This window comes from Calidris pugnax, unplaced genomic scaffold, assembly GCF_001431845.1.
Source record: "Calidris pugnax isolate Ruff unplaced genomic scaffold, ASM143184v1 scaffold8, whole genome shotgun sequence".
NCBI lineage: Eukaryota > Metazoa > Chordata > Aves > Charadriiformes > Scolopacidae > Calidris > Calidris pugnax.
The window spans coordinates 22433626-22505041 of record NW_015090830.1 but is presented as its reverse complement, the minus strand read 5'-3'; the positions used below and the strand labels follow the sequence as shown (position 1 = coordinate 22505041).

The following is a 71416-nucleotide window of genomic DNA, read 5'->3' as shown; positions in this document are numbered from 1 at the left end:
TCTAAAAACCAGAAACTTCAGCTGCTGACTGTTGTGCACAGAGAGAGCGTTTGCTTCTTCTACAGGCCCTGGTCTTGTGACAAAAGCTCTAATTGGACTTGAGCAATTTCTTCGTTTGTGGTTTCTTGTTCAAGTGCAGTTTGGCACTAGTGTGCAGATAGGGCAGGAACGGGGAAGGCAAAATGACAAAGCAAAACCCAAGACATATGAGGACCCCCCGCTCCCAACATTTCTCAAATAACTTCCATGCTTGTTTTCATGCTTATGTATCGGTTTTATTTTAAACTTTTTTTTTAAAGAACCGCTGAGTAGAAAAGATTTAATAATTAACTCTTACACCTAGCTTAAATGACATTATAAACTGGTGAAAGTAGGTTTTTTCCTGTTATCAGTGCAAGGGAGTGTTAAAGAGTAGTACAATATTGACTTTGTTTATCTCATGTGCGCACACACAGATGGGAAGCTCAAACCACTGACTCCTACGATTTGCAGTAAGTATTTATACCAGCGAACTCCACGTAGATCAATGATTTATCTAGAGAGAGAGTTTCAGCATTACTTTGTTCACTCTCAAGCAGAGTTTAAGTTGTCTTACATTTATAGTTCTTATGCTACAGGGTTTCTCAGGATGTTCTGCCCACTACGCTGTATTGAAGGTGAAAAACAAGTGTAGACAAACGGTTTGGAGACAGTGACTGGGAAGTTAAAGGACTTACTCTTTGAACGAAATCTAGTTTTTGATGGTAGCGTTACACATCCCCAGTGAGTTGTAAGCACTGTTAGCACCCACAGCTGTTTACGCCTTTGTGTGTATGTTTGTGTTTATCCTAATTCTCTTGAGGTGAAAAATTGTTGGTCTGTAGTTGCCACAGCAACAATAACACTGCAGTCAGTGTATGGGTGGGTTTTGCCTATTTTATACAAATATGGTGAAAGTGCAGGTATATTGCTGTGATACATTGTGAAATACGATAGACTCTTAAGAAAGGAAACATTGGTTTGGTTTTTATTCAGAGAATGTAACTTTGATTTAGTGTTACCTTTTATTGCTACTTCTCTGCTATGGGGCTAGTTCCCAATTGCAAATATTAACATTGCAGCGAGGAAAGTGAGCTCAGCAATTTGGAGAAAGAAAGTTTTAGAGATGTTCTCCTGGTGCTAATGAGCAAATAAATGAGGATTACAACAAAGAATGATCCAGGGCAGAGGGAAATGGGTGACACAATTATGTTTCTGTCCCATTGCAGTCGATCTTATAAGTCAAAAGATGACTGTAGCTCTTTGCCATGAAACCAGAGTGAAGTTATGGACAAGATAAAAGAGGAGAAATTACAGGGTAGACTTCTTAAACATGCAAAAGCAAAGTGAAGGAATTGGGTTGTTTGCTTTAGAAATGTGACTGTTGAGAGGGATCATGGTAAAAGTATATGTGAGCAGCATAAATGAAATAGATCGAGGACTTCTTCCTGTCTCCCAGTGTTTCTCCATGTGAAGAGAAAAATGTTGTAACACTGCAAGGCTGAAGATTCAACAGTGATTAAAATGAAGGTCTTATTCATGCAGTCCAGAACTGGCCTGTGAAATCCATTTCAACAGTGAGGACTTGGGTGTTTCTATGAAAAACATGAGTATTCAGAGTAAAAGATACTTAATAGCTTAAAAGGGAAAGCTTTTGGAAGTACTTATTCTTTTGTCGGATCCTTTCAGGGCCTGTTCCCTCTGCAGACACTGGTTTCTGGCAGCTCTGCCTCTGGTGTTGCTGATCCTTTTGGGATCCCAAGTCGCTGCTGGCAGTCCCAAATGGGGCTGCTCCCATTAGGGCTGAGTGGGTCTCACTCACCAGTGGGCCAGAGTCATCATCTCCTCCCAGGCCTTGACTCCACACTGGATATATCTCTTGAGTTTCTTCACGTGGTGATACAGCAGAAAGCCACAGATCTCTGTAGGGAAGATCAGCCAACACCCAAGAGTGGGATGCTTCTCCAGCATCCCACTTTCAGGGAGCCCAAGCTACAGCTATCCTTCTGTCAGTTTCTATATAAAGTAACCGGGCCTTTATATACTTTGCAATGTGTTTTCCTCTTGGTTATCCTCTTACTTGTGTGTTCTGATTTTTAACTGTTGAGGGTTTGGGTTTTTTTTTTGTCTGTATTTGAGCATTTCCTCTCTGTTCGGTTCGTGCTGCATATCTTCAGCACTGCATTTGCTAGTTCCATCATCTGCATATTCTCTTTGAAGAGACTACACCAGCAGGTGTCTGGTGGAGTCTGCCTTCATCCTTTGATAGGGTTCTGACATACAGATCACTAGTCTGTTATCTGTTTATCAGTCATACATTTTACATGCACCATTATCTCAATTGCTAAACTATATCAGGCAGGCTTCCTGTTTTTTTTCACCTGGATAGAGTTAAGTTAGGGTTTAAATGATTATTAGGGGAAAACTGCTTCTGTATCTGTCTCTTCTTTTTCCTTTTTCTCTGACACTTCAGTTTTTGAGCATAGTCACTAATAAGAGCAACGTACCAGACCAGCTTAGAAGACCCTCAATGGCAGGTGTGCGTCTGTTTCATGTATCTAGGATTGGGTCTTTGCAATTGCTTGGACTATTTCTACCTACAAGACGGTGGCCTCATTTATTTGCTGGCAGGTGGAACTACTGTCTTGTGCCCTGGAGAGACTATGAGTAGCCAGATCCCTGGTCATCCCCTTCCAAGTCTGCTCTCCCTCGTCCTGTATGAAGTACATGCTGGTCATTTCTCAGGTGGCTTCCAGCATCAGGGAAGCTGATATGCTATCACACTCTGCATTTTAGTGCTACAGTAACAGTGGGAAAAAGTCCATCTGCGTTTTGAGATATCTTATGTTTGCTTAAAATCAAACCTGAAATGCTGTCTCAAAGTGCTTCTGAGATAGCCAGATGTTAGTGGTAGAAGAGCTTGCGACAGAAAGAGAGATGGAAATAAATTTTGCGGGCCAGCTGTCTGGGTCATGCAATGTCCTGGTTCTTTTAAAGCATGTTTTTTTAGGCTTTATGTGTAAAGGGGTTGTTTGAAAGAGAAGTTACAATTATTTATGCAACTTAAAAGATTGTTGAATTTCTTTTCCTTGGCTATGTTCAAGTTCATAGGGTATATTGAGAAGAGCATTAACATTGCAGCGAGGAAAGTGAGCTCAGCAATTTGGAGAAAGAAAGTTTTAGAGATGTTCTCCTGGTGCTAATGAGCAAATAAATGAGGATTACAACAAAGAATGATCCAGGGCAGAGGGAAATGGGTGACACAATTATGTTTCTGTCCCATTGCAGTCGATCTTATAAGTCAAAAGATGACTGTAGCTCTTTGCCATGAAACCAGAGTGAAGTTATGGACAAGATAAAAGAGGAGAAATTACAGGGTAGACTTCTTAAACATGCAAAAGCAAAGTGAAGGAATTGGGTTGTTTGCTTTAGAAATGTGACTGTTGAGAGGGATCATGGTAAAAGTATACGTGAGCAGCATAAATGAAATAGATCGAGGACTTCTTCCTGTCTCCCAGTGTTTCTCCATGTGAAGAGAAAAATGTTGTAACACTGCAAGGCTGAAGATTCAACAGTGATTAAAATGAAGGTCTTATTCATGCAGTCCAGAACTGGCCTGTGAAATCCATTTCAACAGTGAGGACTTGGGTGTTTCTATGAAAAACATGAGTATTCAGAGTAAAAGATACTTAATAGCTTAAAAGGGAAAGCTTTTGGAAGTACTTATTCTTTTGTCGGATCCTTTCAGGGCCTGTTCCCTCTGCAGACACTGGTTTCTGGCAGCTCTGCCTCTGGTGTTGCTGATCCTTTTGGGATCCCGAGTCGCTGCTGGCAGTCCCAAATGGAGCTGCTCCCGTTAGGGCTGAGTGGGTCTCACTCACCAGTGGGCCAGAGTCATCATCTCCTCCCAGGCCTTGACTCCACACTGGATATATCTCTTGAGTTTCTTCACGTGGTGATACAGCAGAAAGCCACAGATCTCTGTAGGGAAGATCAGCCAACACCCAAGAGTGGGATGCTTCTCCAGCATCCCACTTTCAGGGAGCCCAAGCTACAGCTATCCTTCTGTCAGTTTCTATATAAAGTAACCGGGCCTTTATATACTTTGCAATGTGTTTTCCTCTTGGTTATCCTCTTACTTGTGTGTTCTGATTTTTAACTGTTGAGGGTTTGGGTTTTTTTTTTGTCTGTATTTGAGCATTTCCTCTCTGTTCGGTTCGTGCTGCATATCTTCAGCACTGCATTTGCTAGTTCCATCATCTGCATATTCTCTTTGAAGAGACTACACCAGCAGGTGTCTGGTGGAGTCTGCCTTCATCCTTTGATAGGGTTCTGACATACAGATCACTAGTCTGTTATCTGTTTATCAGTCATACATTTTACATGCACCATTATCTCAATTGCTAAACTATATCAGGCAGGCTTCCTGTTTTTTTTCACCTGGATAGAGTTAAGTTAGGGTTTAAATGATTATTAGGGGAAAATTGCTTCTGTATCTGTCTCTTCTTTTTCCTTTTTCTCTGACACTTCAGTTTTTGAGCATAGTCACTAATAAGAGCAACGTACCAGACCAGCTTAGAAGACCCTCAATGGCAGGTGTGCGTCTGTTTCATGTATCTAGGATTGGGTCTTTGCAATTGCTTGGACTATTTCTACCTACAAGACGGTGGCCTCATTTATTTGCTGGCAGGTGGAACTACTGTCTTGTGCCCTGGAGAGACTATGAGTAGCCAGATCCCTGGTCATCCCCTTCCAAGTCTGCTCTCCCTCGTCCTGTATGAAGTACATGCTGGTCATTTCTCAGGTGGCTTCCAGCATCAGGGAAGCTGATATGCTATCACACTCTGCATTTTAGTGCTACAGTAACAGTGGGAAAAAGTCCATCTGCGTTTTGAGATATCTTATGTTTGCTTAAAATCAAACCTGAAATGCTGTCTCAAAGTGCTTCTGAGATAGCCAGATGTTAGTGGTAGAAAAGCTTGCAACAGAAAGAGAGATGGAAATAAATTTTTTGGGCCAGCTGTCTGGCTCATGCAATGTCCTGGTTCTTTTAAAGCATGTTTTTTTAGGCTTTATGTGTAAAGGGGTTGTTTGAAAAAGAAGTTACAATTATTTATGCAACTTAAAAGATTGTTGAATTTCTTTTCCTTGGCTATGTTCAAGTTCATAGCGTGTATTGAGAAGATTAAACAGCTTACTTCAGGAGTTTCTGGAGTTTTGTTCCTGTATTTTGTTTCTTGGACAATAATTTGCCTGTCGCTGCATAGCAGGAGCATCACTGTAATCATTCTAAAATATCAGGAAATTCTTTTTTTATTTTTTTTTTCTTCAGGAGTTTCTGGAGTTTTGTTCCTGTACTTTGTTTCTTGGACAATAATTTGCCTATCGCTGCATAGCAGGAGCATCACTATAATAATTCTAAAATGTCAGGGAATTCTTTTTTTATTTTTTTTCCCCCAAACTGTTAAAGAGAGAAAAATGAGACTTATTCCTATTGCCTAATGATTGCTGTCCTTTGTAAAGGAAAGCAAGTTAAGTTTCTGCTATTGCTGGCTCATAAGCATGGCAAGAATACACCTGGGGGAAAAACATAATACTGTGGCTAAGTAATACAGACGTGGGTGGGTTTTTTCCTCCTGATATGGCAGTTGTCTTTGGAAAATATCAGTGTTATAACCCAACGTTCTGCTGTACTGTATGCAAATAGTATGCAACTCTAGTGGGGGACATGAAGACAACAGCATGCTTTTAGTAAGGCAAAGAGATTAAATCTTTTTTTCTCAAATGTAGTATAGTACAAATGAAATTAATTTATAGCAAAATCCAAGTACGGCTTCTTTTTTATGTTGTTTATTTTACATTTCTTTATGCTTATTCACCAACTGATACTCGCTCGTGCTGTGTGTTTTCCTGTTAGTTTTTGTTTTGGTTTGGTTGCTAAGTTTGAAAAGTAGGATTTATTTATTATTTTTTTTTTTGGAGGGGGTAACCCCTGGAATTCATTCAGGGCATGACTTTTTGGAAAGGTACTAATGATTTCCAGATATTTTAGTTTAGTGATGGTTGAGATGTTTGACTTGTGCCAAGTCCTGAGTGCTTGTCATCTCCAAGTTACTTGTTTTCAATAGAGTCTGAAGTTAAATGCCTAAAATTAGACACGCTCTGAAGTTCAGCTTCCAGAGATATTTGCTGTAGATGTAAGGTACTTGTAACACAGGCATAACTTAACAGCTGGGGCTACGTTCTTGTCTTCTTGCATGGTTCAAGATCCAAAATAAATGAGCATGAAGTGAGTGTTGTGCAAATTCTGAGCAGAAATAAGGAACGAAAAACCAGCCACAACAGGATAATGTCACTGTACATGTTTTATTGGTGGCTTTTCTTCCTGCCACAGTTCTGAAGGGATTAAAAATAAGTCTGCAGCCCACATGAATGAAAATTAGATAAACTTATTTTATATTAAACAGCACAGAGCTATAATTTTACTTTTGAACTGTAGAACAATAGGGAAGGGGAGTATTTTATGACTGAAATCTCATGATTGTGAAAGCGAGTATCTGAAGTTGGCAGTTATGGAGGCTTGCTAATTCTACACACTGTTATAGCAAAGGAATGAAACAAAGATAACTGTGTTTGAATTGAAAAAAAAAACCAACCCAAAACAACAAATCCCATACACAGCTTTTTGGAGATAGGCTAAAAAATGAAGGAAAAAAAAAAAAAGCTATCTAGGAAATTCGCTTAGCAGCAGAATCAAGGGCCACAGTGTAAATGGGGGACTCTGCAAGCAACTGCAGAGTATAAACTTTTCATTGTTTGTGGAAACAAAGAGAGTAAGTTACTAGCTGTTATGTTTGCAAAGGTAATTACCAAAATATAAACTGAAAGTGTGATTTTTCCCTGTGAACTAAATGGCTTTGACTAAAGCTTACTACTAAAAAAGGTGGTTCTGCATATATTCCCTTCCCTTTCTTTTTCTTCTCTTGTGAAAAAACTCTGTTGTGCATCTCCACAGATGTTAAGATGACTGAAAGTTAGGTCTACCAAAAAAAAAAATCACCACCAAAAAACACCTGAGCAGATTCACTACAGGTTTTCCCTGGCGCTTACTGATGGCTTCCCAAAATCTTTGTGTATCCTCTTCTGCCTGCAAGGGAGTTCCACGTTGAAAGGTAGCTGGGAATATCTTCTGTCCCTCTTAGCAAAATCTGTGACTCTGTGTTGTTGGAAAGGGCATGGGGCACCCTGAGATCTGTGCCCAGTATTTTGCTGGGTTGGAGCATGAGCAGAAGAACATAGATCTTCACCTCTCCACATTGATAGACCCTGAAGTGATGTTTTTAAGCTCCACTGAAAGCATTTTCTTTGTTGTTCACAAAGGTTTTCCTTCCCTTCTTCTGCAAGTGCTGTTACTGGGTGTTTCAGAGATGCAAAACTGCTTTCACAAGGAAGGCGACAGGAAGACCTGAGGTTTGCAGCACCTGCTTGCAGAAGCAGGAAACTGGGGGTGTTTGACTACACCCATCACACAGGAGCATTGTTACCCAAAAACTCGACCACACATACCTGGCAGTAGATCTACTAGTAATTTCTTTTGCTCTTTGCAGAAGTGCCTCCTGATTGGCACTCCCTGCTCTGTTTTATTTCAGACACTTGAAATGGGCTTAGTTTATTGCGAAATACCAGCTTCTGGAATATGATAACATTTTCCAGTGTCTTTAGGTGGTAAACCACAAAGTGGAGCACCAGGAACTGTGGGTCATTTTTGAAAATTTCATCTCTTACAATCAAATGGAAGTCCAGTTTCACAGTCCAGAGATTTCTTTTTGCTTCTGTTAAAGTTAGTGTGTGTAGTATGGCTACTGCTCATCTTTGTAAGTCTGCAGTGTACGTTTCTAAATGTAAACTTACTCATTTAGATTACTTCTATAGTAGAAGCACCTGGTTTAGACTTATGTTTTAGGCTTAGATGAATTGCAGCCTAGAATTGCCTTTCCTCCTCATTGACGATAAAAGAAATTTAGATGGACTATCTCAGGCATTGACATCAGTGTTAGGACAGATAAATTTAAACTCTTCCTCTAGCAAAGTCCTTGCATAAATTTTTAAAGCATGTCCTAATACACTAATTTTTACAGTGTCCTTGTTTAAAGTTACTATGAGCATGATTGAGTGTTTAAATACAGGATGTTCCAGATTTTCAATGTGTAAGGGCCTAAAAAATTCTTATATAATGCCATTACAATGTCTGAAAGGTTTAGTCTTTGATCAAGCTACTTAATTCCAAGGATGATGTGCCTAAATTTAACACAGTGCTGGCAGTTTCATCAGTGCTGGGGGGGGTGGAAAGCCCAACTTTCTTTTGGTTTAGAATAACTTGTGAAGTTGGCACTTTTTTCCCTTACTGATGTTTGTTTCTTTCTGTTGTGTGCACTTACTGGGATATCACTGGGATAATGTGAACAAAACTGCTCTGTTTGTGTCGCTGTGTATTTTTAAAGACCACTGACACATTTTTCTATAGAAAAGGAACTGAAAATAGAATTGCACAGACATTGCAACAGCAATAACGGGGCAAGTTATTTTAGATGTGCCAGTTCCTATTCTAGTGAAGGATTGCACTTTAAGCCTACTGTTTTATTTTTAAATTGGTGACTATGTGCAGGCGCAAGGCTTTCATCTGTCCTGGAAGTTAAGCGTGGTTCTGAACTGGGACTTTAGAAATGTTGCTATAAGGATCCTGCCATCCCTACGTTCATGCAACTCCCCATTGGTATTTGGGGAATATCATTTACGTTGAAGCCACAGAAGGGTGTACCAGCAGAGTGGCTGGGTATACACACATATGTCTGTATTGTCTTCCTTCTTTGCATTTTGAATAAATCCACCATGTACTTACGTCAGTTACCCAGACAAAGTGAAAAGGTGCTTGACTTGCTGTGCTGTGTTCTGAGCTTTTAAAAACTAAACCTTTAAATCTGGGGGGAAAATGCAGATCTGTGTTGATGCTACTCTTAGTACTGCTACTTTGCAGTTATTTACTGAAGAATACAAAAGCAGAAACTGGACTGAAATCTCTGAAGCAGTTAGTGCTTGAGGCTGGTGAACTTGAGCTGGGTCATGCCTGAGGAAACCTGTCCTGGTCCTGCTTCCTTTTTGCTGCTGACCTGCTGTCCATGGTGGATGAGGTGACGGTGCTGGAGAGCAAGGGCTAGGCAGTGCTCTTCAGAGGTTGTGTGAAAATAATTGTTTGGGTTTTGGGAGCACTCATCAGGTCTGAAAAGACCAATTGGGAGCAATACCTGTTACCCAAGAACTTATTTCTGAGAAAAAGATGGGTAATTGGCATATTTAACTAAGGATCCAAAGCTCCAGTTGGTTGCCTGAGCCCTACAGGTGGCAAAGAAAGGGAGTAGCAGTGCTGTGGTGTCCCCACCATGGGAGGTTCCTAGGGACTTTCAGAGGAGGCTTTGCGGGCACTCAAGTGTCTGTTTGTTGTATTTTAGTCTCCAGGAGTTGTTGTTTTCCTTATGGCTGTTCATTTTCACTTCAGTCTTCGTCTCCTAACTTTACATTACTTTAAATTGTGTCTTCTGAGAGGACCCTGTGAGAAGAGCTGGAGTGATGGAGTAATGTGATACGGTCAGTCTGTTCTCTCTGCATCAATAGGAATCTACACATAAGCAAGGAGAGTAGATGGTACAAGATGCCACCTTTTCTATGAAAAGTACTTCCTATGGAAGCCTTTGGAAAAGCAGGGGCTGTTCATTTTCACTTCAGTCTTCGTCTCCTAACTTTACATTACTTTAAATTGTGTCTTCTGAGAGGACCCTGTGAGAAGAGCTGGAGTGATGGAGTAATGTGATACGGTCAGTCTGTTCTCTCTGCATCAATAGGAATCTACACATAAGCAAGGAGAGTAGATGGTACAAGATGCCACCTTTTCTATGAAAAGTACTTCCTATGGAAGCCTTTGGAAAAGCAGGGCTGGTGGTCCTGGTGTTTTGAGGGTTTTTTCTGTCAAAACTCCTGTTTGGGTAATGACATTTCACTCCTCTTTTTCTGGGTCTCATGAAAATGTCTTCTATACTCTGGCTTTTAGTAGTTCGGCTGTGTTGTGCCTCCTGATTGGCACTCCCTGCTCTGTTTTATTTCAGACACTTGAAATGGGCTTAGTTTATTGCGAAATACCAGCTTCTGGAATATGATAACATTTTCCAGTGTCTTTAGGTGGTAAACCACAAAGTGGAGCACCAGGAACTGTGGGTCATTTTTGAAAATTTCATCTCTTACAATCAAATGGAAGTCCAGTTTCACAGTCCAGAGATTTCTTTTTGCTTCTGTTAAAGTTAGTGTGTGTAGTATGGCTACTGCTCATCTTTGTAAGTCTGCAGTGTACGTTTCTAAATGTAAACTTACTCATTTAGATTACTTCTATAGTAGAAGCACCTGGTTTAGACTTATGTTTTAGGCTTAGATGAATTGCAGCCTAGAATTGCCTTTCCTCCTCATTGACGATAAAAGAAATTTAGATGGACTATCTCAGGCATTGACATCAGTGTTAGGACAGATAAATTTAAACTCTTCCTCTAGCAAAGTCCTTGCATAAATTTTTAAAGCATGTCCTAATACACTAATTTTTACAGTGTCCTTGTTTAAAGTTACTATGAGCATGATTGAGTGTTTAAATACAGGATGTTCCAGATTTTCAATGTGTAAGGGCCTAAAAAATTCTTATATAATGCCATTACAATGTCTGAAAGGTTTAGTCTTTGATCAAGCTACTTAATTCCAAGGATGATGTGCCTAAATTTAACACAGTGCTGGCAGTTTCATCAGTGCTGGGGGGGGTGGAAAGCCCAACTTTCTTTTGGTTTAGAATAACTTGTGAAGTTGGCACTTTTTTCCCTTACTGATGTTTGTTTCTTTCTGTTGTGTGCACTTACTGGGATATCACTGGGATAATGTGAACAAAACTGCTCTGTTTGTGTCGCTGTGTATTTTTAAAGACCACTGACACATTTTTCTATAGAAAAGGAACTGAAAATAGAATTGCACAGACATTGCAACAGCAATAACGGGGCAAGTTATTTTAGATGTGCCAGTTCCTATTCTAGTGAAGGATTGCACTTTAAGCCTACTGTTTTATTTTTAAATTGGTGACTATGTGCAGGCGCAAGGCTTTCATCTGTCCTGGAAGTTAAGCGTGGTTCTGAACTGGGACTTTAGAAATGTTGCTATAAGGATCCTGCCATCCCTACGTTCATGCAACTCCCCATTGGTATTTGGGGAATATCATTTACGTTGAAGCCACAGAAGGGTGTACCAGCAGAGTGGCTGGGTATACACACATATGTCTGTATTGTCTTCCTTCTTTGCATTTTGAATAAATCCACCATGTACTTATGTCAGTTACCCAGCCAAAGTGAAAAGGTGCTTGACTTGCTGTGCTGTGTTCTGAGCTTTTAAAAACTAAACCTTTAAATCTGGGGGGAAAATGCAGATCTGTGTTGATGCTACTTTTAGTACTGCTACTTTGAAATTATTTACTGAAGAATACAAAAGCATAAACTGGACTGAAATCTCCGGAGCAGTTAGTGCTTGAGGCTAGTGAACTTAAGCTGGGTCATGCCTGAGGAAACCTGTCCTGGTCCTGCTTCCTTTTTGCTGCTGACCTGCTGTCCATGGTGGATGAGGTGACGGTGCTGGAGAGCAAGGGCTAGGCAGTGCTCTTCAGAGGTTGTGTGAAAATAATTGTTTGGGTTTTGGGAGCACTCATCAGGTCTGAAAAGACCAATTGGGAGCAATACCTGTTACCCAAGAACTTATTTCTGAGAAAAAGATGGGTAATTGGCATATTTAACTAAGGATCCAAAGCTCCAGTTGGTTGCCTGAGCCCTACAGGTGGCAAAGAAAGGGAGTAGCAGTGCTGTGGTGTCCCCACCATGGGAGGTTCCTAGGGACTTTCAGAGGAGGCTTTGCGGGCACTCAAGTGTCTGTTTGTTGTATTTTAGTCTCCAGGAGTTGTTGTTTTCCTTATGGCTGTTCATTTTCACTTCAGTCTTCGTCTCCTAACTTTACATTACTTTAAATTGTGTCTTCTGAGAGGACCCTGTGAGAAGAGCTGGAGTGATGGAGTAATGTGATACGGTCAGTCTGTTCTCTCTGCATCAATAGGAATCTACACATAAGCAAGGAGAGTAGATGGTACAAGATGCCACCTTTTCTATGAAAAGTACTTCCTATGGAAGCCTTTGGAAAAGCAGGGCTGGTGGTCCTGGTGTTTTGAGGGTTTTTTCTGTCAAAACTCCTGTTTGGGTAATGACATTTCACTCCTCTTTTTCTGGGTCTCATGAAAATATCCTCTATACTCTGGCTTTTAGTAGTTCTGCTGTGTGATACCATGTGATACCATACCTGCACAGAGGTATGTCAAATTATTCTTTTTCAAGTACTCTTTTGGGGTTAAAGGTACTGTAATTACTGGGCTACTTCACTGCTGAGCAGTCTGAAGAAATGAGGCAGCTCTTCTGACAGACTAAAGGTGTTCTGGTTTAAAGAAAAAACCACCTGAATGACTAAAGGCTCCAGCTTGCTTGATTTTACTGCTGCCTCTATTGCAGGTAGGAATTAGTGCTGGCTATTTCAGGTACAAAGGAATTTTATCATGCTATGTTTTGACATGACTCACTGGGAGAACAGTAATTACTGAGTTACGGGCAGTGGCAGAACATCGCTGCACTTAAATGATCACTGCTTAAACATCTGTTCAACATACAGAGTCATTACAGTTCAGTGTAAGAGCTGTTGACAGCAACCTAAAGCTGGTTTTGGATCGAGTCCACACATTAAATTTATCAGCCATCAAAGGTAAACGTATGGTTGTGTGACTTAGCATTGTGATGTACATTTGACTTGTCAAGCTTACTGATGACTTCAATGGTTTTCTTTTACAATTTCTGATGACTCAGGGTTTAATCTGCTCTATAGATATATTTATGTGTGTCCTGCTAGTGATTATTCTGCTGGTGGCTTCATAGAGGTAATCCAGAAAGAACATCTGTTTCAAGTTTATAGTCTCAATCATGGAAGGATATTTGACCCTGTAAGTAGGAAAACAGCAGAATTTACCCAGGGAAACAGCACAACAGGCCAAAATACTGTCAATTTGGCATATTCTGCTTTACCAACTCTATATTCCACATGCAACAGCAACAAAAAAGCCAGGGCTAATGAGAGCTTAGTGCTGCTTCTGAAGGTGGCTGTAATCTTAAATTGGTCATGCATATACGCTTCTCCTCTCTCCCATGAGAGAAATTCTGTTTTCAAACCTTTGCTTCTGCCCCCTCAAAATCTTCTTCAAGATTCCACAACACGAAGTCAGAGAAATTAGTTATATAATATATAATATCGGAGATGTGACTTGTCAGTAGTTGTATCTGTATTTCCCTGATGGAAATTAATATCTCCTCTCTGATCCGTGCTGTCTGCAATTCACAGTGCTTGGATGTAGACATAAAATACAGCATCTTGCAGGCGGCAGTCGGTTCTGATTTCTTCACAAATGGCTGCTTGTGCTGGCTGTAAGTGCACAGAATTCTGTGCAAACTGATACCACTGAGGGCAAAAAGGGGAGCTGTGCAGATGATGTTACGGGAATACTTCTCCTTTGTGGAAACCCAAGTCAAAATTCCAGCAGTGGGAAACTCGACATGGTTTCTGTGATACTGTCCTGGTTTTGAGGGTGTTTGTCACCTTCTCACATAGAGTTAAGTGATCTTTGTAGAGAATATTTGTCCTTATGGTTCATAAAAATAGTCTGGAAGATCAAAATATTTTGAAAAATTTCAGTTAAGTATCAGATATCTTTGAGATGATCTGATTAAAGAATATTCTCTCTCTCATTCTTAACACACCCTTTTTAAATATCACAATTTGGGTGTTATGAAATGCTATCATAACAGCAGGTCTATTTTTCGACATCAAAGAAATGTCTCCAGCAAAGTGAACTTAAACATGTTGTTTGCCAGGTGTCTTTGGTTATCTGTGCAAAATAATCTTTTAATCAGAGAGAACAAGTTATTTCACTTCTGTAGTTCTTGCTTTATTTTTTGCAAGAAAGACACCATCCTGGAAGATTGGGCTGATCTCTGGCAAAGTAGAATGTTTTATTATAGCATCCCTTTTCCAAAATATTGCCCAAGCACTGTTGGACTCCACAGACAGTGGTTTGACTTGAGAAGGAGTTGCTGTCACTGTCAGTAGTTTCTATTAACATGGTTCCTTAGTCTTTTTCCACATACTGAAAACAGCTGTTTGGTAATCTGTGGTAAGTTAGTGAATAGAGGAGAAATTCTAATTTGCCAGATAAAAGCCTTGTAGCAGCCTCCTAAACTAATGTGCAGTAGCTCATTAGTAGATAGCAGCAAATATGGAGAATCTTGACCATGGGCTGCAACTTCACCCTTATACGGAGCCACCATACGAGGCCTCTGTTCAATAGGAATCTACACATAAGCAAGGAGAGTTGCTGGTACAAGAGGCCACCTTTTCTATGAGAAGTACTTCCTACTTCCTATGGAAGCCTTTGGAAAAGCAAAGCTGGTGGTCCTGGTGTTTTGAGGGTTTTTTCTGTCAAAACTCCTGTTTGGATAATTACATTTCACTCCTCTTTTTCTGGGTCTCATGAAAATGTCTTCTATACTCTGGCTTTTAGTAGTTCGGCTGTGTTATACCATGTGATACCATACCTGCACAGAGGTATGTCAAATTATTCTTTTTCAAGTACTCTTTTGGGGTTAAAGGTGCTGTAATTACTGGGCTACTTCACTGCTGAGCAGTCTGAAGAAATGAGGCAGCTCTTCTGACAGACTAAAGGTGTTCTGGTTTAAAGAAAAAACCACCTGAATGACTAAAGGCTCCAGCTTGCTTGATTTTACTGCTGCCTCTATTGCAGGTAGGAATTAGTGCTGGCTATTTCAGGTACAAAGGAATTTTATCATGCTATGTTTTGACATGACTCACTGGGAGAACAGTAATTACTGAGTTACGGGCAGTGGCAGAACATCGCTGCACTTAAATGATCACTGCTTAAACATCTGTTCAACATACAGAGTCATTACAGTTCAGTGTAAGAGCTGTTGACAGCAACCTAAAGCTGGTTTTGGATCGAGTCCACACATTAAATTTATCAGCCATCAAAGGTAAACGTATGGTTGTGTGACTTAGCATTGTGATGTACATTTGACTTGTCAAGCTTACTGATGACTTCAATGGTTTTCTTTTACAATTTCTGATGACTCAGGGTTTAATCTGCTCTATAGATATATTTATGTGTGTCCTGCTAGTGATTATTCTGCTGGTGGCTTCATAGAGGTAATCCAGAAAGAACATCTGTTTCAAGTTTATAGTCTCAATCATGGAAGGATATTTGACCCTGTAAGTAGGAAAACAGCAGAATTTACCCAGGGAAACAGCACAACAGGCCAAAATACTGTCAATTTGGCATATTCTGCTTTACCAACTCTATATTCCACATGCAACAGCAACAAAAAAGCCAGGGCTAATGAGAGCTTAGTGCTGCTTCTGAAGGTGGCTGTAATCTTAAATTGGTCATGCATATACGCTTCTCCTCTCTCCCATGAGAGAAATTCTGTTTTCAAACCTTTGCTTCTGCCCCCTCAAAATCTTCTTCAAGATTCCACAACACGAAGTCAGAGAAATTAGTTATATAATATATAATATCGGAGATGTGACTTGTCAGTAGTTGTATCTGTATTTCCCTGATGGAAATTAATATCTCCTCTCTGATCCGTGCTGTCTGCAATTCACAGTGCTTGGATGTAGACATAAAATACAGCATCTTGCAGGCGGCAGTCGGTTCTGATTTCTTCACAAATGGCTGCTTGTGCTGGCTGTAAGTGCACAGAATTCTGTGCAAACTGATACCACTGAGGGCAAAAAGGGGAGCTGTGCAGATGATGTTACGGGAATACTTCTCCTTTGTGGAAACCCAAGTCAAAATTCCAGCAGTGGGAAACTCGACATGGTTTCTGTGATACTGTCCTGGTTTTGAGGGTGTTTGTCACCTTCTCACATAGAGTTAAGTGATCTTTGTAGAGAATATTTGTCCTTATGGTTCATAAAAATAGTCTGGAAGATCAAAATATTTTGAAAAATTTCAGTTAAGTATCAGATATCTTTGAGATGAACTGATTAAAGAATATTCTCTCTCTCATTCTTAACACACCCTTTTTAAATATCACAATTTGGCTGTTATGAAATGCTATCATAACAGCAGGTCTATTTTTCGACATCAAAGAAATGTCTCCAGCAAAGTGAACTTAAACATGTTGTTTGCCAGGTGTCTTTGGTTATCTGTGCAAAATAATCTTTTAATCAGAGAGAACAAGTTATTTCACTTCTGTAGTTCTTGCTTTATTTTTTGCAAGAAAGACACCATCCTGGAAGATTGGGCTGATCTCTGGCAAAGTAGAATGTTTTATTATAGCATCCCTTTTCCAAAATATTGCCCAAGCACTGTTGGACTCCACAGACAGTGGTTTGACTTGAGAAGGAGTTGCTGTCACTGTCAGTAGTTTCTATTAACATGGTTCCTTAGTCTTTTTCCACATACTGAAAACAGCTGTTTGGTAATCTGTGGTAAGTTAGTGAATAGAGGAGAAATTCTAATTTGCCAGATAAAAGCCTTGTAGCAGCCTCCTAAACTAATGTGCAGTAGCTCATTAGTAGATAGCAGCAAATATGGAGAATCTTGACCATGGGCTGCAACTTCACCCTTATACGGAGCCACCATACGAGGCCTCTGTTTGTACACTTTCTTTTGTTCAGCAGATAAAATGTAGATTTAAATCCTTATTCTCTCATTTGGCTGATAAGTGCAAGGCCTGGAATAAAAGTAGAGGCATCTTCTGCGATACCTATAACCTGAGGACAGTCCATATTATCTGCTGCCAGCCCAGCTGTGCTCTAACACTTGGTACCTCTGTGAACAAGTATGAATGTGCAACATGCCTGCTTTTTGTCCAAAGGTTGTGTGTTGTGGGGCACACGTCAGCACCTTGTCATCAAACAAGTGACAAATTAGCAGTGTGACTTCTCCTAGTGATTTTCCTAGTGAATGAATTATAGCATGAATAGGAATTTTGCTTACAGAAGGCTGTCCGGTTGGGTAATGGACTTAATTGCCATTTGGAGTTTGGAGAGAACTCTGTGGTCAATTCATTATATCCTCCTAGATTTTTGGAAAGTGAGATCAGTTTTTCTGCTAGTATAAGGGAGGAAAAAACTAGTAAAGGAAAAGCAAAGTATTTTTGTGGTCAAAACAGAATGCAGGATATTTCTTCCTCATAGTTAACTCTAAGGAAAATGTTAAAAACACTAGAATAACAGACTGCGTGCTTAATCTTACTTATTATCTCTTCCTAGAGTGTGATCTAGTAACCTCTAATGTCTGTTACCACTTCTTTAAATGGGGAGATTTGCAGATGTGAGGTTTGTGGGATGAGGGGAATTGAAACTTCCTGAAGTGTGAGTGGTTAGCAGCCTACCATGACCTATGGTGAGTGGGCACCAAGACTACTTGTGATGATTTGGTGGAAGGGTATAAAGTCAGATTTTACCTCCTCTTGTGTTTTCTGTTTCCCATCCCAATAACTTCTGGATGAAAAAAGCGCTTTCCATTTTTTCCTCATAAGGCTTTTGTGGTTTTTTTCAGTGATTTTTCCAGTGCACCAAACAGCACATTTACCTGTCTCCTTTTGGAAATGCAGTATGGCTCCATGACTTTCTGTTAGAGGAATTTGACAAATTGCTACCTTTTTTTTTTAGCCCACGCCATGTAACCAGTTTGCTCCCGTAACAAATGGTGATAATTGTTATCTGCCAATCACTCAGTGTTATTGTCCTCCAAACGATGAGGTTTTGAGACACATGTATTTAATGCCAGGTATTTGGAACTTTTTTGGGGGACTTGCCAACTGGCTGTTGCCCTTACAAGTGCCTACCTACAGTTAGTGGAACCCAATAAAAGGTAGAGCAAAAAGTTGTATGGTTTTCCTCTGAGAATGGTTATGAAATTGAAGAGATGACTTTCCCATGTAATATGCTCTGCCTGTGGATGGAGATGACTGAAAAGGTGACTCCAGATGCCTTGGAGTCAGTGTTTCCTCCTTGCTACAGTACCAGTCCAACATTTGTCAAGTTCGTTTCATGCTAATAGAAATGGGAGAAGAAGGAAAGGCTCAAGGCAGATGGAACTAACCCTCCATGAACTTTGAGGGCTTTGATTTTGGCATAATAGTATAGGGGATCTTGAAACTGTTCTGTTTGGTTATTCTTATGTCACCATCATAGAGGCTTGGTTGGTTGGTTTGACCTGGTTGCTAGCTTTGTATAAAACTCAGATTTGCAGTCTAAATGTTACTTTGAGTTATGGCTAATGCAGAATTTTAAGGGATAAAGGGAGGAAGTATGGTTTGGGGTATTATTTCTTGTTGTTCATATCTGGTGTTTGCATGCTCTGGATCCATCTGGCCTTTTAAATTTGAGACTATTAGATATTAAAGGATTCCTTAACCAGACAACGATAACCATCAACCCAGTTGGGCTGGAGCTGTTCCAGATTTTCTCTCTCTCCAAAAGCACAGATATCTTGTTTCTGCAATGCAAGGCTGCTTTCAACTGGCTGTGACTCAGATACGAGTCTTCCAGATGTCGTTGCAGGGTCCTGTGTGAGACTGTCTTACAGTGTTTAATCATGGAAAATGAAAGGAAGATAGTATCTTGTTTTGGCAACATATCACGTGCTCTGATTCCTAATTTTATTATGTCTTACTTACTAGAGCATGGAAGAAAATGACTGTAAAAAGCAAAGGTGTTTCTTTTTTGTTGGCAAAGTTGAAACCAGATGTGAAAAAAATAATTGATGGCAACACTGAATTGGTGTGAATAGCTAAAAACAAGGGTTAAATGACTTATAATGGTGGGTTGGAATGAGAACGGTTAATTCTCATATAATTTCTCTTTTATTTCTGTGCTATTTTTGTGTGGACACTATTCATCAATGTTCAGAAGCCCTCAATTTACTGTTTACAAAGTGTTTTTAGCAACAGTGGAAATAACCAAAATAGCTATATATATATATATATATATATGAACCCTTTTTTCTTCAGGAAGGGAAAGGCAGGAAAGTGTGACTGTTACTTCACTTGTGATGCAATACAACATCTCTTAAAATCTTAGGGATCTATATACTTGGGTATCTTAAATATGTAAAGTGAAGAATAAAATTAATTTTAAAGGGAATGCAGTAAAGTCACTGTCAGATGAACTGTCAGTCTTTCTGTGTACGCATGTGAATGCTGCATGTGTTTAAAATGTTACGTATAAATAACTAAACAGAGGTGTTGGTCCTATGCAAAGCTGTCATATCCCTCTGTTACTCTGTGGAGAACAGGCTAGATCTGGTCTGGTACCAAAGTTAGTGCTTAGTTTTAAATAGGGAGTTTAGACTGCCGGGCACAACAAATTTTCTCAGCACTTGGAAAGGAGCTCCCTAGTTTTACTGGTGTCTTGACATTTGTCTTACATTCCTGAAACCCGTGAAACAAACGACTTCCCTCCCTCTCCTTGTGGGCAGGTTATAGTTAAGAAAAGATTTAGCCTGTTTTATCAATGCTTTCAGCTTGACTCAGGTAAATGCAGAAGGGATTGATATACAGAAGTAGCCTGCAATTGCTCAGCACTTCTAAAAGTAATTCCCGCCGTAACCTACGTGCTAATCTTTCAGTGAGTTCTGCACAGATAAGTTTGATCTTCAGACTGAACCCCACAGAAGTCAGAGGTGACCTTGGTGCATTCAAATTCTAAGTGCAGACTTAAGGTGGACAGATACAAGAAGTATTCTCCAGTACTATTCCACAATGGTTTTGTCCAACAGGTACCAAATACCTCACGGATGACAAAAAGATTTTATCAGTAATTCTTTTATTTGCCTTTCTGGTCCAGTGGTGTCCCTCTCCCAACCCCTCTGCTGAGCAATACTTTAAAACTGATCATATTGTTTGTAATGTGTATGTGCTACTGTAAATAGACACAAAACAAAACCACTGATCATATTGTTTGTAATGTGTATGTGCTACCATGTCTATTTACCTGGTGTAAATAGACACCAAACAAAACCACCCTAAAAGCCTTAATGGTAGACAAACAAATGTAGAATGTTGTGTTTAGGGGCAGTTCTGTCTGTCAGAAAAACGTGACCATGGAGGAGAGGAACCTGGAAAGCTGCTGAAGAGCTATGGTAGCTGCAGTTCAGAAGGGACGGCAAAGGCAAAAGCATGAACGTCCTCAGCCAGTGAGGAAAAGTTTTCTCTTGCTGTATTTTGGACTGTGGGTTTTTTGTATCTGGAAGTCGATCTCCCAAGCAATGCGTTGGGTGCAGCCTTCTCACTTCCTTTGTGCTGTTGCAGTAGATAACGTCCTGCTCAAATCACACTCAGGAATCCTGATGTGTGTTTGTGCCTCTTCCACCCCATCACTGTCATGTATCCTGAAGAGGATGATCCTGAAGAGGAAGGTTAATCTCTAGGTTAACCTTAATCATATCTGTAACTTTCAATGGTGTGTTGTAGCCATTCCTCTGTAAGGTACTTTCTAGCATAATTCAGTACAAAAAGTGTAAACTATTATTCTGAGATTATTGCTTGCTGAGTCCGTTGGGTCTGTGAGGTTTGGCTGCTCTGCAGAAACAGCCCTTATAAATTGAAAGCTGATTGAAATGTAAGGCTAGCATGTACTTTTGCTTTTTTCCTGGTGCAAGGCTTTACCCCAGCTCTTGCAGAAACAGCACGGAGAAGAAATTGTCTTGCTTAATTTGCACAACAAAATGAAGATGTGATAGTGGCGTGGTTGGGGTACCCGTGCTAACTTCAATCCAAGTAGCACAGGGAATACATGCTCAGAGGAACTGATAGGGCAGGCAAGCAACAGGCTGTGTATGTAAAGCTGCTGTGCTGTTGTATACTGGATGTTAGCTTGTGACAAAGTCTCTGCTGCTTGCTTGCTGCTGCTGCTGGCATTACCTGCCTTAATTATGTAAATGCTGTTACAAGTGTGTCTGCCATGGCATCGTGCACCTTCATTTTGTTGTGCCTCTGAAGTCCCAGCTCGTTGGGACCCAGTTCTCAAACTGAACGTACAAGAACTGGATGAAAGTAAAAAGCAAAGGCTGATGTTAGTGGTTTTTACTGGTGTAAAGCTTCCGTGAGTGACTCTGCAGAGAAGGGGGTATTGTCTTTTAAACAATCAGCTACATCAGGTTTCTTGGAGCCCCTGCACTTCCCTTCTTTATACTGAATCAGAGAGGCTCTGCGTGGCACAAAGTTGAGCTGTGCTGCATGTACTGACCCTAAGTGGGAGCAGGCTGAGGTGGGATTAAGGTTCACTGAATTGTCCTTGATGAATTGGCATCCACCAGTCTTGGGGACTTGCTTAGAAAGGATGCAATCAGAGCAGCCCTGTAGGGGATGTCCTCTCTCCAGCCATTTCTTCGGTACCTCTGGCCGTGGAAGGAGGAGTTAGTGTTTTGAGTGTAACCGTATGGTAAGAGATCAGATGAGAGTCTGGGATTTGTACTTCATCATCTGGGTTTTGTGAGACCAGTGCGATTTTGTTCTCTTACTTTTTAAAACTTGCACGGAAAATAAGAATTGTCTTATTTAAATAAAGCCTAAAGTATTGTCATAATAAGACGTTGCTAATTACTTGCTTTTGGGTATAGTTCTATGATACCGTCTGTTATAAATGCTGGTTGCTTACATGAACAAGAAATAAATTTATATTGTCTCTGCTCCAAAGAACTAAAATTCAGCATATCTAGGTATTTGAATTATTGCATTATTCTATCGTATGGCTGCCTGCGTCACTGACATAAAGGAACTGCAGCAATGTAACCAACAAACCTTTAATAGAAGCCCTTGCTTGAACAGCACCATGTTGGATACAGTTATCCAGAATAAAAGCAGTTTGGGGCTATAATGTCTTGTTAAACATGTTATGATGTTTTTGACAAGAAGCCTGGCAGAATCCAAGCACCTCTGGACAGCCAGCCTGTCAGAGCATTTTTGAGTGAGATATATCATCCTGTCCTGGACTGATAGCTTTGGAATTCTCTAGTCCAAGTGACTGCTTAAATGTTTCAGCCTATTTAGTTTTGCTTAGTCTGGGATGACTTGCTCCTGGAGGGCTCAGGGTGAATTTTATTTTATTTTTTTTAAAAAAAGGCTGCAGCTGAATAAATGAATTTAACTGCAGCTGCCTAGGGTCTAGGCTGGATTTACGGGTGTCGAACCCTAATGCTGTATTGCTCTGTTAGAGACAGCTCCCAAACTCTGTTGTTCCTCTGACTTCAGGAATTTCTGCTGAGGTTCCCAGGGAGAAGCTGACTTGAAGAAGACAGCTTGGTATTGATTTTTGCTCTGAGAACCCGAAAGCTTTTGCTTGTCCTTATGTCTGATAGGAGTAAGCTCTAGTCATGACTGCCTGCCCTCTGCATATACCTGTCTTGTGCTTCTTACAATGGGGCCAGATGGCTTCCCATGCTCTATAGAGAGACATGCAGGAGCCAAAGAACAGTTGAGAAGCACTTTTGTTTAGCTGTCTGCGTGATGCTGGAGATTGCAAAGTTGTTTTCTTTGCACTCTGGAGCTGCAAAAAAAAGGGTAAGTTGAAAGGCCTGCTTGGAGGATGCTGGGGAGGGGAGCATTTCAGCTAAGAAGGTTGTCTAGTTACCGCTTGTGAAACGGTGTCACATCAGGATTGTTGATTTTGCCCTTTTGTGGGGGTTTGTGGACCTGGTTGAGCATTGGGGCAATGCTTCAAAGTCTCAGTCTGAGAAGAGGGTGATGTCCCCTGGCTCTGGGTTGGGCTGGTGTGTCAGCGCTGCTGGCAGCAGAGCAGAGCCCTGCCCCAGGGAGAGTGAGAACAGCCCAGAGCCTGTCCCTGCCACAGGTGTCTGGAGCCTGTTCTTCCTCCTGACTGAGTTTTTGGGTGGCTACGTGCTTGTTTAATCCCTTCTGTTGTTGGCCAAGGGAAGTTACCGCTTGGGTTCACGAGTGAGAATGCTAAGAAACAGAAGATTCATTGCTCTTGCTTTTCCCCCACTTTTCCTGGCTCCACTTTTAATTGTTCTTCGAATGGAGAGCCTCCTTTCCCCCCCACCCCACCTCCAAGAATCACAACCATTTTTTCTTTCATTTGTCTTTTACAGATCAATTTCGTAGCCTGTCAGCTGTTTGCACTTTTGGCTGCGTTTTGGTTTCGTATTTACTTGGGTCCCAGTCATGCCAGCTCTGCAGTTCGCCATGCATTTGCCACCCTCTTTGGAATATACTTTGCTGTCTTCTGCTTTGGGTGGTGAGTATTTAGTCACCATGTAGACAAGGCCTGGGTAAAAATATTTTTAAACTTCATATCAGATTTTCTGGTTTACATCTTCTTAGTCTTAAGACACTTTCTGTGTTATACTTCAAAAACCCCAACAATTCCTAACCAGCATAACCATCCCAAACTCTTAAAGTAAAATGAACCGTGAAAGTATTTGTAAGTGAAGTATTTAATCTGTGGACTTTGTTCTGGAAGTTAAGGCCACACCAGTCTGCTGTGAAGATACCTCTTTTGGAAAAGATGTGTCCAGTTTGAATGTGCCCTTTGAGTTAGGCTGCTCTTTCTGTCAGTGAAACACATTGACAGTATCTTGCCAATAAGTATTAATTTATGTTGCATATTCAGGCTGTAAAGATGTCGTTGTGATAACCCATGTTTACTGATACCCCGATATGACATCGCATTTATGTCATTTGCATGGAAAATTATTCCCTTGCTCTGAACTGCCAGCCCTTCCAGGTCATGTAGAAATTATCTAAATACTCACTTTGTTGTCTTCAAGGTATTCCATTCATCTTTTTGTCCTGGTGATGATGAACTATGGCATTATGAATATGGCAAGCATTCCCAACATCCACAGGTGAGCTGATGCGGCTGCAAGTCTGGAGCTGCCTCTCTGGCAACTTCTCTCCTTTCATGGAGAAGCATGAGGGTTTTTTAGGACCACCTTCTCTTCTCTTTTGCTTTTCTTTCCCAGTTACTTGCAGGAGCTTTGTTCATTCGGTTACAGAAGCAGCTGTAATCTCAATTTGTGGTTTTTGCATTGATATATTGCATTTCCCAACAAAATTCCTGGCCTCAAGAGCTGGCTTTTGCAGACTTAATAATTTATGCCCAAACCTCTGGTTTCTTAAACATAATGAAGTCATATTCTCCTTGGTCTTGTGTCCTTGAGGATCTCTTTTGATAATTCTTTTAAATGTGTTTTCCCCTTGCTGTTTGGCCTTTAGGTATTTTCCACTTATTTGAACTACCTAACTCAAGAATAAGGTCACTGTGGCAGCTTAACTTAGTGATCTACAAAATTAAGTCTTGCATTTGGTTATGGGCTTTGAGTTTGAAAAAGTAGAAAGTACCAGAAATGTCATTGCTTTGAAGCAGAAGCTCACGGCATCAACATGAGAAGTTTTCTTTTCCTTATGCAAATGTCTCAGAGGAAAGAAGACACCTAGACTCCTAAAGTGCTTTATCAAATGAGTGCCTTTCTGGCCAAAAGATATATGGAAATGAAAACTACATGCTCGTTATATCTGCTTCTTTCACTGACTAAGAGGAAGTTCATGCAGAAGAACTACTGTGCTTGGTCACTGAGCCTCCTTGTGTGGGTCCCATGTTCTCCAATAGAGTTCAGCATGTGGGACCTTTTAAAATTGTGTAGGTGGAGTCCTTTGCTTCCCGTCAATCTGCACAAATAGGAATTTTTATTCATACAACTGCTACTTGATAGCAGGCTAGAAGGATGAGCTGGCAGTTCTTCCCACTTCTTTATTTTTATGTTGTTCTCCCTAACAGCATGTGGTTAATCCTGTGGTTTGGTTTCAGTGTGTTACAGGTGATTTCTGGCTCTGTGCTGTGTAGCTCTTTCTGTAGCAGCTGCTGAATGCTCACATCCACATCAGTCTGGGCTGGGGAACGGAAACCCTTTTTTCACTTGTCTTCAGGGCCAGGGTTGTCTGAGGATCTGATGCTCAGATAATCATCTCCCCTTCTTCTTTATCTCTTCCTGAGGCAGCCTCTCTCTAGTATAAAATTTGGAACCATCACTTATGATTTCTCTAGGATTGTTTAGAAATGTGAACCGTAAACAACAGGCCTCTCTATAGCAGTCACTGGCATTTTGCAACAGCAGGATAGGTATTAAGGAAGGAGGTTTGTTCCAGCCCTTCACAGGGTGTATAGTCCAGAAGTGCAGAGGTAATTAATAATTAAAAAAAAAAAAAAAGTAATTGCACAATATTTATGAAAGAAATGCCATCCAGAGACCAGAAGGAAAAGATGCTAAAAATGTGTACAACTTGTCTTCTGATCATTGTCCCTGCCCGGTGCTTGAGGGAAATGCAGTAGTTGCTGATTGTAGACCAGAGGAACCAAGTCTACAGAGGGAATCATCCAATACTTACTTATATCTTCCTAGACAAGTTGTTGTGTTAGTTAGGGAAATGAACACAGTTTCAACAGGAAACTGCCTCCCTCTTACTGTTTTTAGCCAATTAGTCACAATGGGGGAAAAAAACCATGTATACTGCAACACAAATTAAGTTAGTTCGTATAATGTTGCCCACTGCTGCGAGACAGTCTTGTGTTGATTTGAGTCAATGTGAAATAGCAATCCAGCCTGCTGTAAAACCATAGGAGGGCTAGAGGGATTAGGTTAGGACTCTTATACTGTGTTCCACTAGCCATAGCAGGGTGACTCAAAATACATCCACATTATTAATTTTGGCAAAATAACAGTGTATTCAAGCTGCTTGAGAATAAACTTGAAAAATGCCAGTTTAAGGGCTGGACCTGTTCATACTGAGGGCCTGTAAGAACACTGGATCCTTCATAGTGGGACTCAGAGATTTGGCTTTTTTCCCCCCAGCACGCAAGTGGAAGTGAACAAATGAGATGAAGAAACTATGTAGTTTAACCTGCATGCTCCTTTCCCTGGATATTTTCTGCTCGTTTGCTCTCTGGTGAGGCTGCCAGCCTTCAAGATCTATAAATGGACAAACTAATCCAGCATCAGAAATGCTCCCAGCTGCAGCAGCAATTCAGTGTATCTCTCTCTCTTCGCCTCCCTTTCAATCTAGGAGCTTTACACTTAAACATTGAGGCTTATTTTAGATGCTTCGTCCTGTCTGTCACCGTTACACATCTGAGCTGGGTGACTTGCCTTTGGAGGGATGCTTCTGTTCTCCGCTGATGAGAGGGAGCCCAAGGACCTGGCTGAGGCTGGACTGAATGCCTGACCCAGATAAAATAAGATAAATTCTGCTCTAAATCTCCTAAAGAAGCTGTCGTGTCCCCTCAGTCTGCCTTTCATCCAGCTGTTTGCTGTGGGCCACATGACCTGCAGGTTGCCTTGCAATCCATCACTGTCACTCACGCTGCAGTTTATTTGTCCTCAGGGAGGCAGAGCTCATTTCTTTTAAAACCAACCGTGATCTGACAAAGGCCTGGCTCATTTTCAGTCGTCTGCTTGACTGTTCCTCTTGTCTGGTTTCACCTTTAGTTCTCCACCGTGATCAGTCCTCTGAGTGAGTCTGGGGGCACCCTGCTTGGCAATGTGTGTTTACCAGCCTGCCTGACCTCACGTGGCTCAGCTCTGCTGGGTGGGTAGGATGTGCAGTCTCATTCTGTAGCCTCTACGTCTTTACATCTTGTCCCCAGTGAGGCAAACTTCTCCTGAAGCAGGGGACACCAGTAGACATGGTCTGGACCTGTCTGTGTGATGCAAGCCTTTTATTCTGGTGTCCCAGCTCTCCGCTGTGCTAGTTTGCTTCATGTGTCAGTCTGTCTCCAAATATCCATCCACTTTTTATCTCCCCAGTATCCCCTTCCTTGCTTGGGTAAATACAGGGAGAAGTTAGTGGTATGAAAGGCAGCATCTGCCCCACCTAGAGACTGCAGCACTTCCAGTCCTCCCAGACCTCCAGTCCAATTCCTGTTCCATTCCTTAAGATAAAAGGAGTCATGCTGCTGTCCTGCCTAATGTAATTTTGTGATTATCTTGAAAGAAGAAGTTGTCACACTCTACTTGAGTGCTTCATCGGTTGGACTTGATGATCTTGAAGGTCCTTCCCACCTTAAATGATTCTATGTTTCTTTTGGAAGATTGTGTGTTTCAGCATGTAGAGCTGAAAAGATTAGGCTACATGTCATTATCTGCCATTATATAAAATCAGAAGAGAGAAAATACCTCTAACTTGAAATATTTTCATTTCTGGTATCTCTGAGGAAGAGTTGTACATGTAAATAAAGAACATTTACAGATAAAAAAAAGCGGTGGATAATTTCAGCAATGCACATACAGTGTCATCTGGTTTCAAATACTTGAGTCAGACAGAAATTTCAAAATAGTGTGTGAGGGTGGGAACTCTGCAATTGAAATGCCCAACCTGAACTGATCCTATTTCTTCTTTTCTCTACTCCCACCCCCAGTGTGAGGAGACACCCCCGTAATGTTTCAGCTGTGTACACTAAACTGTCAGTTCTCTTTGAAAATTTCTGCCACATCTTGCAACATCGCTTCAGACTTGTTAACACCCTAATTTGCAAAAATCAGACTCTACTCCTAAACAAGCCCAAACCCCATTTGAGTGATTCTAGTTCTTGTTGGTACTTGTGTTGGTAACTGTGTCTTCTGTATGTTATGTTTTTAGGTACTCCTTTGTCGTAGCTATGGGATACCTCACGTTGTGCCATATAAGCCGAATATACATATTTCATTATGGCATTCTCACTACAGATTTTTCCGGGTGAGTGAGTCTGCAAGTTGCATCCTATGTCAATTAGTATTAGCTGAATCCAGTACGTTTTAAGAATAATTTTTATGTTATCTGTGGAGCACCTGCCATTTTGTTGCCCTTAAACTTTTCCTAAGACTTTATTTTATTTTTTTTTTTGAAGGAAGGAATAAACGCTGTTTGATTTTTTGCATTGACACGTTGTTTCTGCCGTTTTCTTGCTAGGCACTGTCTAGTTAGGAAGGTAGAGCTTGGTTAGCAAGACTTCCACCTGGAGAAGCCTACCAGGATAAGTCTGCACAGTCCTTCACTGGTCCTGGAGGAAGGCTTTATAGCCCTGGTGAGCCCCATGGCTGGTGCTCTGCTCCCTGAGAGGTGGGATGGGCAGCTCTCCTCCCACCTTCCTAGGCACAGCCATTAGCTCCAGGTCATCTTTTCCCCCAGGTTCTGATTTATCTTGATGCCCCAACTGGGAAAGGTGTTTCCCACCTGCAGCGGGCAGGAGGGGAGGACTTGGGCAGGGGGTGAGTGGCTGGGTAACCCGGGCAGAGAGACATGAAATCAGCTTTTGCTCGGCCAGTCTTATGGGTTGTCTCATGGAGAAAGGTTGTGGCTGCTGTTTAAATAGCACAGTTTTTTATATGCCATGTATTTCTGTGAAGCAGTGTTTTTCATACACATTGTAGTCTCTTTTTGATTTCACTGAAGCTGTAGAAGACGCTTTGCAAAAATATAGACAGCTTTATATATTTTGTTTATGAAAGTATACTTTTGCCTGATTTTAAAACAGTGTGCTAATCTGTATTCCACTTGTTTAATTGAATGTCTTGAATACAGAGTAATTAGTAACATATTATGAAAAACCTCAGTAAACTGGCACAGTAAGTTACAGATGCCTCTTCCAAACCTCTGTCTTCTTACAGGCAACTGGAGTTTTGCTGTCTTTGTGCATGTCTCTCTCTGTGAGATGGTGGTGGGTTGAAGCATTTAATTAAATTGGGTGGGATAGGGAGTTTTTTTCTGAGACTTCTGAGTTTTTTATTAGAGGAGGGGGCAGAAATGGGAACTCATACGTTTAGAGAAATGTAGTTCTATAATTTTTTTTTTCTGCAGTTCTTTTAATACACAAAAGCATGTCCTGAAAGAGCATGACATACCAAGAAGCCTATAAATGGGATTGGAATGCTATAGCTCTGTGTGTCTATGAGACAGACACAGAGAGAAGTACGAGAGAGCATTCTTTGCTGAATAGTGCATTAAGAACTGCATTGTGAGGCGTGTTAGCTGTCTCCCTCTGAAGACATTTAATAAAGATCCAGCTGAGACTGGGGGTGGAAGAAGAGGAATGGTGTTTGCTTATATTATAGACTAGGTAGCATTTTCTGCTCTTTTGATGAAAAGGGAGCTACTTTTATTTAATGATGAGTTTGAGGATAATGATAGTACTGAAAAATAATACTTGAACTTACTCTGTTATTTGATTTTTGTACTGACACTTCAAGATATAAACCAATTCCTAAACTTCAGTCAAACCTAAAACTGCCAAGTAGTAAACAACTGGAAAATGTGGTGTGGGTATGAACTACATCTTCATGGTATATTTTAAAAGCTAAGAATAAATAGAAATATTGTAGTGGTATTAATAAAAATTTGCAATCCATACTGCTCAAACCCAGGTTAACCTCATAAATCTGTGAAAACCTGTTTTCCTCAGCTGTAAATAGTGTGTGCCCAGTGAAGTTTTATGCACATGTCTAAACTGGTGTGATGACCCAGAGAGACAAAAATATGCTCCTTGACCACAGTTTACCATATGTGAGCAGCAGCTGAACCTGTTGCTGCTTCTCCCATGTTTGATGGTTCCTCATCTAATGCGTGTGGTAGTAGGAAAGCATTCAAACAGGCTCTTGGCTAGAAGGATGGCCTTCGAGTTCTCCCTCAGGACTGCAACTGAGACAGAATCTGTGGAGCAATGCCCATCTCCCTCCAACCTCCCATCATTTTGGGTGAACATGGCTGGGGATGTATATGGAGAAGACAAAACACTGGATTTAAGGAAATCTTTAAGAGGGAGCAAAAAGCCTGTCATCTGCTGACTTGTGTTTGAGATGTCAGTATCCTGTAAGTCTCTGGTGATATCTGATTGCAAGGAAGAACTGTTAATCCACATCACATAGACATGTAGCCAGTTTTAGTGCCATCAGCTTTCCAATGTCAGTTCCCTAAAGTGACGAGCTAGGTGTTAAATGAGTGTTTCCCAATGTCTAAATATGCTATCCCAATATGCTAAAAACTGGCATACCTTGTTTGCTCTCTTGACCTGCTTTGTGCACTTAACAGTTTGCATGCATAACCCTTTTGATGTGTGCTTGCAAATGTATTCTTTTTTTTTGGTTCTTTAGTAATAGTTGGTTGTGCTGTTTGTTTGGAATCCCCCCATTTTGAGAACACAGCTTACAAAATGCAGGTAGAGATGGGCGGAGAACAAGGCAGCTTTTGAGTCATGTTTTAAGTAGAATGGAAAATCAAACTGTGACTCACCACTTCAAGGTTAAGAAGTAAGGAAACTTGTTTCTGTACTGATGAGTAGTTAAGTCTTCCAACTCATGCAAAGGGTAGGTTTGGTCACTGACTCCCACAATCAAAACTGTACTCAAGCTGCTTGCAGCAACTTCTTGATTTAAGAGTGTTTCACATATTGCATAGAGCTTAGGTGAAAAGTCCATTTTTTTTTTTTAAACTACATGCCAGGTTTTAATGAAAACCAGTTCCAGTTTGCTACAATTTAATTTTAATTGCTTCTAAGTTTATATATATTTTTTTTCTAAAAATTCTTTCATTTATATTGTTTCACAAAAATGTGGTGACATAATTTAGGAATTTTCCCCTAACTAGTTTCTCAAATAAAACAATTTATTTTTGAAAACTAATTGTAAAGTAACTGAATGCTGTGCTTCCCTCTTAGTTCAAATCAGTCTTTGAAAGAAACATGCATATTTTATTTTGCTTGGTTTGCCATGGCATTTATACATTGTACCTAGGAATACTAAATCCTAACTCTTTCTCTCTCTTTTTCTTTCTCTTATTTCTTCTTCTTTATGCTAAGAGGATTATGCTGGTAAGTTGCCTGGTTTCTATACAACTTTATAAAAATGGTAATACTAACATACAGTTTAGGATTTTTTTTTTTCTTTGAATCACTGGCTTAGATTGAATATAGCAATATCGTGGCTTTAGGGAGAAACCAGTTTAAAACAAATCAAGGGGTCTTGAGTGGGATTTTTTGGAAACTAGTAATAGACATGGTTTCAATCTAGCAACCTATGTGAACAAATGCCATATGCATATGATCATCTGGGTGGAATTCAGAGGAGCTCTTCACCTGTATGAAGTTGTGTCTGCTTTAATCCTCTGCTTGATTAAGACCATAGAGCTTTTTGATTTCCTTTTTGAATTCTTGCAGTGTCACAGCAAAATTTCCTAATGTTGTAGCTCATTTGGTGATTGCCAGGGAACGATTGTGCATATGTGAGTTTCCTGGTGCCACTCCTTACAGAAAAGAAACTCTGTTTGTGAAAATCACTGCATTGCTTTCAGTCTTCTGTCGGTCTTAGAGAGATCTGAGCTGAATTATCAGGGAAACTCGAGCAGTTTTCTTCCATACAGGTGTCAAATCTGTGTCTCTTACGTGAGTGTTTTGGTGGACATCAATGTGCAGAGGAATGGACATCTTTGCACGTTCGCTCTATCCCAAATGCAGGATGGAAGCAGCATTCTCAGCAAACCGCTTAGAAAGGGATGGTCATTGAAAGAGCCCTCTCAAAAAGCCATATAAGCAGATACTTTAATAAGAAGTGTCACTTCAGGCAGTGAATTTTTGTTGGGTGCTTTGTTACTGGTTTTTCCCCTCTTAGTGGCTTAGTATCAACCACAAAAGAAAGGAACAAAGGTACAACAGCCCTTTTTTAAAAAGGAAATAATACATTTGCTGATGGAAACAAACATAGGTGCGCTTTGTTACCATGTTAAAACACAGTGCCCAAATACTAACTGGTCTTGCGAGTTCAGCTGACTATATTTATTTTCTTGGTTTTTTAAATATATGAAGCACAATACGTTGCCTGCGGCGTAGGTTCCAGTAGCTCTGGGTATCTTTGGTCCGCAGTAAGTCCCCGGAGGCATTACAGCAGGTGGGGTGAGTTAAGGGAAGGTCAGCCAGGTCTCTGTGCTGCTCCGCTGGGCGTTGGTCCACTTGAAAATGCACCGAGATCACTTACCATGGGTTACAAGAAGCCCTGCAAGAGCTGTGATGTGGGAATTAGCCAGAATTCAAGCAGGCAGTCGCTACCAGAGAGCTCCACACATCTCGTGTATCCCAAGGCACCTCTCCAGAAGTAAATACCCTTTTAAGTGAAATGCTTCTATCGTGAAGGCATAAGAAACTCCATTTAGGAGCTTTCACCAAAAGAAAAACCCACGTGAAGCAAACTGGAAGTTGCTTTGGAGGCACGAGTGTGTTTAGTGAAGTGTTTTTCCTCCGTGTGCTCCAGCAATTCTTCATTTTGCTGTCGAAAGCAGCAGTAAGAGCCCGCTGCCAGCGAAGCCGTGGTGGTGTCTCTGGCTGGGCAATCCCCTGGGCAGCGTGTTTCACGTTGTAGTAGAGTGTGACGGTGTGAACTTCTCCTCGTGGCTTCAGGGCTCAAGAGATAAACCCCAAACAAATGTTTTTGCTGTTTTGCGCTCTTGTCTGCAATCAGCCTTTTGACTCCACCTCCTCTCTTAGTGAAATCAGGTCAGTGGAAACTATTTCTGGCCAGCGTGTGCCAGACTCCTCCACGGGATTACCGGAGGTCAGGCAGAGTCTGCTTGGTAAATGTCTTTTCTCTCCTAAGCATCAAAACTTGCTCAGTGCAGAATGTGATACGGGGGGATCCCCATAGCAGGCTGCTGCAAACAGATGCTGACACCTTCAGTTCCACCCGCCCGTGCTTCTGGGCCAGTTTATTTTACTGGGACAAGCCGTGTTTAAAAAATGACATTTAACTGGTACGTTTTCATTTGGAAGGTTTAATTGGGAGGGATAAAACCCTCTATTTGGCATTCTCTGTAAACTGTTGCATCTTTGTCGTCTTGTTTATTTTTCAAGGCATGTAACTTAAAGTAGACAGTTTTGAGTTTGTTTGTTTGTTTTCATTTGTTGAAATTTCCTATTTCATACTGACTTCCAGGGGCAATTCCTTGATTTTTTTTTTTTTTTTTTTTTTTTTTTTCTTTTTGTCCTCCTGCTACGAGGACAGGCTGAGGGAGCTGGGGTTGTTCAGCCTGAAGAAGAGGAGGCTCCGGGGAGACCTAATAGCGGCCTTCCAGTACCTGAAGGGAGCCTACAGGAAGGCTGGGGAGAGCCTGTTTAGAAAGGCCTGCAGTGACAGGATGAGGGGCAATGGCTTCAAGCTGGAGGGGAACAGATTTAGACTGGAGATTAGGAGAGGGTTCTTCACTGTGAGGGTGGTGGAGCACTGGAACAGGTTGCCCAGGGAGGTGGTTGAGGCCCCATCCCTGGAGATATTCAAGGAGAGGCTCGACGAGGCCCTGGGCAACCTGGTCTAGTTGGGGGTGTCCCTGCTGACTGTGGGGAGGTCGGACTAGATGGCCTTTGGAGGTCCCTTCCGGCCTGGGCAATTCTATGATCCTATGATTCTATAAAAGTTGGTCACTATGGTTTGTGTGTAGGAGGTACAGTGCAGCTACAACCTCAGATTAAAATCTTAGCCAATATATAAAACATAGAGGGAGGAAAAAAAATCACACCACGGGTAAATCGAGCTCTGTGTTTCAGTGCTAAGTTCATAACCGTAGTGCTTAGTAGGACAGATGAAGAGGAAAGGATGTGGAATCACCGCTCTGCATGTGGCTGCAAAGCAATTGGAAAGTGTTCAAATATAAGGGAGTTCAAGTCATTTCGACTTCTTAAACGTGTTTTATTTCAAATGCTTCCTTCCTCAGGGTGGGGCTTCATGCTTCATCTGTAAATGTAAGCACAGTAGATATGTTTTCTTTTTAAATTCAACCTAATAATTTGCCCCGCTCCAATAACCTGTGCATCTCTCAAAATCTGGGAGAAAGAAAGGTTATTGAAAGTTTTATAGTTTGTTTTTTTTAACTCCCTTTCTTTTTTGTAGCACTACTGACTTCCCCAGTAGAGTCTAAGGTTTAAAATATTATCATGTCAGAAACAGTTGACTATATGTGATATGATGCTGGATTTTATGTATTAACTTAATCAGTGTTTTATTGCTGTTTAAAACTAGAGCTTGCCTCAAAGGCTGAATAGAAATGACAATTCAATACTGGGGTATTGCCAAGTTGCAATAAACAAAACTCACATACATATTTAGGAAATTATGATACTATTTTTCCTGTCTAAATTAAATGTATTTTTATTATCTAATTTTTAATATTGTTTCAAGACTTGCATCCTTGTGCATTGCTTTGGAAATATGGGGGAAAGGACTGTTTTTCATACTGAAGAAACAAAAACAGTCTTAGCCTTGCTCTGTGTGTGTGATGAGGAGAGATCAGCGAGTCCTCAGAGCAGAGTGGGACAGGTATGGGTGTGAGAAGATGGGGTCCCTCCACACCCCAAAGGGGTGCCAGAAGGAGGGAGAGCTCTGCTACTGCCGTTTTGTCATGCTCTGCCCTTTTCTCCAGCAAAAGCTTGGTCCCCCAGTGAGATCAAGTCAACAAGGGAACGGTAGATGGGTGAGGGAGCAGGAAGATGCTCCCTGTTCACCTGAAACCTTGCTTACCTGTTGTGTGAAGCATTTAATGATATCTGATACTGACCTTGTGAAAGATTTAGAGGGTGTCATCCCATTGCCACTGGTACAGCAGGTTTCCACCTTCCTGGGTAATGTATAGAGGAGGTATGTAGATGTGTAATACGATGGTAGCGGGAGAGAGACCTGAAGGTATCTCAGATGCACTTTGTGGGTCTCCCACCAGCTTTACTTTTGTGCTGGCATGTCTCCTCTGGAGTTGGGATTTGAGGGAGGCAGACGGTCCATCTTTTCTGATTAAAATGCAGGAGAGGCTGAGTTGTTCTGCTGGTTTACAGTGTGCCGTCAATGAGGCGATGAATTCCTAATATAGACGAAGAGAACCTCTCTCTTCTCTGTGTTTATACGGTGTGTGACTTCAGCGCAGGCTGCACTTCTGCTTCCCTCCCTTAATCAGCACATCAGGATTGTTTGCATTTTGGTTCTCCCTGGCTTACGGTGGAGGGCCCAATTTTCTAAGGCAAGTGTCTAAATTTAGGCACTTGAAGGCATACAGTTTTGGCTCTGAGCCTGAGGCTTAAAGTTACCCACTTCAATATTGGCATAAAGTCCTGGCCGTAAGAAACATATGCAACAAATTGAACTCATTTGAAACAAGTGTTAATATTCACCCATAAAGCTAAAAGGTCAAGCACTGACAAAATAAAAATCTGTGTTTATTGCAGTCGAACTGCTAGTTCGCCAACAGCCTCTGTCTTTCTTCAGGATTAAAAATACCTGCTTTTTTGTATGCTTAAAGGTTGAGATTTATGTATCTTTGAAAGCAAACCTAAATTTTGTCTGAATGGGAAAAATCTTTGAGGAACAGGATGTTGAAGGTAACAGTGACAACAGCTTATAACTTTTCTTGAAAGATGATTTGGAATAAAAATTAGAGCGACTATTTCAAAATATTGGGAGTTTTCTGGAAGGTGAAGTCGTCGTTGAATTCATCCATTCCTGAGCTTCAATCAGTGGTCTGGGTGACCCAGGGAGAGCTGCTGTACAAACCAGTGTGTTTACAGTTGTAACACAAACCTGTGTATATTTAAGCTTGTTCTGGATTTTATGTGCAAGTTTTTTTACTGACTTTTCAAGTAGAGCCTGCTGAAAGGATAAAAACAGTTTCTGATTAAGAAATTGGCTGATACTGCATGTTCTCTGTTTTTGGGTAGAAAATGCAAATTAACCACAGAGAATTACATGTGGACTCTTGAAAAAGACCAGCCATATTTAGTATTAAATAAAAAGACCACTTACAATGAAATAATGTCTTTTTCCAGTGTTCTTCTGTTTACCATGTTTAGCATACTAATTATCTTGAAAATCAGTTTGATTTATCATAGTGGGATAATTGAGATTGCAAACATCTTATCTTTGCCATTGGATTTACATTTGGTTGTAACCAATAGCTCAATTTTAGTCAAGGATGACTCAGAACATCTTGAAAATCTCTGCAGAACATGAATATTTGACTGTTATTTTAGACAGAGATATCATTGAATGAAACTTTTCCTTTTTTTTTGTCTTAACTTGAGAAATACAGTGCTCGAACTAGAAAAAATCTTCAACATTTCATTGGATTGCTGGAAGTATATTATAATGTTTAAAATAGTCATAATATTTGGAGTAATCAACTATATTTCTTTAAAAAGATTCATATACTGGTCAAACTCTGTAAATAGCACATACACAAATTCAGGTTTTAATTTCCATGTTGAAGACAACGTTTATGTTCAAGCAGAAACATCTGTGTGGTTTATGTTGATACTTTATCACCAAACTCGGAAACAATCCATTGTATTAATCCTCAGAGAAGACAAATCTCTTCTGTGGAGCTGGTTTTACATATAATCATCACAAATAATGCTTTGAAAATAACGAGGTATCCTTATCACCCATTACGACCTCCTGGCTATTGCAGTTGTGAAGGTCTCTTAGGTAGTGCAAGTTCTGGGCACCCTGTGCTGGTGGCCCCAGTGGCAGAGAGATGGGAAGGGGCAGTGTTAGCAGGTGCTTGTCCTTCACTTTGCCAACCATGGGTCCTTCCAGATTACAGGTGTTCAAGGCCAGGTTTTGTGTTTAGGACTCCACAGCTCTTAGAAACTGTATGTGGACCACAATTAGCCCTGGAGTCTCTGCCTATGGGGACAGATTAGTTGTCCCTGTGGTTTTCCCCTGATCTTTCTTCTTAAGTACCTTTGAATGCTCCTGACTGTGTCCTTCACCTTCATGAGGACCAGCTCCTGACACCACCAAGCTGAGTTTTGCCTTTTTTCTATTCCTTAGCTGCAGCAGCTCACATTTGTTTACAGTGCTAACAAGCTCCATAAAGCTGGATATGGGAAGTATAAGCAACCCTACTGAACGTTGTGGTTATTTCTGTGCTGTCTGGTTGGCCCCCAAGCTGCTGGGCTGTAGCCTGTAAGCATGGCTCAGGTACAGCTACCTCATGTTTTTTGGGAGGCTCCAGGTTCCCACGTGCCCAAACACTCCCAGTTGGATGGCACATCTTGGCCGGGGTGTCCACAAGGAGGTTGCATGGCCAAGAAGCAAGTGGGAAATTCTGCTGTGCTGACAGCTCTTCTGGTATTTGCACGTAGTCCTAATTGATTGGGCTGTTCACTTGGGGAAATAAGCATGTGTATCTGCAGAGTTCAACAGTTTTTTTAGGGCACTGAGGAGACAGGCAATAGGAGAGTAACAGTAAGGAGATCCAGAGTTATGTTACAGAAGCATTGCTGGATTCTAGCGTTGTGTTGTACAGGGCTTAAATTTGGTCTTTGCCTGAAAGCAAGCCCAGTGGACTGCAGAAGCTGGTATTTCCTGGTGGCATGATTTCTTCTGAATGACAATTTGCATCGCTGCAGGATGGGGAGACATAAAGTAAGGCTTTGTGCGGACTTAGCAATTAAAAATTCCAGTGCAAGTTACTATGGGGTTGTTTTGAACCCAGGCAATTGTCTTATGCCTGAGTTCCTCCTTCAGTTTTAATTGGATGTTTTCCACTTGTTGCTAATACAGTGATGCCTTTTAAAGGGATAAAGACGTTCAGTAAGAAAGTTGGGAATGATTTGTATTACAAGACACGTAACTGTTGTTCCTGTCTTTGTTTTAGTCCGCTGATGATAATTACACAGAAGATCACAACACTTGCATGCCAGTTACATGATGGTAAGAAAAGGAACCTCTTCCCATGTCCTGAAGACAACTTTTTTATTCGAGCACATTCTGTGTTTGAGTTACAGAGTGGATGAATGTAGTTCAGCGAGTTGCTCCGAATGAAGAAGAAAAATGCTTTGTGGAGGAAAATGAGAGAAACTTCAAGTTTTGAGCAGTTATCTAGGATCCAACTGTTTTTGCAGTAATGAAGACGACTGTTTTTCCCTTTGGGGGCTCTGCTTTCTTGGGGCCCAGTTTGGATTTTAGCTAGTACGGTATCCACTGTTCATATGCTACAGTGCATTTCCATTAAGCTTTTTGAAGCTGTTCTTGATTCTAAAAGATCAAGAATTGTATTTGATACATTAATGTCGTTCATGCAGTTAATGTCGGTGCAGCAAAACCATGCTGCCACTGATATATTCAGAGATAATATACCCCATCAGTTGTGAGAGATGGAATTCAATAGCTTTTTCTCAGTGCAGGGAGAAGCACAGTAGCAAGCAAAATAGCATTGTCTTCAGTCTTGTGCTGTGCTGTGACAAAGGACACTATTATTTCCCAGTAAAATGCCTGTGTTTAGTACAGGGCAAAGGCTAGAAATGTCAGTTGTCATCAGATCAGTACTGTTACTGCTCACGTCTCCTGATGTTGCAGCGTGAACTTCTGATGGTCGGAGGCCCATTGCATGACAAGCTGTGGGTGACTGAGTAGCCTGCTATGGAGCTATTATGATCTAGGATTTAGGTGGTGGCCACACCACACTGCAGAGTGCAGGGACTAGCACTGCTCACAAGCCAAGTTTACACAAGTGGGTCTAATGCTTTTAGCTATAATGGGTGCAGCTTGAAGCTCTGCTAATTGACCTTGTCATCGACATTCATGTTGCTGGGGCTCCTCTGCTTCTGTCATTTAAGCTGACCAGCTCAGGTATCGCTGGGTGCCACACTGGTGTGCAGCCTTAGATGCACACCTAGAATATTGAAGGTAAATAAACAGACAGAAGGGAAAAGATAACAGCAGAGGCAGGAGCATTATAAGCAAACCAGAAATCCTACGGATTAATGATGCTGGAAAAGGCTCATTACACTGTGGACACCCATATATGGAGCAGTTCATATAGAGGCAGCTTGCAGTTCAGGCATCAGTGACAAAGCTCTATTTGTAAAAATTTAACGCAGCTGCCCATAAATGGGAACAGACAAAGAAAATACCCAGCCCTTTAAGTAATTAAGAGCTTAATTGTTTCCCTGGAACTCACGCCCTCCCAGTATTTACAAACTGAAATAGCAGAGAGAGAATGGAAATGAACAGCTTATCAGCAGTCCTTTCAGGAAATGCATCTTGTGTATGTGTATCGGTAATTATGGCCAGTATGTTTAGAACAGTAGTGTTAATTGATGCCAAGCCCCTGATGTTGTGAAGATGTATATATGCACGCTCAGCATCATGTGCTGTGACTCATCCCGTGGTGAGTTGTTCTGCTGGAGCCAGTGGGATTCCTCACAGTAAGTGCAGCTAGAGCTTCAGAGTGAAGGTTTTGAGATATTTGCTACGAACAACATCTGTTTACGCGCTGGCCCTTGTACAAGAGTTTTTCATAGTTCTCCTGGGACGGCGAGTCTGGGCTCTACCTCTGGCCACAAAGGTCTCGTGCGCTCAACAGGAGGTTGCCCTTCCAGTCTGGACCTCGTACAATCCCAGATTATTACTGGTGTGTGTGTGTTTAAGCTTGCTCCAGCAGCAGGCAGCCAGGCTGCTCGTTCACACCACTGGAGCTTCTGTTTCCTGAGAGCCCGTTTCTCTTCCACTGCCCACTCCTCCTGCTGTGAAATGCTCCATTTCTCACCAAGGAGCCAGCGGGAGGCTCGTGCTTAAATGAGCCAGCGGCTTCTGGGAACAGAGGTTTTTTCCAGCCCAGGACTGTTAGCAGAAGCTGCTGGGGGTCGCTGCCAGTTGGTGGCATTGCCAGTTGCATTGTGTGTGTGGGAATACCGTGGCTTGCTCTTCCTGAGTGTAGCAAGGGCGAGGAAGAGGGAATGAGGTAGAGGTGGGGTGGAACATGACCTAGAAGTTGGGAATTGAGCTGTATTACAACTCAAAGAAATCTTGATGTGACAAAGAAATCTTGAAGCACATGGCTTTAGGAAGATGTCTGTGGGGTGCAAACATAAGGCTTTAAGGGTGGCTTTCACTGCTTGGCTTTTGGAAAGATCTAACCTGACTTTTCTTTCTTTCTAGGAATAGGGCGACAAGCCGAGGAACTCACTGCTGAGCAAAATCGGCTTGCTGTAAAGTAAGAATTTAATTCCCCTGGTTGTCTGTATTTAATTTCATCCAAAGAAGTTTAAGGTTTCAGTTTATGTTGGTTCTTTTTTTCTTTTTTCCCTTTACAATGTGAGGACCAGCTCAGTGGCCCAGCCATGACAATTCCTGCTTCTTCCCAGTCCGTGATAAGCCAAATGTCCTACCTGCTTTTTCTCTTTGCTTGAGCAATTTTGTTTCTGTAACGCTGTTGTCAATGCCCTTCTTAAGCAAACGTAGCTTCTTTGCTATGTTCCTTATTTCTTCAGTCTGGGCCTTCACCTCTATCACCCTTGCATGGGTCAGTAAAGCACTGAAGTACTTGGCAACATCTCACAAATATAAACTCCACATGCAACAAAATTAGTCTTTGCTGAATCAACTCCTTTATATTCAGGCTAAGACTGTACTATATGGGCTTTTTGGCTATTCTCTTCATCCTCTCTGTGATATGTTATTTTTGCATGTAGAACACTCCTTTGTCAGCGTGTCACTCTATAGTAAAAATCCATTTTGGTTTGATTCTGACACTTCGAGTACTGATTTTCTTTGCCATAATTTTTGGACACTGGATTTTTATTTTTCCTACCTCCGTCTGAAATATTAATGCTCCTAGTCCTTCATGTTATGTGACTAGTCTTCTAATTTTTCAGAGGGAGAGAGCATATTAATCATATGTTTGACTGCACTGGGTTTTTTTCTGTTTTATCTCTCAGTACAAGTGCAGGATGCAGGTGAATTCTTTTACTTTTTTTAAATAAGAATTAGTGTTACAGAATTAGCCATAGAACCATAACTGCTTTTCACCATGAAGTCTTTGCTTAAGGACAAGGAAATTGTTTCCTTCATTTCCAAGGCAGATGAGTCAGCCATCAGAAAATCTGCCTATGACCTTCTAAAAGTAAGAAGGGAGTAATTTCTTGAGAAGCAAAAATCCTGTAGAAAGACTCGTGTAACTTTTGTTGTGACCCATGGCTTTGTGTCTATTTTTAAAGCTCACAGCATAAAGTTTAACTGCACTGGGCCCTTGTGACCATATGATTAATTCTAGTCAAATTCTCACCAAACGGGCTTTTTTTTTTTTTTCCCTTGTACAGTAGATGAGCTCATAATGGAAAAATACGTGCCAATAGCTCAAGTGTCGGTGGCAGACAAGTCATAACTGAAGAGCTTTAAATCCCCTTTGGTAATACAGCCTTTTGTCTTCCCTCCTGTTCTTGGTTTGTTTTTGTTTCTCACTCATCCTCTGTGCATTCCTTCGTGCATTGCTCATGTCTCCCCACCCACCAGTGTGCAGAATCTAAGTTGAAACTAATTACTTTAATCTTACAGTAAAGCTCAGAAGTCCAGATCATGGACACAGTTTTGCAGAGCAGAAAGATGAGCCTTATCCCAAATTGTTTGCTGCATCTTTCTGTGAAATGCTTTCACCAGAGAACATATCATTCAGGCACTAACATCTACAATAACCAGCAGGATGAATGCAGAAAATCCTGGCTAAGCTAACTGTTTATTCAGACTAATTCTGCTTCAGAATAAAAGTAGGCAACAGCAAATGTTTTACTGTTGCTTAGTGTTTCTGCTGGAAATCTATGTTTTGCTCTGAAAGAATTTTAAGTGGGTTGTGGTTTATGCGTGTCCATCTGTGCCTTGGATGGGAGAGCCCTGAGGCAGTGTGCCCTGGTTTCTCTTCTCATCTGGGGGCTCCTCGTTTACTCGGATGGTGACTATTAGCACTTTCATGGAGAACATCGAGTATCTCAGTGCAGAATTTGTATGTTGATGTTTTCTGCCACATAAATAAAGCGTGCCCAACAATTTACAAATTGCACGACTGATGAGAGGCCTGTGCATCTCTTTTTTCCATCCTACTGATCTGTAGCAAGGACAGTGGATCTTCTTCGTTGAATGTGAAACCCCCAAAGGAACTTCTGGGATATGCACTTGCAAAATGGAAATAACGAACACGAAGGACTTTCTTTGACTTTCATCTTCAACTGTCTTTTGATTTATGTGTTTTTTTCCCCTTAGTTCCTTTTCCTGTTCATGATGCAATACAGGCAATTACTTCCTTTATTTGCACAGTAGGACAGAGTGCCTCTTCATTCTCTTCCTCTGTGTCTCACATCACACTTCCCATTTTTCAAAAGGCTGAACTGAAGGGTGGGCGAGAGCTCCTCTCAGGCCTGAGAGCCCAGGTCTTAAATGCTCCCTGCCCAGTGGTTTGCAGAACAAGGCAAAGTTCTGCACTGCACAGCTTGGTGAGACCAGAGCTACCCAGCTTGTGGTCTGCCAGCCGTTACTGGTCTCTGACACACAGATGTCCAAAAACACTTACCAGCTTCTCAGTCCTGGTACCTGTGGCCTGTTCAAAATGCACAAGTCAATTTGAGAGCATATTTAAATTTATGGCTGTTTTTAAGTAAAATGTTTCTAGTAATAAGATTACACCTTTTCAGATCAGTAGCATTCATTCACCTGTAGCTTAAGCACTTCCACGTTACCCTTGTTCTGACTGCCATCTGCCAGACATCACTGGGATATGAGAGAGGCTGTGCTTCAACTTCTCCAAAACAGATCTAGTGAGCTTTCAGCTGGGGAGAGGGTGGTAGGAGAGAGGTGGGGACTGAGGCAGATAGGACAACAAAAAGCATTCGTGAAAGCCTTTACCGTGTTTTACCTTGTTTTGTTTTGGTTTTGTTTTGTTTTGTTGTGTGTGGATGATTTTCACAGGACAAGACCTTCTTTACTAGAGTATTTAAGCTATCTCCTCAATTTTATGAGCATCATAGCTGGGCCTTGCAGCAATTACAAGGATTATATAGCCTTCATTGAAGGGAGGCATGTGCACATGAAACTGTTAGAAGTGAACTGGAAGCAGAAGGGTTATGACAGACTTCCTGATCCTTCTCCAACTGTAAGTTTTAAAATGACAAAGATTTATTGCAAAGGGCAGGAGAGTACAGCTTTGTACATGATTCTCATAATTAAAAAATAAGAAGAAAATCCATTTTTGGATTATCTTCCCAGTAATCGTTACAGTGGGTTTTTTTTTTTTTCTGTGAAGTGGCTGCTGTTTTTATCACAAGGTCAGGGGTGAAGGGGCTGGTGTCTTCCTCTTGAATTCCCCAAATGAGTTTGGCTTGCAAAATGGGTCATTGGTTAACGGGGGTTCTTTGTGCAGCGATGGGAACGGTCCGCAGGTTCTGACAACAAGGAGTGGCAGTTCAGCTCTACACAGAAGAGGAAATGTCAGGAAAAAAAAAAAAAGTCAAATCTCACCCATAGTGCAGGAGATGGTACAAGTACATGAATCATGGCTAATCAGAAACTGCAGCTTGTCCAGGTGCTTTGAAAGAGAATCTCACACTTTAAGAAGACCTGGAGGTCATTTTTCACATACTATTAACGCTAATTTTATTTTATATATTTTTAATATTACCTAAAACCTTCTTATGAAATTACCTTATTGTAAGGCAGGATAACACAGCATGAGAACCAGATTTTTCTCTCTTGTCTTAAGGTGACACTGAATGTGTCTTAAGCTTTGTGAAGGTGTGCAGAATGTCTCCTCTGAAGCTGAGTATGTGCCAATGCATATCTGATCCCCGTTGCACACACTTGCATTTCTACTGACTTCAGTGGCATTACTTCTGATTTACATTAGTCTGACTGAGGTCAGAATAAGGCCTTTACCATGTTAGATGCTTGTCAGCAGAGAATATTAAAATTTGCATTAAAGATAATTGCGCATTAGTTGAGTTTATTCCAGAACGTGGAGAATATATAAAAAGAGTACTTGGGATCAAAAAATGCATTGTTGTTTCAATAGCATTGCACTTTTATTACTCTTGAGAACATGAGCCAATTTTTACATGGTACCCAAGTGCCAGATTTAAACTTTTTAATTATCAAGGAGAATTTACTCCTGATGCATATTTGAAATCCAGCTTCAGACTGCTGATGTGATTGTCAACAGTAGTACATAGAAAGCTAGGGACCTCTAACAGAAAACACTGTGGTGTAGCACTCTATATCATGAGAAGGTATGCATGCTGTATGAGATGTGCACTTTTTGGACAAGTGGTTTTTAGCAGGATCTCTGAATGACAGCAGGACAGTAAGACCTACTGTTGTGCTAAATCCCAGTGCTTTTGGTTTCCAGGAGGGATCCAGGCTTTAGTTCCAGGAGATGACAGTATATATAGGGAAGATTTGTGGTTTCCATGGTACGGTTTTGTTTGTTTGTTTCCTTTCTCATTTTAGGACCAGCAGTAACTGATGTAGGAGTCTTTCGTGAAGTTCATCACCAATTTTGACTTCTAATTGTACCTATCTATAGGTAGTTCAGTAAACCAAATTGAACCAAATTTTTGTGGTCTTTTCTTTGTCACCTCCTCTAAATGAATTGTTATCAACTATCATTGCTAACTTTATTGGTTCTTGAAGTGCGTTGTTTTTGTATGTCATGAGCATTATCTTTTTTTTTTTTTTTCCCTTTAGCAAATGTTTCTAATGAATGTTTCATTGTTGTTTGTGCTTTTTAGGGAGCAGTGATGTACAAGCTGTGTATCACACTAGTATCTCTCATTTTATTCTTGACACTTACCAAGACCTTTCCTATGGCATATATTATTGATAATGAATTTCTTGATAAAACACCCTTCTTGTCAAGACTTGGTTACCTGTATGTTGTAACACAGGCAGCAAAACCAAAGTATTACTTTGCATGGACATTAGGTAAGTCTGGCTACATCACTTACTTTTATGAGTAACAAATAAGTTCATAAATGGGGAGGGGGATCTAAAACATTGCGGGGGGAAGAATAAATTAGCCCCTAGACCTGTAGTTCACGAGGGAGATGTACATGTTTTCCTGTGGGCAGCGAACCCTGCTGAAGTGGGGAGAGGTCAAAAGATTTGAAAAATGTGCATGAAATACCTTCTAGCTTGTCTGACATTCCCTGCCTCTGCAGCTAAATCTGATTTTCAGCTTCTTGCCAGTAAATTCAGTGTAACAATTCCTCTAATTTTTGCAGGAATTCTTAGGAAGAAAAATTTTGCTTCCTCTAAACCCTGATTTTCATGCTTTTTTCTTAATTTGCCACTTATATCAGTGGGGTTAAGAGGTTAAAATTTGTAACGCTGGTTTAAGCTTTACAAGTATATTACAGTGCAAATAGGCCTCTCTCTTTCTTTAGGGACATCTTTAGCACATGCATCTGTATTAGAAAACTGTAGTGCTTGTTGGGGGGCTGAAGTTAGGCTTTGCCTCTAAGGCCCTGGGGGGTCCTGTTCACACATTCGCTTTGAGCAGTCCAGAGAAGAGAGTATGGAGAACCATGGGGAAGGTGAGGAACAAAGGAGGTGATGGGGAAGGACCCAAGAATCTCTGCAAGTAAAAGAAGAGGAGGAGGAAGAGGGGTCATTACAGAGAGAAGCAAACTTCTTTTAGATTGGTGGTCAAAATAATCTTCTTGTATTTTACCTTGTTCCTTTAAAGTCCCCTTTCCCATCTATGTGTGAGGAGTGAAATCCTTCTAGGCCAGGCTGTAAACTGAGAGACTGAATTTTTTGTGCTGGTGTTCCAAGACTTTGTGTGTAGGGGAGATCCTGAAAGCCCAGCCAGCAATGCATCCACCTAAAACTGAGAAGAGTGGCATTAAACGGGATGGAAAGAGCCAGGGAAATTCATTGCAAGGCTGTGATTAAACTGCTGGGAATAAAACAGAGATCGAGGGAAGACAGCCAGGACTGGCATGTGTGGGATGGGAAAGGCTTTGGGATAAAGAATTGCTTGCTCAGAAACTTATTTTTGTAGGCTCCAATGTTAAAATGTTGCCTCCATTTTTCCAGTGTTATAGTTAACTAAAAGTCCATTATCACAGAGATAAACTGAATTTTGGACTTGTGACATGACTAAGCCATAGAGGCCGTAGGAAATATCGTACAAATGAGGGGCTTTGGGAAGAGCATGGATTGCAATGCATCCTGGGGGGTGAGGCCGTTTCTGGTCACGCTGCAAATCCAGGCAGTGAACAGCAGACACTTTATCCTTTCGCTGTTGTGTTCCCAGTGGCGTGGCCCAGGGCATGACAGAAGTGCCTGCTGAAACAGCCCCGAAGCGCTTCCTGCCCTCAGAAAAGGGACAGGCAGGCTATTGTGCTTGGGCCACGCTGCTGAATTCCTCCAGAACCATGAAAAGATGGAAAATTTGGCTACATTAGCGATAATTGTGGGAACGTGGCTGCAAAAGCCCAACTCAGAGCTGTCGATGAAACCAATTTGGGACTGAGCACCAGCACCCAAGGAGCTGTGGAAGCCGTACGCTGGAGCTCTTCAAGTCGGCAGGGAAACCTCTGCTGGGTTTGGTGGAGGTTGGGGAGTTGTGAGCAGTTCAAGGGTGGACAACTGCAATTCTTCTGCACTTCACCCCTGGCTCTGCAGGCAACAGCTCGGGAAGTGAGAGGCTGATGGTTCTGTTGTATTATGACAGGCCTGGATTTCTGCTTTCTTGCTTTTGGCAAAGAAACACTAAGCGGTCCCTGCCACCTGTGGATCAAGGAGGAGCAAATCCAGGAGTCCCCCTGCTCTGGGGTGACAGTTACACGCAGCTCCACTCTCTGAGATCGGGCAGGGTCCTATGGGCCAATTTCAGGCAGGGTTGATGTTTGTTTCCTTTTATTTTTTTAAACAGGCAGAGAATTAAAAACTTGGAGACCCTTCTTTTCATCAACAAAGTCTAGCTCATTTTGTAAGGTGGAAAATAAAATGGAAAGTTTTAGGTTAGAGAAGGTTGCTCATTTATTTACTGATTGTTAGTCTTGTTGTTTTTAATTAGGCTCTCTCGCTGGGTTGGTGCATTAGGGCTTCTCCATGAGCTTGTGCCTGTACTCATAGCATTTACAAAGCAAAATCAGTTTTCATTCTTGGGAAAGAAATGCTGACCTTTTTAAAGCATAACTTAACCAGGCTTGTATTTTGTAAATCATCTAGAATGAAAAGCCTTACCTGTATTTTCGCTTTCCTTTTTTCAACCCCTAATCCTCGGTGTTGGCTACACCTAGTGATCCAGAGATAACGAATCCCTTCTGTTTTCTGAGCTCTCCAAGAGAGGATTTCTGGCAGGAACACATTAGAAGCTGAATCTTGAAACTCAGTGATGAGGTGTCTCCCAGGCAAGGCTGAGAAGGGGAGGTAGTTGACTGGGAAAGAGCAGGAGTGCAGCATGTAGAATGTCTACTGTTACCCAAGCTTTTATTTGTACTTAAAGTAGTTAACTTTGTAATTGAAGTTACTTAATATTTGATTCGTAGAGATCATGGGGTACTTTAGCGAGGCATTGAGAAACAGGATTAGCAAAAGGCTTTGTTTGTGGAAGTCTGAATGAAAGTCTTAATTAAAACAGCCATGTTGGAACTCTTAATAAAAATGGTAAGCATGTCTTTGAGACACTAGTTTTTCTGAATTCTGGAAAATGCTGTGACATCCAAGTACCCTTTTGAGGAAAATGCTCATTCGTTTTATGGCAACTCCTATCTGTCTATCTCAGATGGATAATAAAGGCAAAATAATAGGAAAAGTGATTTCTAGCCATTGTTATTTTATTATTTTATTTCTTCTGCCCAATGAGTCGTTAGTCTTTCCTCTTGAGGAAATTACTCTCATGTTGCCTTATAGCAAGAGTAAGCCTCTCTTTGAAAGAGACGATGCTAATTGCTACAAAGCTGGCTTGAATGTGTGTTTAGTGTCATACTGACTGGTAAGAAAACAGTTCCTCCAGCAGCCTGATTTGACTTGTTTTGCATTGACATTGCAGCAGATGCAGTCAACAATGCAGCTGGTTATGGATTCAGTGGAGTTGATGAAAGGGGCACTTTCCGCTGGGACCTGTTGTCCAATTTGAATATCTGGAAGATTGAGGTGAGTTAAAAGAGTGGCTGTGTTGGCACAGTTATAGAGAAATGGGCACGATAACGGGGAGAAGCTTTGCTGGAAGGAAAATAAGTCCATGACACCAGGCTGCCCCTCTTTAACATGAAGAAGTTATGTATTTCATCTGTTGGGCAGATAAAAAGCATCTGTCACACAGGCTTCATCGCTCTCAGTATTCAGGTTGCATTTCTAAATAGTTTATAGAGGGCTAATAAATGATTAATCAGATGTTTAATAAATGAGCAGTCAATTACTGTAGATAGCGGCTGAGTTCAGCGGGTCAGTAAATTGCTCGCAGCTACGATTCTCCACCATCTGTGGTGTACTCTGTTTCCTTCTAAGTGTCTTCCACTCTTGTAACCCAGTTGAGGTGGGTGGTGGTAGTGGAAGAGGCTGCCACAAGTAGGCATTGCACAAGCACTTGCAAGGAAAACAAGGTTTGGAGAGATAACAGGTAGAAGAGTCAACGTGAATGGGAACTGGAAGGGCCACGTAGAGTTTAGGTGGCTGCTGATCTAGAGCTTCATCCAGCAAACCACACTGCTTCTCAAAACATGTCACACGTTTCTTGTGACTGTAGTATACTCTAACAGCCATTAGTCTTTTGTAAGCTATTTATGTTTGTTTCTCTAATGCAAAAGATGGCCAAAGTAATTTGTTTGCCCTGAAGTATATTTTTGTGAATGCCAGTGAGATGTGATAATGTTTGAGTCTGATACTGCTTTCTAAAGGCTTTTTTTTTCTTTAGAAATAGGAGGAGCTTCCCCCCTGTAATTCTGTAGTTATGATTTTAAAAGGAAAAGCAGATGAAAATAAGTTGACTGCTTTATTGCTGAATGATCTGTGACTAAGTGAATGTGCTGTAATAGCTCTTCTCAGAAATGAAAGAGCCCCTGTAATTCTTCATTGAAAGATGCCAAAACTGGAAGTGTCATTACACAGTCTCTCTTTCTCAACATCCTTCCTCTGTCTTTTTTTTTTTTTTAAAAAAAAAAAACCCAAACCTTAATTAATCCTCAGTGTACATCTTTCCTTGACTGAGGCAGAATACACAGCCCAGAAATGCTTTACACTCCTTGATCTCCTTGATGATGGCAGCACCCTAGACACCACTCTGAGATCTTGAATCAAGATCTGATTCAGTTTCGGGGGCAGGAAATGATTCCTTGATGGGCTGAGGCAGTTTCTGCTTGAAGGAGGAGAGTGAAGTGCAGGCGATGCTCTTTAGTCGAGCCAAAGTAAGGAAACATGAGCCTTTGCTCCTCTCTACTCACTGAACTGTAAGCCCCTCAAAACTTTTTTCCTTTCCTGGTCACACGGGCAATAGAGATCAGGGTGGAGAAATTATTTCCAAGAGCAAAACCAGAGTGCTTTCCATTGATTTAATCATGTGTGCAATGATCGAAAGAAAGACTACAGAGACCATTGCTTTGGGTATGTCTTGAGCTGTCACTTCATGCACCAACAACAATTCCAGGAGCTGAAGTGTGATTGTACAGTGCAGTTTTCAGCAGGTATAGCCACCTGCATATGTCAAATTGCTTAAGAGTTGGGAACTTGAGTGCTAAATGTGGCTAAGAAATTACCTGATACGTAGTAAAGATAAGCACATGGCAAGGGTTGTGAGGGCATTAAAATGTGATGGGGCTAAACCCATGTGGGGGACTTGAAAGCCTTGGCACTGTGCATATTTTGACAGCTAGTGACTACTGTCTGTCTTGGTAATGTAATAGAGGAACTTAAAGGAGGCCAAAAGAGAGTGACAATATTAGTTGGAAGAGAAATGATATTTTTCTTGGCTTCTCTTGGTGCAGTAATGCAATTAGGATGTGGCAGTACTGCACTGGGAATTGCTAATCCTTTTCACTCTTTAAACACAGAGGGTGAAGTGTGAGCCTTCAGGACTGTGCGTGGAAGTGTCAAAATATCTGCATTGTCCCCTTGGAAACCTTTGTCTTTAATCCATCTTTTCAGTGTGCCCTTGCATTCAGCTGATATGGGGAAATAATGTGGTGTCACAGAATCATGTCCTTGCTTGGTGAGGAGGTCCTCAGAAGTTTCTTTCAGCGGGCAAGGAACAAGAGGGAGTGGGAACGGGGAACTACCAGAGGTGAAGTTGACCAGGATTAGAGGAACTGCTCATAGAATGGTCCGGGCTGGAAGGGACCCCCAAAGGTCTTCTAGTCTGACCTAACAGAGTCCAGCAGTCCCCCAGAGCTGGGGGAGCTGGTGCTGTGAGAAGGTACAGGTGGTTCTCCCAGACCCTGGAGTCCACTCTGGTTTCTCTAATGGGCAGTGGCTGAGAAATGGCTTCTAAATTAGTCCTAAATTAATTTTTTTTTTGTCCATGTTTTTCAGTCTTCCCCTTTCCTTCTCCAAATTGTAATGCATTTCTTTTAGTTTTCACAACACTTTGTTTTAATAGCACTCTAGGGAAGTCCAGACGACGTAATTGGTGGCAAGATATCTCTTCCAAAGATGAAGCTGTTTATGAACTGAAGGGAAGGCCAAGCATTTAGAACAAGAAAGCTTTCCAGATTTCCTGTAACTTGAAAAGTAACCAAATGTTGTATTTAATTTTACAAAACAAAGTGAGATTTTACAGCAAGTGCCAAGCATTAGTGGTGAGCAATCAGCCTAGTTAAAGTTTATCCCAAAACATCTTAGTGTAACGATGGACTGTGGCACAGTCTTCACAACAGTTATCCGCTAGAATTAATATTTTTCTATGTATCTCCACTTTAATTTAAAATGTAAATGTTATTCTATAGGTTTCAGTGTTAACATTTCATGTGAACTTCTTTCTTAGACTGCGACAAGTTTTAAAATGTACATTGAAAACTGGAACATTCAGACAGCTGCTTGGCTAAAACGGTAAGAATAATGAAAACAGTATCGTGCTTGTGAGACCCAAAAACTCTAGATGGCCTGGAAAAACACTGACTGGTGAATCTCACAAATGTATAGCCTCTTGTCTGTCTCTGTTTCCTATGTCTTTAACAGTTGGTGGAATGCAAGGGTATTTGGTGCTGTAAAAGTTTTATTGCTGCAAATGTAAAATGCCCGCATTTTATATACGAGCAGCAAAGCCATAAACGAACTGTTCAGATCTTCCATAATAAAAAGTAATAGCCTTTTCATGGCATCTTTTAGGCTGCTCTTTGCCTCCGTTATTCTTGCTGCACTGTTTCACTTTGCTGTGTTACGTTTCCCTCGTGTACTATTTCTGGAGGTGAGCCTTGTGTCACTGGGATCCAGTTCAGCTCGGACTGGATGGAAGTAGAAACCTTCAGAACCCCGTTGTAGTCTGGTTTGGAGCTACCAGAAGATGCTTGCTAGAAAGTCCCTGTTCAGGACATGGAGAAGAGACTTCTTAGAGCATTGGGAAGATCTGATTTTAACCCATGACTGTTAAGGCACTTACAAATACTAGCATAAGCCCAAGTTTCCTAGATTAAACTGTCTCCTGTAACTTGTCACACTTTTGGCATGGTTAAAGCTCAGCGTGCAGTCAGTGTGAGGTCTGAAACGCAGGAACAGAGTTGTTGTGAATGTCAAAGCTATTTTTATTGTTAAATATATACATCTGAAAAGTCAGTGTCTACTATTTTTCATTATTCAAATGATGTTCCTGATAAGAAGTGCTTTATCTTGACTCATTTCTTTGGAACACAGCATTTCAGTTAAACCGCAGATAGCTGTATAGACCCGTTGGTGAATTCCTGACCTGGTCACTTGTGTCTTTGGAGTAAGATTTTTGGACTGCTAAAGTTAGCAGGAATCCCCTGTTTTGCAACAGCTTACGACATTCCCTGTTGTTCCCAGCATCTGCCAGTTAACAGCGTCTAAAAATACCTCTGTTTGCCAGTGGAGGGTGGGGTCACCTCTCTGTCCTTCGGCTTGCTTTTTAATCTGCCATCGGAGTTTTGAAGGGTGTAGTGTGTGATTCCACACCGAGGTATAAAGGTGACAGAGAAGTCTTGCCTGCCCTTTGCCCCAGCATTGATTTAAATGCTATGAGCACATGGAGTATGTGTACGGGTGCTCTTTGGATACATGGTGCATAAAAGCACACTTCCTCTCTCCATCTCCTGCTCCGTGTCAGTGAAGGGAGAGTGCCTCATGTCCTCATCTGTAACTGAGGAAAGATAAGACTGTTTAGAAAACAGAATAAGACCTTAAAAACAGAGAAGGATTTGAGTTGCGGTGTCCATTAGCCCATTGTATTCAGCTACTTCTTGTTTTGTTTTTGTCTTGGCAGTGTTTGCTATGACCGAGCTCCCTGGTACCCTACGGCTTTAACGTTTATCCTGTCAGCCCTGTGGCATGGGATCTATCCTGGATATTATTTTACATTTCTCACTGGAATCCTTATCACACTCGCAGCCAGAGCAGTATGTACCTTTCATTGTTCTCTTCTAAGGTCCATGCTAGATATTACCCAGCTGTCAACTGCAGGGACCACCCTGACATGGTCAAGCAGCTTGTCCTTTGTGGGCTTGATGTTCACTGAAACTTTGTTCTGTATTGATGCTAATTATAAAATACCCCCAGCAGTTATAACCAGCACCAATTCTGCATGTGCTGCAGTGCTGTCCTTGGCTGGCAGAGGGAATGTTGCCTGTGAGTGTGCAGTTGGTAGTGCCACAAATGCTGTCCATGTGGTCAGACTAGCTTGGGATCCAAGGCTAAGCTTGAGTCCAGTCTTCTGCTAGGTCACGTTGCCTTATGTGCTGGCATGTAATTGGCTCTGGGTGCAATCTTTCACCAGAAGCTGTTATGGGCTGAGCCTTAGCCTAAACTTGAACTCTTTCAGGGGAATGCAATTGATGGAGTAAACTGGTCTCTGTGTGTATGGCCTAGTCTTGTCCAGAGTCACCAAAGGTGGAACAGGTTTCATGTCTCACTGTTAAATTCATCACTGCTGAACCAGGCAGTTGTGCAGAACTGGAGAGCACCACCATTGTTGTTCAGAGTTTGACTATGGCTAAATAACCAGGTCAATTTGAAAGGTGAATTAAACTAGTGATTAGTATTAACCCGTATGGCTAGAGCAGGGTGCTGAACGTGCAATCTCGGCATGTGCTTTGTCTGTCATTTGTGAGGATTTCATAGATGTGAAGCTAAACCAAAATCTCTAGGAACAGCACATACTTGCAGGTATAAACACATATTTGTTCATTTAAAGTAACTTTGTTTCACCATTGGTTACCAGTAAAAAATCAAACCAGGAGAGAGGGACATCAAATCATAACAACTCCCCTCCCCAAAGATATTGTGCCACATATGAGCATGAGAGTCTGCTCTCTGTCATAATCACAGAGGAAATTAGGGGACACTTCTCTGTTTGCCACTGGTTGACTGTGGGATCTTGGATATACCAGTCAATACATTTCTGTCTTCCTACTCTCAGTGCTTTCTAACTGGTGTATAAACTTCTCTGTGATACTAGCGCTGAGGATAAGGGGAGAGTCGTACGCTGTAATGTGTCTGCGTGACTTTAGCGAAGAAATGGATTTGTATAATATTCTGTTTATTTTTCCCTGACCTGCAGATAAGAAACAATTGCAGACATTACTTCCTCTCGTCAGTGCCTCTCAAGATAGCCTACGACATTGTCACCTGGGTTGTCACTCAACTGGCAGTGTGCTATACCGTTGCACCGTTTGTGATGCTGGCTGTTGAGCCCACCATTAAATTTTACAAGTAAGTTCTCTTCTCTTGACTGTTACTCTCCAGGCCGGCACAGGCTTTTATAAAATAACCCAAACCACACTGAAAAGCAGTTGGCATTTCATCAAATTTGAAAGGAGTTCAAACAGGATGTTTAATAATGTGTAAGGAGTGTTTTTTGCACTCCTGTGACTTAATGAGATGATAATAATCATAATGCCAAGGCAGAGCACTTCACTTCTACTTCTCAGTCTTTCTGTCTCGTTATGTGACTTTTCATGTATTCAGTTTCCTCTTTTCAAAGCAGTCAAGTCTCAACCACTGACAGTGGCCAAGGCTGGAGAGGTTAAGAATAATGCGAGTTGGCAGTAGGAAGGACTCAATGAATTAAGACCATGTTTCCAGCTGCCAAATGTATAGAACAGGAGATGTGATCGGTCAGCAGGAGATAAGGAGGGTGCCTGGCAGAGCATTACTTCTTGAAATGAGGATGCTTTTCTTCTGAATACTTCCATAGGAAGTAAATACTTCCCTAGATTCTTTGAAGATAAGAAAACACCGGTGCTGTAGAGTATATTGGATATACTTTAATAAAAAAAAAAATAAATAGAGAAGTTAAGAAAATAATTTGAAAAGGGAGACTGGACTACATTGCTTTACTTTTCTTTCCTTCTACAGTGAACTGTCAATATAGAGTAACAGGGTTTTGGTTAAGAAAAAGGACGATTCCCTCTAGCACAAGACATAAAACTGGTAGTCAAGATAGCTGCTGTCAGAAGACTGTTTGAAGGGGTTTGAATTTTGACATTTTCTATCCGTGTTTCTTAAAACTTTTGCTTTCAACACAAAAAACTTACCATATAAAAATGACTCCAAATCATTCTTAAGTTTGGTAAAAAGCTTTCCCATGTACCTTGTTGATATCTTATTTTTTTTGTCTTTCAAGACAAAGGTAGCAAACAGCAGTCAGAGCAAAAAAGGAGATAAAAGACTTAAAATACTAAACTGGCTTATAAATTTGCCCTCTAAGTGAAGTTGTTTTCCTCTGTGCTACAAAAGGCCATTCCATGTAGTAAATATTAAAGTAATTCTGTGAAATTATGTTGCTAACATCAAAACTTAAGAAATAAATATATAGAAGTAACTTGCTAGTGTTATGCCAGCATCCACAAAGGCAGAAATGTTATATTTACCAAAGTTCTGAAGAAAGAAAATGATTTTCCACCCTTGCTCCAAGTTGGGTTATCACCTTAATGTTGTTTGCCCTAGTGACTTTGAACATAGTTAACACTTTAATGTTAGAGACTGTTAAGGAAGGAGATTTGGAGCTCTGTACACCTAGCAGTGACCTTAAGCACCTTACAAGGATATCAGAATTATGGTAAGAAGCATAAATGGGACCACAGACAGGTGCATCCCTGTGGTTAAGAGCTGAACCATTCTGCTCCCAAACGTCGTCCTTCCCAAGCTACCAGAGCCCCAAGTAATTGGTTTAAGTATTTTTTTTTAATTTCTGTTCAGTCTTGTGTGTACTGAATTATTTGAAATAAAAATATTTGGTATTTAATAAGATCTCAAATTAAGGTGTCTCTGAGTGGTTGCCTTCAGAAACACATAGAACACAGTTGCCTTCTGTAAACATGATTACCTGACCTTCCCCAGTTAAAAGTTGAGTGTTTTGATTTATTTCAGATCTCAGCACTTGGACTGATTTATTTTTTTCTTTCTGTCACTTTTTATTTTGTTTTTTTTTTTTTTAAAAAAAGAACAACTTGTACAAGTTTTATGTCCTAAGCATGAAGTGTGTTTCTTCAGAAAGTAGCCTCATATACTGTAACATTAGAAGAGAAAAGGGCTGAAGAAACACGTGTAATTCAACCCCCGATTTAGCTGAGCTGTTAGACTTTGGATTCTGGAGTTTGCTGATTGATTCCTTGCCTCATTAACATCCACGGCAACGTTTTCATGGATGCTAGAGGATACCATATGCATAGGCTGTGTGGAATTCAAGGGTGTGTTTTCACGCTTCCTAGGTCAGATTCATACTTTCTGCATTTGTCCCTTATCGCTCAGTTCTGCGTGAGCTTACCAAAGTTGCATAATTCATGCTGTCACTGACAAAAATATAACGTTCTCTTTCTGCTTGTGTTCCCAGGTCTATGTATTTTCACATGCACGTTCTAAGCATCCTGGTGTTGCTCGTGCTACCCATCAGACCTCAAGCCCGCTCCATAAGGAAGCCTCAGAACCAGACCACGCAGAACTCTGTTAAAAGCAAAGACAAATGACACCTCCAAAGAAAATTGCTGACAATGGGTAATCAAACTGTCATATTGGAAACAAACAAAGAAGAAGAAAAACGGGTGGGATGAGGGTTGAAGTAGAAGACAAGTGGTGTTTCTATTGGTTATCTTAAAACCTTACTGGAAAGGGCAGAGAAGAGCCTGAATGACTGTATTTCAAATTATTCCAGTTACGAGAGATTTTACAGGCAACGTTTACAGGCTCATGGGGCATTTTGATTTTTTTTTAGTAAATATTTTTATGAAGTGTTTTTATATATTTAAAGTTTTTCACACGGAGAGGAATTTTTGCTCTTTTACAGAAATATGCATTTATTAATCAGTGATCTCGCAATTAGAGGGACAGGAAGCAGCTAGCAAAGGGTTAGACCAGCTGCCTGATAGCCTGGTGCTGTGGGCAGCTGGCCCAGGAAGCTTTTCATCTCCTGGCTCTGGAGGGAGATGATGCAACTAGAAAACTAGGGACATGGGGTTACTCAAGGTGCTGGTGCTGACTTCTGCCCCGGCAGGGAGGAGAGGGAGAGGGGCTTTCTCCAGCCATCCCCAGAGCAGGGACTGCAGCCTGAGCTCGGCAGCAAGGGCATTCCACATCCCTTCCATGTCACACCTGCTGGTAATGAGGGCAAGACAAGTCCCTTGGGAATAGGTATCTGGGAGCACTGGCAACTGGCTGGGCCAAAATCTAAAGCCAAGTTAAAAAAAAAAAATAAAAAAACCAACAAACCAAAACCCTTTAGAGTAAAAGAAGGGGCATACACACTGCGTTGTGCTTCTCTAATGGTGCAGCTGGTGCTCGTTGCTACATCAGCCTTATTTTGAGGTGTTAGAGTGATGCAGCACGTCCATTTCACTGTCAAAATAACTGAGGAGCTGTGCAGGTTTAGTGTTTTAAAGCTCAGTTATAGGTTAAATCTGAAAAGGGTTTGTAAATGGATCTGTTCTACTCAAAAACATCCTGTCTTGCGGAGGAGTTACTTTCCAGTGGGATAACACTAATATGAAACCTTGAACGGTAATTATCATAGTCATAATAAGTCATTCTCTACAAAACATTGTGACACATCACGATCATCGCAGGAGTCAAGTCCAAGTCCTTGTATGATCTTGGCATGTGACTTAGCCTGTTGATTCCAATTTCCCTGCTTGTAAAGTTCTTGGCTTACAGGGACGTTTTGAGGCTTTATTTCTAAGAGCTTGTGCATTGAGATAACCCACTGCAAAGTGCTGCGTCAGTTGTTTTTTTTAATTTCATTTTTTAAAAAATCCACTTACCCCAATAAAGCAGGCTGGTATGACACATCAAAGCCAACTAAAACATTATTTTAAATTACTGGTTTCCAGGAATGTTTTTATCAGGATTTAGTAGAAGTGATTCCCTTGTTAAAGTATTGGTATTGCTTTATGATCATTTAACTGACGTGTGATTGAGCAAAGAATCTGCTGTTTACTGCATTCTGATTTTTGTGTCAGATTAAAGTTTTGCAGCATCCTAGCATTTTGGGAAGAAACAAATTGGCGAAACCAAAACAAGTTCCAAAAAAAGTTTGATTTTTTTTTTTTTTTTTTTTTTTTTTTTTTTTTTTCTTTTTCTCTGGTGGGAAGTTTTTGTCCTGTGACCAACTCCTGATTTAGAGCATAGTTCATGGAAGAGTTTATTTGGTAATTTATTTTGAAGGTGAGATGGGATTAAAAGCTTGATCTGAATAAACAAATTTGTGTCACCGCCTGGCATTATTAGTCACAAATGACTAACCTGAAAACAGGTGAGTGGTGGTGAGATCCTTCACTTGAGAGGGGAGATGCTTTGGTCTGGTGGATTTTACAGAGCAGCTGAGCTTTACACCCTGCTCCTGCTGAAACAGAGACAAGACCACCCCTGTTTGTTTTCATGGCAACTTTGTCCTTCACTCGTCCAGTCCTTATTTGTCCTCGTGTGTGTTTTCTCCTTGTGGCACCAGCCTCAGCTGCATGTTGGGCATCCAATGTTTCCCTTGAGGTCTGGCTGCACCAGCCTTGTTCCTTGTGGGGAGGAACCAGGGTGCATCCACAGGGAAGATGGGGACTCTGGTGCTGCTGGCTCTGGGATCCCGAGGGCTGAAGCCAGCCTGCATTTACCTCCCCAAAACTGGAATGAATCACCATGGATTCTGGCAGAGCCAATGTACCACGCATCAACTCCAGGCTCCAGCAAGCCTGCAGAAGGCAAATGTTTCCAGCAGGTTGGCTTTAGGCACCTACTTTGGGAAAATAAATGCACTCAAAGTGGGGTGTGGGTTTGTATCTTCTGCTCCGTGCCCTGAGGTCTGCCTGGTCTGAGGCCCTTCCTGAACTCTGCATTCAAGAGAGCTCAGATTTTATCAGCAGGGTTGGTTTCCTAGTGTTTCACGTAAGTGGAACTTGCTTAACTCTAATGCCATCGACTTCTGCTGCAGTTTCAGCTTCTACAGTGTGATGAATTAGTCAGGACTAGTGAGCAAGCTCTCGTTCTCCTGTGACATTGTCTTCTCAGCCTGCACCTCTCCCAGAAAACAGGAACCCTGGGCTTAAATGAGAAACTGGTCGCGTGGATTTAATATGATATGTTATGGGAATTGAAATTGAAATGGTCTTTTTGAAACATTGCATTTGCAAGGAAACTTGCTGGGGGGAAGGGGGCAGGGAGGGACACAAAATTATCTAAAATCTTTTCTTTACCACGTTACTGTGGGCTAGGCAGTTTGCTTAGCCAAATGTGGCAGTCCTGCAAAGCTAACATGGAGTGGATTTAAACCACTGTAAAACTTTCCTTTGAAAAAAGGCTGTTAGCTTCTGTGCTACCTTTCTCAATCCATTGCCCTGAGTCTTCCTCTCCTTTTCTTCTTCGCAGGGGGAGAAACTTTGGTTTTATAGACTGCAAACAGATACTATTATTTAGAGAAGACTTGTACTAGTAGCATCCATCTACTTTGTACGGGAGAATATAACTCTAAGAGCCAAAGTAGAAATTCAAGTGATAAAAGTGTAATGTCGGGAACTTGAGTACTGGCCTTGCATTACTTGGTCTCTACTTGGAATACTGTAATTTGAGGATGTGCTTCAGTAATTGAAATACATAATTGCGGTTACCAACAGGTTATTAGTCTCTAATCCTTTTCTCAGTTCCTTATGCTGCAAGAAGCTGAGGAGCTGAAACTTCTAGAGAGATTCTGAGGACAAAAACAGTCTTGATGGCTTGTAAGAAAAATATGGGGCTATCAGCCAGAACTGAAAAGGTAGATTGTACTGGTTTGACAAAGGTTGTATTTTAAATATTGGAATACCAAAAAGACACCACCACCATCACCGCCTTGGATTGAGGACAAATTTTGCCTACTATTTTTCAGATTGTATTTTAAATATTGGAATACCAAAAAGGCACCACCACCATCACCGCCTTGGATCGAGGGCAAATTTTGCCTACTATTTTTCAGCATGTTTGGCTGCATTAAAACTAAACTAGAAGTTGAGACGCACTGAGGAGAGAGGACTGCATGAAGAGTAAAGTAAGCAACAACAGCAATTTCCTCAGTGGAGTGGAAGCACAAAGTACTTACTTCTACTGTCTTGTAAGCTGTCCCCCTCCTTGAGTACGTTCCTACATGTCCCCTTGGAGCATGCCAAGTCAGCAATTTCCTCAGTGGAGTGGAAGCGCAAAGTACTTACTTCTACTGTCTTGTAAGCTGTCCCCCTCCTTGAGTACGTTCCTACATGTCCCCTTGGAGCATGCCAAGCACCGGAGGCAGCACTCAAGTGGGATACAAGGTGGGCAGATGTTTTTCCTCCCCTTTTTGGCCGCTCTGTTCTGCGTGCAGACATGGCACATAGCTGGGATTCTTGCATTACTTCAAATGAGGTAGGTGGGTGAGAAGGCCATAGATTTTTACTCTCTTGGTAGGTGTTTCCATAAACCTGCACTTACCTCTGTTTGCATGTACAAAAGCAGGCTTAGCAAGCTAGATCTCTGTCCTTTCTTAGAAATACAGGTTTAAATACTGACACCCAAGGAAGCCTAGTGATAAAATTCCTGTTGGTGAGGTCAGTGGCTCTGATATTTAAAGCCTTTATCTCCTTATCCCTGAACTGGGGACTTTAGAAAAATATTCTACTGGCTGCAGTAGTAAAGGGACTAAACAGAAACTTTAAAGAGCATGTTATGGGGAATGACTGTAGTCCATATTCTGTGGACAGAGGAAGAGTATGTCTCTCTCCATCCTTGCCCAAGACAACGTGACGTGCCTGGCTGCATCTTGAAATACCAAATATTCTTTGAGGTACCGTTCTCTTTCTTTCTGTCACTGGAGTGATGTATTTCAGCTCTGGAGGCTGTGATACCAAGTGGGGAGCCTTGCCTGACGTCTCAGCATGAGTACGAACGCACGGTACGCGCTTCAAAAACGTGTTTTTTTGTGCAGCCTGCTGCTCCCTTTCTTCTTGGAGATGACAGTAATAATATGCAGGAAGCCTGTGGATGTGCTCTGGGTGGAAGCTGCAGCCTTGACATGAAGCGGCAGCGCCTTTGCTGGGTTACGTTTACGAGTGGTGCCCTCTGTGGGCGGCTGGACCTCGGCGAACACTGGAGTGAAGAACCAAGCGTGCTGAGATGGAGGGGGATGCTACAAACCTGAAGGTTTTTGCAGCAGGGCAACCGTGCCAACTGCAGGACAGCGGCTGGTTATCGCATGCGCGGTAACAAGTAGATTGTGCTTTGGGGCAGGAGAGCAAGAGAAATTGAAGGTCTAGGTAGACTGGAAAGAAATATTATGGGAGGAGATGGTACCTTGCCAACTGCAGGACAGCGGCTGGTTATCGCATGCGCGGTAACAAGTAGATTGTGCTTTGGGGCAGGAGAGCAAGAGAAATCGAAGGTCTAGGTAGACCAGAAAGAAGTATTGTTACAGGAGGAGATGGTACCTCGTTGAGAGAAAAGATGGTGTTTATATGCCTGAAGAACTTGGGGTACACTTCTGTTTTCCTGACTCAAGTATGGTCTGTGGACAGGAACTACACGACGGGGCAAAAATCAGTTCTGAGAAGTGCCCTGTGACTCCCCACAGGTCCCGATTTATTGTCCATCCTTAGAGATGCTCTGAAAGTGAGACCCCAGGTTTGCCTGGAGGCTTTTCTGCTGCAGCATGGTTCCCCTGGATGAGGGGCTGTGCAGCTGGTCTGTGAGGCTCTGGCACAAAGGGCAGGCAGCAGGTCCAGGAGCATGCCATGCTCTCAGCTGGTTTTCCTCATCCCTCTGTCGGATGCTGTACAGGTAAATACTGTGTCCAGTAGTACCAGGAAAAGAGTTTGGAGCGTACTGAGGCTGAGCCAGTCATGGTGGGACAGGGTGATGGGAAGCACTGCCAGAGCCCAGACACACTCAGCAACTCTTGCCTTGTCCAGGGATGGAAAGTGGTACCCCTCTTCATCAGAAACATCTTCAGATGGTGACATTGTCACTGCTCTGAGACACATGGAATTCCCTTTTTCACATTTCTTCTTGCCTTGATGGATTCTGCATTACTGCACTTGGTTTTTTTCTGCTCTAATTAATTTATTTGTGTTTCAGAAAGATGGTTCTATGTGGCTATTTTATGTTTGATCAAGGAGATACACAACTAAAGGCAACCTCAAAAGATACAAGTATAGAAATAGATAATGTGAACATATTCTAAGTCTATGAATTGATGTACCTGTCTGTGACTGATGTGGGTTTTTTTTTCCTGAGTGCTCCTAAATGACACCTTACAGTGTGCAACAGATGGTGCAGGTCTCCTCTGGAGGTGTCTCGGGAAGCAGTTCTGGCAAAAAAACTCATTTCTGACACCCACAGGCTCCCCCAGCTGGCCTGGTCCGTGGCTCCTCCAGGATCTCCTTCAGGTGAGGGGCTGCCTGGGATGCTTTGGAGTAGCTTGAGGGACCATGTGCTTCCTCCTCCTCCCACCCCGTGGACACATGTGTGATCCACGGCGTGCATGTGTGAGACAGAGAGACTGCTTGCAACTTCGGCCCAGGTGCAGGGCCCCTCGGGTACGTGAAATTAAAGATGCTCTTCACGCAAATTGTGAAGATCAGAAAGACACATCTCTTTGGGCAGCAGACAGCAGAGATAACTGCGTAGGTGGGGACCAGAGGTGCAGAGAGATTGTGACAAGGCCCCCGTGACCAAGCAGCTTGTGCCACAAGAAGGAGCAAAAGGTGGGTTTCCGAAGAGCCAGTCTATGGCTTCATGTGTCTGGAGATGGTGGCAAGGTTTGCCTGCTGCTTTTGGAGAAGTCCACGCTGGATCCAGCACCGGTGGGGCCAGATGCAGCCCCGTGGGAGCGACTGTCTGCCGTGGTGTGACCACAGGACCCCTGTGGCACTGACAGAGGGACTGCAGACTCCTTAGCTGGGTACGTGCTCGCATATACTCTCTGGGTTGTTCAGCCTGGAGAAGAGAAGGCTCCAGGGAGACCTTACAGCAGCCTTCCAATATCTGAAGGGGGCTACAGGAGAGATGGGGAGGGACTCTGTCAGGAAATGTAGCGACAGGACGAGCGGTAACGGTTTTAAATTGGAAGAGGGGAGATTTAGATTAGATACCAGAAAGAAATTCTTTCCTGTGAGGGTGGTGAGGCACTGGAACAGGTTGCCCAGAGAAGCTGTGGCTGCCCCATCCCTGGAGGTGTCCAAGGCCAGACTGGATGGGGCTTTGAGCAACCTGGTCTGGTGGGAGGTGTCCCTGCCCAGGGCATGGTGGTGGAACTTGATGATCTTTAAGGTCCCTTCCAACTCTCACCACTCTATGATTCTATGTGCCTGATGCCAGTTTCAAATCCTGGGCTGGACCCTCCCACGCCTCCCCCCACCCCAATGAAATCAAGAGCTGCTCTTAAAATAGGAAATGTCAGCAAGAGTCTTTAGTGTCTTTATATTCGCCTTCTGATCTCGGCGCCTTTGAAGGCCATGCGTTCGAGCTGTTCCCAGCTGTGAAGGCCAGAAAGGCTTTTGGAAACGGCAGCTGCCAATAAGACCATTTCCACCCTGTGCCCAGGCTCCTGATGTGTTTTGCAAGTGATGTGAAGCCACGGTGGGCACAGGATCTCTCCTCTCCCCTGGCTCTTTCCTGCCCAGAGTTTCATCTGGCGGGAGGGAGAGTGGCAGCCCCTGCCCAGAGGATGGGCAGTGACATTATCGTTGGCTTTCAGGGAGCTGGCTTCTGCAGAGCGGTGGGTTTTGTTTGCAGTCCCAGCGGCCTGCTATCGGCCTGCCTCAATTAGGCTTTTTGACTGATGGCCAGTTTAATGAGCCTATGTACAGAGGGTCATTCGACGTGGCAATTATACCTATAAATCTATTTGCGGCGGGGCTCGAATAACCTTTTGCGCACAGTTCTTCATAAAATGACTGTCTGATTAATTAACATTAATTTATCCGCTGTATGGAACCAGATGCAGGCTGTATGAAAGCCTCTGCTCTGATGTGCAGGCGCTGTGTGAACTGGGAGGATTTGGGGAAGGGAATGGCTCTGATGTTGTTTAAAGTCTCTCTCTTAGATTTTATTTTTTTTTCCCCCTCTTTCTTCCTCTCTCCCTCTCTCTGGTCCCAGTTGATTAACATTCCAGGGCAGCATCATATAACAGGGGGCAAAATTCAATTAATTGAATATGAAATATTTATAACCCTACTCTATGTGTCTATCAGAGAAGGGTCCTTAATAGATCTTCTCATTAGCATGGACTGGTGACTCACTTCTCTGCTTTCACAGTCATTTGGAATTAAAATCCAATTAATCTAATGTCCCTGTGAATATTATTAAACTATTTGAAAAACTGCATAGAAGAGATATGAGGCAGGGGGTGAGGGGCTAAGAGAAGAAGAGGGAATATGTCTTGAGCTCATGAAGATTCATTTCTTCTCTGTTAAACACGTAGTCTGCAAAGACTAATTCCCTGTTTTCTGGAAAGTGGATAGCTATTTCTTAATAGCAAAAGCCTGAGAATGGAAAAATAACTTACTTTCTAAAAGTAGAACTGTGTCGTCTTTGAACAGGGGAAGAAATGCCCTTACCTTCTGCCATCTTTCAGGTTGCTGCTTCTTCTCGGGTGCTAATGTTAGCCTGAACTGGTGGACAGATTTACACGAGGTATTTAGGCACCATGAGATAATTTTGGGGCTCATCCCCAGCTCCTCAGCAGTGTTCAGCTGCCCTAGGCTATGGGGCTCGCTCTGTGGCCAGAGACCCCAACTCCCCAATCTGGAGCCCAGGAGGGCACCTCATATCCCTCCTGACCCACGCAAGGAATTTCCCTTCCCATGGGGAGAAGTGGGATGACATTGGACCTCCTGGAGTGGAAACAGTCAGGACACGTAGATCCCCGGCCTGGGGAGCACTCCTGGACTGCCTGGTACAGATGTAGCCTGGAGGACTATTTAATTGTTAAATATCTCTGTCTCTTCAGTGGGTAGGGCACTGACCTGAAACTCAGCAAGGAGGGATCTTAACCATGAATTTCATGTGCAAACTTTGAGCAGGTTTCGAAATTGACTATTCCCCTAATGGGAATGACTTGAGGACAAAATCCTTTAATGACTCAAAGGAATTCAGAGGCTGCTGCAAGAGCATGTAAGGCAGGAGATAAATATTTCTGAGCTGGAAGAATATTCTAGATATCCAGATACAAAATGTTCCTCTTCTATTTTAAAAGCAATAAATTAAAAGGTCTGTCCACAAGGTTTTTTCTGGTTTTGTTTGCTTTTTGGTTTAGATGGAAGTAGCCTATTCCTTTGAACGCTGCCCTTTTTTTTTTTTCTTTTTTTTTTCTGTTAGAAGCTTAGTCCAAACGTTATCACAGAACATAAATACGCATTAAGAGACAACTACTATACATCCCCATGCCTTTATGAAGCCTTATAAAGGGAGACTCTAGAGAAAATGAACATCCTTCCCCTGTCACAGAGGTACAGCCCATGGGAGACCCTTCGCTGCATAGCGATGCTGCTGGGCGGACTGCAAGCCAGAAACAAGGAATACTTGTGCCTGTTAGGCAGAGGTCAGGCTCGGTCCCTCCTTTCCTTCAGCACATCTGGAGTTTTTGTCACCCCAGTATCTACCAGTTCCAATTTATTAATTCTATCTAGTAAAACTGCAAGTGACGCCTGTGTGGTACAGTGAAGTGCAGTACGCGAATCTCAGCTGCTCTGGACTTGATGCAGCAAAGAAACCCCGGTTGAGCATACGTATTTTTAATTTTCTGAGGGAAATCTGTGCCTAGTGTTCCCCTTTCCCCATTATTGTAACCCTAAAAGTCACCTAGATCTTCTTAAAATAGCTTAATATCCTAGCAATGAAGATTTCCTCAGCCGTTTGGTTTGGTGCACTGAGGAGCTGGAGTCAGACCTGGCAGAAACATACTCCCATTCAGAGTAAATCTGAGCGAAGAAGCCTCTTGATTCAAACCACAGCTTTTCAGGGAGAAGAGAGCAAGAACTGAAGATCTTAACCCTCTTCGCTTGGGAGAAACCACGGTACCTGAAACTGGGTGGCACCTCACAGGGTGAGAACGCCCTGAGGGTGCAGTGTTGGTCTGCTGGAAGCTGGTGTCACTGCAAAAAGCCGCTGTTTGGGCCTGGTGGCATTTCATACCCGTTTTGTCTGTCTGTCCATCAATCTATATTTATTTATTGCTGCTGGCCGGCTGTGATGGATATAGGGAGGTGGCTGAATCTGAACTACAGCCTTGAAATTTTATTATATAAGGCTCTAATTGGGTTTGCTTTTGATGTTAGAAGAGATTGATTGTGGCAAAACTCTTGACCCCAATCAAATTAAGGGAAGAAACAAGTTTTTCTGTGCTGTTAAGTCTGTGCTTTTCCTGCAGCTGGTCACTGGATGTTGTCCCCAGTTCATTCTTATTCCCCCTTCCATCCCAGCCAGAGATGAATGTGGCAGGCCTTCTCAGTGGCTTCCTTCTCCCTTTGTCTGTTGTTTATGGTCTATGTCCTAGTTTAGGCTCCAAGTCCCAGTGGTCAGGGACAAATAGTCTTGATTGCCCATTTCCCTGGGATCTCTGCAGCAGGAAAATAGAGAGAAAGGCAACATGAAGTGCACTTGTTCTGTGCCGTGAAGATTGTGCTCCCGCTTTGCCCTGGTATAAAATGACTGCTGCTGATGAAGGGCAGTGGAAAATCAGATCTCTGGGTCTTTTTTTTCAATCATCTGTAGTCCCCTGCACACTTCAGGCCCTGTATTAATCATTATAATTTCTTCCACATTGCCACTCTGTCTGTGAGCTTCCTTTGAGCAGTGTTTTCTGTTTTGTGCTCTCTTCTAGCAGGCTCCAGCTTTTCTGGAAGCGGCTGCCTGAGCTCTTTCCCAGGGCGAGGGTATGCCAGCCAGAGCATCAATCCACTTTTGTTTTCATTATGCCAGCTTCCTGCGAAGTTTTCAAATTAATTTTAATGCCTCCCTCAATTTTAAGTCCCGTAAAAAGGCCTTGGTTCTGCCTACCTTGGTGAACTGGGACCTGTTCAGGAATCCAGAGGATGCTTTTGCCTTGGTGCCGGGGGTAAGCGTTTTCCCTGCCTGTGTTCAGTGGGTTTTGGCACTATCAGCCCAAAAACATCCGGACCCTTCCCCAGCACCCCCCGTCCCGGGTCAGAGGATGGAGCTACACTTTGGATGTCACTGTGCTGGGTCGGGCAATCCCAGCAGGGCAGTCCTGACCCTCTCCCTCGTGTCCCCACGCTGGACCAGATTGTCAGAGCTGGGGTCATTCCACAAAAGCCGAGCTGAAGCTGAGGGATGACTGAGGCTCAAGTAAGAAGTTATATGGGCTTCCTATGCAAGGTCAGCAAAAAAAATAATAAACAGAATAAAGGGTTTGGTTTGTGTCTGGCCTACAAGTCAAAAGGGTGCAGCCTGTGCGGACTTATTTGCATTAGCTTTAAACTAGCTGTCTCTGTGGCAATATACATCATAGAAACATTGAGGTTGGAAAAAACCTTTAAGATCATCAAGGACCTTGGCACGGGCTCAGAGTTGGCAGAGGCAAGGACGGATGAGGACATCCTTGTGCCCGTGGAAGCTGTCCGTGTTGCATGCTAAGTCAGGGCCCTGTGATTTGTAGATGCTTGTGGGTCTGTGGACAACTGCCCAGAACTCTGCAAGCAAAAGGCAAACCTGATGTTAGCCCTACATTTGCAATTTAGGCATCTTCACCGCCAGTGGAAAAATGTTTAGTGGCCTAAGGATCAGGAAAAAAAAGAGAGCTCACTGTGGGGCCAGATGCCAGATTGCACTGGGTAACCCTTTTTCTGCTTTTTGCTTAGCTCTCTGCTAAGTGTCTTTAACAGCTCCCCTTCCTGATGAAAGAAAGGATGTGTGTGGTAACACAGTCTGGAAAGCATTGCCCTTGCTTGCAACATGTTGCTAAGTTTGTGCTTCTAAGGGACACCCTCTTCCTTTCTAAGAGCTGTCTCATGGTGACAGGTTCTGGGGGGACAAACCAGGCTGCAGAGAAATGCCTGTTCTGTGCTTCTGGAGTCACAGCTCTACCTCCGGGGAGGGTGGCTGCGAGCTGCAATAAGGCACCATGGAACCAAAATAAATTCAGCCCCTTTGCACCAGCAGGAGGTCACAGAAGCAGCATAACTGAGGTTGGGGGGAACCTCTGGAGGTCAGATGGTCCAGCCCCTCTTGCTGCTGCTTGTGGCTGACATGAGGATGGAGGGAAAAGGGCAAAATATTGATGACTGGGTCCCACAGCCGTCCTTCTGTGTCTAGTTCTCCCTTGTTCACACACCATTAAGGGACTCTGCCGCTGAAGTTGGCAAAGTGGCACTGCCCGGGCATGGGCGTCTGGTGGAAGAGAGTAGAGGAGAGACTCCTGCCTCTCCCCTAATGCCAGGTACTTTTCACACTGTTCAGGTGTTTAAAATAACAGAAAGGGAAGAAACTTCTCAAAGAAACTTTCAGTTCACAACAAAGAAAGAGAAAAAGCTGCCAGTTTTCCTATGGGCTAAAGCCTTGTGGTTTCAACTCAGACATTACCTGGTGCATCAGGAGGCTTTCCCCAGTCAGATGGTGAAAGGAGCTCCTCTGCCAGTGCCCACCTAGTACTCCACAGCCTCAAGATAATGCTGAGACCTGGGTGGCGGAGAGACAGCCTGCTTATTATCTTATTATTTTTTTTCCACCCCAGCATCAGGCTGCAAATGAAAATACCTTTTCAGGTTTTCAGGCCTGGCGTTATTACCCGCACGGATGGCACCTTCAGTGCCTGCTATTCACTGCTGTAATAGCTGCACCTGTGCAGAGCACGCGTGCTGGAGCCGTGGCAGCTGGGGACTGTAATTGCAAAACATTATTTTCCTGTTTCTCCCTGAAAGCTTTTTTTTTTTTATTTATTATTATTTCTTTTTTTCCTTCTTGTTGTTGCCGTGAAGGTCCGTTTATTAACGACTCTCTCGTTCTGCAGGGCTCCCTCTTCCTATGACACCTATTTCTCCAGGCTGGGGTTCTTCAAAGAGCACCCGTGCAAGCACCCGTGCCTTCTCACATGGGTGGGCTCCCAGCAGCCTCCCCAAGTGAGGCTGGTGGTGCCCGGGGAGGATGGGGCACTTTTTGTGACCAGACCCGGTCCTGTGTGGTCCAGCTGAGGGGGTCAGGCTGCACCCCTCATCTCCCCCCAGCTCCTGGGCAGTGGGTCTTTCGGTGGGGTTGGCGTGGAGGCTCCGAGATGATTAATTCATTTGTTCCTTGAATATTCTGCCCCCGGGTGCCCGCGTTACTGGGAATCAATTTGGTACTTCCAGGCCTGGATTAATGCGAGTGCCGATGGAGCATGCAGGGGAGGGAGGAGGGGGACGGAGCAGAGGGAGCAGGGGGGTATTCAGAACACAGCTAGCAACTCTTAAAAATGAAAAATACAGAGATGGAGTGCTTTTTTTTTAAAAAAAAAAAAAAAATCTGTCCATTTTGTTTTTTAGTCCTCTTAGCTATCACGCTAAATTCAGTTCACGGAGAGGCGACCAGCCAGTCAGGGTTTCAGGTTGTGCCTTATAAATCAAGGCTGTAGCAAGGAATTTGAAATGTATGTTGATGCTGGCTGTTCTCTTACCTCCTGCTGTAATGAATTCATGTCTGCAGACAACAGACACAATTATTATGGAAATTACACACACACACAAACACTCAGAGGAAAACAGGTTGCGGGTTTTTTTGTTTGTTTTTTTTTTTTTTTTTCCAGAGCTCTTGCTTTACCATTCCTAGTCCAGGCCTCCAGCACCTGACCGGGCTGCCAGGGCTGGTGGCAGGATTTTGCCCACCTTCTGGGGGCAGCCACTGGAGGACATCACCTGTGGTCTGCTCTGAACATCTGAGCATGGATCTGGGGTGCCACCACCTCCCAACCCAGTGCCCTCAGGCAGGAGGATGAAAGCTGGGTGTCCAGTTTGGGGCTGAATGATGGTGTGGGAAATAACCAGGCATCCACTGGTTGCTCCAAGGAATAGAACTAGAATTGTCTAGGTTGGAAGAGACCTAACCCTGCCAAAACCACCACTATACCATGTCCCTAAGCCCTATGTCTACCCATCTTTTAAATACCTCCAGGGATGGTGATTCCACCCCTTCCCTGGGCTGCCTGTCCCAATGTTTGATAACCCAGGGGAAGGTTGCTTGTAATTAAATAAAATCAACAAACCCCAACTCCACTCAGTGTTTGCGCACAGAGTGCTACATGGTGAGGAAGGGAATCTGACAGTGAGTGAAGAAGGCTCGTGTACTGAAAAGTTGAGCAATCCCTGCCCCTTCCCTGGACCCTGGGTGGGAGGTGGTCGGCTGCCTCCATGCAACCCCAATTTCTCTGCTGGGGCACCCCAATTTCTCCACCGGGGCACCTCCAGGCGGCAGGGACGGTGCCGGTGCCGGTAGGTGGCAGTCCTCCCTCAAGAATTTAGTTCTCCTTAATCTGAGGCAAATAGTATTTGTTTCTCCTCCAACCCCAAAGAAAAAGTTACGCAGCTTTCTTTTTTTATTTTTATTTTTTCTGTAAAATCTCAGGTTGTGTTTTGGGTGTTTTTTTTCTTCTTTCTGCATAAGTGGTTTTTCTTTCCTTCCTTTTCTTTTCTTCTTTTTTTTCTTTTTTTTTTTTTTCTTTTTCTGTAAAATCTCAGGTTGTGTTCTGGGTGGGGTTTTTTTCTTCTTTTTTGCATAAGTGGTTTTTCTTTCCTTCCTTTTTTTTCTTCTTTTTTTTTTATACATATTCCTGTCATTTTTTTTTTTTTTTTCTTCTTTTTTTTTTTCTTCTTCTTTTTTTTTTTCTTCCTTCCCCATTCCCCCGTTTCATTTCCACAATATTATGGGGTCCTCCCCTTTTTTTTCTTCTTTTTTTTTTTTATCTTCTTTTTTCTTTTTTCTTCCCTCCCCATTCCCCCGTTTTATTTCCACAATATTATGGGGTCCTCATTGCTTGCTCTTTGTTAGCTCCCCAAAGGTTAATGCAGTGGCAGGAGTGCAGTGGAGACATTTCAATGAAGCAGAAAAAGATAAAAAAAGCCTCAGAAGAAAAATTGTCCAGATGACGATAGACCTGAGTGCTGTGTACAAAACCTCCTTGAATGCCACTGCTTCATGAGAGTCATTGTACCAGGAGCTAGAAAATGTTACTGTGTTGGAGGGCGCTTTTCTAAGGTTGTTTATATGGAAGTTTTCTGAATTCAGACTTTTTTGGGCTGCATGCGTATCTGAAGGCTGTTCTGCAAGTGCAGGTGAGGTGCTGAAGGCGCTGGGTGGTGGCATGGTGTGAAGGGTGGGCTGTAATGTTCTGTGCATTTCGTGATGGTCTGTATTTCTGACGTGAAAATGCTGCTGAGGAGCATTTCCAAACGTTGCCTTTTCTCTTGCGTCATTTGAAAGTGGCACCAAAACTCCAATCTAGAAATTTTCCCAAAGAGACCAAACATCTGTGAGGGACAAAGCTGAGCGTTCATGGCCAGTTGACCCCCATCGCCTTCTTCCTCCCCTGCCAATTGAGTGTGTGGCAGTAGCAGGACGGGGACCACCAGAGAGGAAAGCCCTTGGTGCACAAAGCCATCACAGCAACAAGGGCAGCTTTCCCTCAGAGCACACACCGCTCACCTCCGGAGGCACCCCAGACCTGCCTGCAAGATTTTTCATATGGGCCATCCCTTGGGAGGCTTGGACACCCTTTTGAGCCTGCCAGCGTGGGCGTTAATTAACGTTATCTGTCTCAGGCATTAGATTGAGGCCATGAGTTTCTTCTGAAGAGTGGCCATT

The 71416-nt window shown here is 42.3% G+C and overlaps 1 protein-coding gene across 1 annotated transcript; it reads left to right on the top strand.

Moving 5' to 3' along the window:
* The first annotated feature begins 23336 nt into the window (after positions 1 to 23336).
* On the top strand, positions 23337 to 56863 carry MBOAT1 (membrane bound O-acyltransferase domain containing 1). Its single transcript, XM_014940724.1, has 13 exons — positions 23337 to 23454; positions 23987 to 24064; positions 27852 to 27947; positions 31042 to 31053; positions 37869 to 37924; positions 40154 to 40208; positions 42950 to 43133; positions 44764 to 44956; positions 48036 to 48139; positions 50961 to 51025; positions 52413 to 52545; positions 53706 to 53857; positions 55980 to 56863. The coding sequence occupies exons 2-13, from the start codon at positions 24015 to 24017 to the stop codon at positions 56110 to 56112; spliced, it is 1233 nt and encodes a 410-aa protein (XP_014796210.1). The 5' UTR covers positions 23337 to 23454; positions 23987 to 24014; the 3' UTR covers positions 56113 to 56863.
* Positions 56864 to 71416: the final 14553 nt, after the last annotated feature.

What these genes read in the sequence shown, in the direction of transcription:
- MBOAT1 (XM_014940724.1), top strand. Translation starts at nt 24,015, where the DNA reads ATGATGAACTATGGCATTATGAATATGGCAAGCATTCCCAACATCCAC. An exon ending in TGCATGCCAGTTACATGATG is followed by an intron (nt 37,925 to 40,153) that starts GTAAGAAAAGGA and finishes CTTTCTTTCTAG; the next exon opens with GAATAGGGCGACAAGCCGAG. An exon ending in TCACACTCGCAGCCAGAGCA is followed by an intron (nt 52,546 to 53,705) that starts GTATGTACCTTT and finishes CCTGACCTGCAG; the next exon opens with ATAAGAAACAATTGCAGACA.